This window comes from Sciurus carolinensis, chromosome 16 (assembly GCF_902686445.1).
Source record: "Sciurus carolinensis chromosome 16, mSciCar1.2, whole genome shotgun sequence".
Lineage (NCBI taxonomy): Eukaryota > Metazoa > Chordata > Mammalia > Rodentia > Sciuridae > Sciurus > Sciurus carolinensis.
Genome location: NC_062228.1, coordinates 61676997 through 61749085, shown reverse-complemented (window position 1 = coordinate 61749085; position 72089 = coordinate 61676997). Strand labels below are relative to the sequence as shown.

The following is a 72089-nucleotide window of genomic DNA, read 5'->3' as shown; positions in this document are numbered from 1 at the left end:
TCTCCTTGATTTTTATGTTTTCCCTTTACACTTAAGTCTGTGGGGGAATTTGGAGTTACTTTTGTGAAAGGTGTAACTAGGATCCAAGATGGCGGCCTAGAGAGAGACTGTACCCCCAGTCGCTCCAGAACCCTGGAGTTAAGAAGGGGGAGGCATTGAGAGACTCGGACTGAAATAGAGTCACGGGTGAGTCTGCCCACTGGGTAAAGCTCGGCCCGGGTGGCAGGCCCAGATAGAGGTGGCTTATCGGAGCCGGGCAGGGCAGCTAGAGTCATTCACAGGCAGCCCTGCGCACTCCGGCGGTGGGCCCCGCCCACACAGCCAGCTTCTCCAGGTTCTCGGAACGGAACTGGCCCGCTAGTGAGAGCCTTTCTGACCAGAACAAGCTCCGAGTCCCGGAGCCCCTGCAGCGCAGCGTACTCCTGCAACGAACCAGCAGAGAGCCGCGATCAGCAAGCAGCCTCTGGGATTAGGGCAGGGCAGCCAGAGACCTCTTCAGGCAGCTCTGCCCACTCCGGCTGCAGGCTCTCTTCATGGGGCGATCCAAGATGGCAGCCTAGAGGGAGACTGCACCCCTAGTCGCTCCAGAACCCAGGAGTTAAGAAGGGGAGGCATTGAGAGACTCGGACTGAAATAGAGCCACAGGTGAGTCTGCCCACTGGGTAAAGCTCGGCCCGGGTGGCAGGCCCATAGAGGTGGCTTATTGGAGCCGGGCAGGGCAGCTAGAGTCTTCCCAAGGTAGCCTTCCACACTCCGGCAGTGGGCTCCTCCCACACGGCCAGCTGCACAGTGCAGGACCACAGTGAGAGCATTTCCGCACAGAGCCAGTTCCAAACCGTGGAACCAGTAGGGGGCTAGGGGCAGTTTTCTTCGGATGAGCTGCTTTATCAGATTCCTCCAAGACATCAGCCTACTGAAGGCTGGGAGGTGATACACTGGAAATCTACCGGGACACTATAAGCCAGTAGCGGAAAACTGCAATATCTCAGGGTCCCACTGACAACTGACCAATATGAGAAAACAAGGGAAGAAAATGTCCCAAACAAACCTAGATACTACATCAATAAAACCCAATGACAGCACAGCAGAAGAAATGTCAGAAAGGGAGTTCAGAATGTATGTAATTAAAACGATCAGGGAAGCTAATGAGGAGATGAAAGAGCAAATGCAGGCATTGAAGGAGGAGATGAAAGAGCAAATGCAGGCATTAAATGATCGCACCAATCAACAGTTAAAAGACCAAATACGGGAAGCAAGAGATCATTTCAATAAAGAGTTAGAGATACTGAAAAAAAAACAAACTGAAATACTTGAAATGAAGGAAACAATAAACCAAGTTAAAAACTCCATAGAAAGCATAACCAATAGGATAGAACACCTGGAAGACAGAACCTCAGACATTGAAGACAAATTATTTAATCTTGAAAGCAAAGTTGGCCAAACAGAAAAGATGGTAAGAAATCATGAACAGAATCTACAAGAATTATGGGATATCATGAAAAGGCCAAATTTAAGAATTATTGGGATTGAGGAAGGCTTAGAGAAACAAACCAAAGGAATGAACAATCTATTCAATGAAATAATAACAGAAAATTTCCCAAATCTGAAGAATGAAATGGAAAACCAAGTACAAGAGGCTTATAGAACTCCAAACATACAAAATTACAACAGACCCACACCAAGGCACATTATTATGAAAATACATAACATACAAAATAAAGACAGAATTTTAAAGGCCGCGAGAGAAAAGAATCAAATTACATTCAGAGGGAAACCAATAAGAATATCAGCAGATTTTTCAATCCAGACCCTAAAAGCTAGAAGGGCCTGGAACAACATATACCAAGCCCTGAAAGAAAACGGATGCCAACCAAGAATCTTATACCCAGCAAAACTTACCTTCAAATTTGACGATGAAATAAGATCCTTCCATAATAAACAAAAGCTAAAGGAATTTACAAAAAGAAAGCCAGCATTACAGAACATTCTCAGCAAAATATTCCATGAGGAAGAGATGAAAAACAACGATGCAAATCAGCAACAGGAGGTGCTAGCCTAAAGGAATAGCCAAATAAAGGAGAAACCAAATCATGTCAAAAACAAATATGAGTCAATTGACGGGGAATACAAATCATATCACAATAATAACCCTGAATGTTAATGGCCTGAATTCATCAATCAAAAGACACAGACTGGCAGATTGGATTAAAAAGAAAAATCCAACAATATGCTGCCTGCAAGAGACTCACCTCATAGAAAGAGACACCCATAGACTAAAGGTGAAAGGATGGGGAAAAACATACCATGCACACGGACACAGCAAAAAAGCTGGAGTATCCATCCTCATTTCAGATAATGTGGACTTCAAACCAAAACTAATCCGAAGGGATAAAGAAGGACATTACATGCTGCTTAAGGGAAGCATAAATCAGCAAGACATAACAATCATAAATATCTATGCCCCGAACATTGGCTCATCCACGTACGTCAAACAAATCCTTCTCAATTACAGAATTCAAATAGACCACAACACAATAATACTAGGCGATTTTAACACACCTCTCTCACCACTGGATAGATCGTCCAAACAAAAATTGAATAAAGAAACTATAGATCTCAACAACACAATCAGCAATTTAGACTTAACGGACATATATAGAATATACCATCCAACCAAGAGCGAATACACTTTCTTCTCAGCAGCACATGGATCCTTCTCTAAAATAGACCATATTTTATGCCACAAAGCTACTGTTAGCAAATACAAGAAGATAGAGATACTACCTTGTACTCTATCAGATCATAATGGATTGAAATTAGAAATAAATGACAGAATAAAAAACAGAAACTTCTCCAATACCTGGAGACTAAATAATACACTATTATATGATGAATGGATAACAGAAGACATCAGGAGGGAAATAAAAAAATTCTTAGAAGTAAACGAGAACAAAGACACATCATATCAAAATCTCTGGGACACTATGAAAGCAGTACTTAGAGGAAGATTTATTTCATGGGGTGCATTCAAAAAAAGAAGTAGAAATCAACAAATAAACGACTTAACACTACAGCTCAAAGCGCTAGAAAAAGAAGAGCAGACCAATACCAAAAGTAGTAGAAGACAGGAAATAGTTAAAATCAGAGCCGAAATCAACGAAATCGAAACAAAAGAAACAATCGGAAAAATTAACAAAATAAATAGTTGGTTCTTTGAAAAAATAAATAAAATTGATAAACCCTTAGCCACACTAACAAAGAGAAAGAGGGAGAAAACTCAAATTACTAAAATTCGGAATGAACAAGGAAACATCACAACAGACACGAGTGAAATACAAAACATAATTAGAAGCTACTTTGAAAATCTATACTCCAACAAAACAGAAAACCTCGAAGACATCAACAAATTTCTAGAGACATATGAACTACCTAAACTGAACGAGGAGGACATACACAACTTAAATAAACCAATTTCAAGCAATGAAATAGAAGAATTCATCAATAGCCTACCAACAAAGAAAAGTCCAGGACCAGATGGGTTCTCAGCCGAGTTCTACAAAACCTTTAAAGAAGAGCTCATTCCAATACTTCTCAAACTATTCCATGAAATAGAAGAGGAGGGAACCCTACCAAACTCGTTCTATGAAGCCAATATCACCCTGATACCTAAACCAGACAGAGACACATCGAGGAAAGAAAATTTCAGACCAATATCCTTAATGAATATCGATGCAAAAATTCTCAACAAAATTTTAGCAAATCGCATACAAATATATATTAAAAAGATAGTGCACCACGATCAAGTGGGTTTTATCCCAGGGATGCAAGGTTGGTTCAACATTCGGAAATCAATAAATGTCATTCACCATATCAACAGACTTAAAGTTAAGAATCACATGATTATTTCAATAGATGCAGAAAAAGCATTTGATAAAATACAGCATCCCTTCATGCTCAAAACACTAGAAAAAATTGGGGTAGTGGGAACATTCCTAAACATTATAAAGGCAATCTACGCTAAGCCCATGGCTAATATCATTCTAAATGGTGAAAAACTGAAAGCGTTCCCCCTAAAAACTGGAACAAGGCAGGGATGCCCTCTTTCACCGCTTCTATTCAACATCGTCCTTGAGACTCTAGCCAGAGCAATCAGACAAACCAAAGAAATTAAAGGGATACGAATAGGAAAAGAAGAACTCAAACTATCCCTGTTCACTGATGACATGATTATATATTTAGAGGAACCTGGACATTCCACCAGAAAACTTTTAGAACTCATAAGTGAATTCAGTAAAGTAGCAGGTTACAAGATCAATGCTCATAAATCCAATGCATTTTTATACATAAGTGATGAATCTGCAGAAAGAGAAATTAGGAAAACTACCCCATTCACAATAGCATCGAAAAAAATAAAATACTTGGGAATCAGTCTCACAAAAGAGGTGAAAGACCTCTACAATGAGAACTACAGAACACTAAAGAAAGAAATTCAAGAAAACCTTAGAAGATGGAAAGATCTCCCATGTTCCTGGATAGGCAGAATTAATATCGTCAAAATGGCTATACTACCTAAAGTGCTATACAGATTCAATGCAATTCCAATTAAAATCCCAATGATGTACCTTGCAGAAATAGAGCAAGCAATTATGAAATTCATCTGTAAGAATAAAAAACCTAGAATAGCTAAAGCAATCCTCAGTAGCAAGAGCGAAGCAGGGGGTATTGCAATACCAGATCTTCAACTCTACTACAAAGCAGTAGTAACAAAAACGGCATGGTATTGGTACCAAAATAGACAGGTAGATCAATGGTACAGAATAGAGGACATGGACACAAACCCAAATAAATACAATTTTCTCATACTAGACAAAGGTTCCAACAATATGCAATGGAGAAAAGATAGCCTCTTCAACAAATGGTGCTGGGAAAACTGGAAAACCATATGCAATAGAATGAAATTAAACCCCTATCTCTCACCCTACACAAAACTCAACTCAAAATGGATCAAGGACCTCGGAATCAGACCAGAGACCCTGCATCTTATAGAAGAAAAAGTAGGTCCAAATCTTCAACTTGTTGGCTCAGGATCAGATTTCCTTAACAGGACTCCCATAGCACAAGAAATAAAAGCAAGAATCAACAACTGGGATAGATTCAAACTTAAAAGCTTTCTCTCAGCAAAGGAAACTATCAGAAATGTGAAGAGAGAGCCTACAGAGTGGGAGAATATCTTTGCCAACCATACTTCAGATAGAGCGCTAATTTCCAGAATCTATAAAGAACTCAAAAAACTCTACACCAAGAATACAAATAATCCAATCAAGAAATGGGCTAAGGAAATGAACAGACACTTCACAGAAGAAGATGTACAAGTAATCAACAGATATATGAAAAAATGTTCAACATCCCTAGTAATAAGGGAAATGCAAATCAAAACTACCCTAAGATTTCATCTCACCCCAATTAGAATGGCGATTATCAAGAATACAAGCAACAATAGGTGTTGGTGAGGATATGGTGAAAAAGGAACACTCATACATTGCTGGTGGGGTTGCAAATTAGTGCAGCCACTCTGGAAAGCAGTGTGGAGATTCCTCAGAAAGCTTGGAATGGAAACACCATTTGACCCAGCTATCCCACTCCTTGGCCTATACCCAAAGGACTTAAAATCAGCATACTACAGAGATACAGCCACATCAATGTTCATTGCTACTCAATTCACCATAGCCAGATTGTGGAACCAACCTAGATGCCCTTCAGTTGATGAATGGATAAAGAAACTGTGGCATATTTATACAATGGAATATTACTCCGCAATGAAGAATGATAAAATTATGGCATTTGTAGGCAAATGGTCGAAATTGGAGAATATCATGCTAAGTGAGATAAGCCAATCTCAAAAAACTAAAGGACGAATGATCTCGCTGATAAGCGGATGAGGACATATAATGGGGGGTGGGAGGGGCTAGCATTAGGTTTAGGGTTAGGTTTAGAGTTAGGCTAAGGAAAGCGGCAAGAATGAAGGAAAGAAGGACTGTGTAGAGGGAAAAGAGGGGTGGGAGGGGTGGGGGGAGGGGAAAAATAAAATAAACATCATTACCCTATGTAAATGTAAAAAAATAAAAAATAAAAAAAAAGAAAGGTGTAACTAATATTTGAAGTGTCCATCAGGAGGAGAATGGGATAAACTATAGAATATTCATTCATATATTAGAATGCCACTCATATAAAGGAATAAGTGCTCATATATCAAATGAATCAAAAACATTACATTGAGTATAGAAGCTATGACAGACTGAATAATGACCCCAAAAATATGCACATCCAAATGCCCAGAACCTGTGAACACATTACCTAATACAAAAAGGACATTGAAGGGCCCCTTATCCCCCAGGTGCCGAATATTGATCCTATAGGCTGTCTATCCATCACTCACCACACATTCGTTCCATCTATGACACAGAGACTCTCCCAGATACAATTTCACACCATCTTCTTTGTCCTCCAAGACACACATCACTGTGGCCCATAGGCCCAGACCCTCGTCTTGAGATAGGAAAGTAAAATGGGCCCATGGGAAGGGACCCTTAATAAAGGAGACCTCTGAAAATAAGACAAGTTATGTTGTGCTTGCTTCTTCAGGTGATGATAAACAACATTCAATGTATACTTATCAAATACCAGACATTCATTCAAGCATCTTCCATCTGAGAAACTGATGGAACATCCCAAGAAGTCAGGAATAGAAGGTTTGACAAAGGAACATCCTGATCTTCAAGTAGAGGGTATTCAACACATGATCCGATTGTCAAGAGACTCTATCTTCAAGGTAGCTTATTAAACCTTCCAAATCAGCAATATCTAACAAGAGCTCCTCCACTCAGGATGCCAGCCCACCTCAAATCATATGTAGGAAGCTCCAAGTTGGGAACCTCACTCATCTTTTGAAGACAAGGAGTTCCCAGAATTTACTGAGTATAAATTCTGTAGATGTCCTTCAATCATCTTTATCTGTGCCTGGCTTTTTTGAAATGTCTTCCAATTCTGTGAAAATTTTGAAAACCTAGATAGCTTCTATTTGGTATCCCTTATCTTACGGCTTCCCTGGACCCCTCTGGTGAACCACTGAGCCTCATATACTCCCCCCAAGCTCAGTAAGTGTTGAGGACTTCACAAAACCTGGCACAGCACCTCTGAACTGGAAGTTGCTGCTGGTCACATGGTGACCCAGAGACTTCGTGGGGAGTTAAGGCCACACTTGTGAATCAGCCATCTTTCAAGATGAGCTACAGGAAAAGGTGGCATCTTCCATTGGGCACTACAACCCTGGAGCCTCCACCACACCAGGTGTCATGAGTAACATCAATGAAAACCACCTCCCACTAGTAGCAAGCCCACTTCTTCATACCAACCGCCTGGTGACCACTGTCCTTCCTCACATTCCCTCCTTACACAGGGGCAGGCCACCTTATGAGAGGAGCCGGTGTCCCAACCCAAGACATTAGTGGCAGTGCAGGCAAGGGCAGGTCAGGGGTGGTTTTGACACCAGAGTTTTGAGATAAAACTCAAGACTTGAGTTGAAACATAGCTTGATCTACATTCCACCAACAGGAAGAAAGGGGACTGAGCAAGCATCACTGTGGTAAGCTTGTCACTCAGGGTTTCAGACATGTGGACAAGCTTACTTTTGGAGGGGGGACAGGGATTCCGAGGTAGTGACCCAAAGGGGTTTAAGCACTGAGCCATATCAACAGCCCTTTCTTGTTGTATTAGGATCTCATTTAATTGTTTAGTGCCTTGCTAAATTGCTGAGGCCAAGTCACTAGGATTACAGGCATGCATCACCAAACCCAGCTATTTTCAACTGGCCAAAAGTTGCCTAGTATTTTGACAGAGATTTTTTTTTTTTAAGGTTAACAGATGCCTGGTATTTTTTAGACACAGTTTTTTTTTTTTTTAAATGAGTAAAGAAATTCTCAAATTAAAAGCCATAAATAGATCTCTTCCATCATTTCACTCACACAAAGATGCTCCATGTTAAACTGGAAAATTTGAAACTGTAGCTTTGAGAAAGTACTCCGTTCTTCACCTCTGCTCCATGAGAAGAGTGTTTCCAAGTAGTAGCCTGAGCCACAGCTCCTAGAGGTGGGGTGGAGCCCTCAAAGGTGCAGAAGATCACCACCAGTTTCTTCTTGGATTATTTGAGAAGTAGAAGAGTAAAAAGTGTGTGCTCAAGTGCACAGAACAACCAGCACCAGCACAAAAAAAGAACAAACCGCACAACTATTGCCGGTTGAGGGTCCTGGCTAGGGGTTTATATAGCACGAGGTTGAATGCTATTGGTTCAAATTTATGCTAAACAGGACTTGAAAAGGGACTAACTCTATTGGTTCAGATTTATGCTAATCAGGGTTGGAAAACGGAAGAATGCTATTGGTCCACATTTATGCAAATTGGGCTTTGGGAAAGCACGGAAGCTATTGGCTAGAGCTGAATGCCACTCAGATTTTCCTTTCTTCCATTTCCTCCAGGGTCTCAGGAAGCAGGAGTTTGAAGTGAGTGAATCAGACGTGCTCCATGAGGGTTGGGGCTCTGGAGCAGCAGCGCTGCTGGAGCGGGTCAGTGTCCTTGGCTCATCCAGCTCTGGTCCCAGACCTAGGCCCCTCACGGCTTGTGCTGCCCAGGTCCCTACTTGCTACCTGCACTGGAGCCTGTCTTGGGCAGCTTTGCCCACCGCAGCCCTGTTGCTGTTTCTTGGTGAGGACAAGTGGGCTGGCTGCATGTCTTGGCCACTGAGTCCCATCATTTTGTGGTGGTCTGTATTAACACGAGGATTCCCAGCGTCACCCAGGCTGGCCTGTGATCCTTGGCTCCTGGGATGCTGGACTGCAGGTGGTGCTGAGGCCAGGAACTTTTCCAAATGAAGAAAGTTGGGAACCAACTGTGCAGGGTTTGGAGAATCTAGGTGGTACAGAGGGAGGAGTCAGAAAACAAAGTGGCACAAATGGATGTGGTGGCAACACCTGTAGTCCCAACGACTTGGGAGGCTGAGACAGAAGGATCAAGAGTTCAATGCCAGCCTCAGCAACTTAGGGAGACTCTGTCTTGAAATAAATAATAAAGCAGGTTCTGGGATTTGGCTGAACAGTGGAATTCCCTGGATCAATTCCCAGGTAAGAGATGAGGGGAGTGCTTTTAAAATAGACAGAGGGCTGGGGCTATAGCTCACTGGGTAGAGTGTTTGCCTGGCAAGCACAAGGCCAGTGGGTTCAATCCCCAGCACCATAAAAGAGAGAGAGAGAGAGAGAGAATATCACTGAAGCACAGAAGGGGGCAGTTGGAATGGCAGTATGTCACCTTGAAGGTGGCCACTTCACGTCCAGGTGTAGACATGGGGAATTTGAAGGATCTATAAACCTTGAGAAAGCCTCAACTGGAAGGTGGATTTGGAATACTTTACTAAACAGACAGAACAGGAGAAGGTCACCATCAGAGAACACGTGGATTCAAAGAAGATGACACAAGGCCAGGCTGCATCCATTCCACACTCAGAGTCTGGAAACCAGGGAAAGTCCCCTAGAGGAAACGTGTTGCTCATCCTGACAGTGGAACAGGAGACACTGGAGCCTGGAACAAGCAGCCCAGGGCAAGTCAGACTGTTGCACACTTGGCCTATCCTTGGGTGCTGACCCTGTTCCTAAAACTCCTGCTTCCTCCTAGCACCACTCACAGCGAATTTCTCAAAACACTGTCTCACATTCATTAGACACTTCCTCCTGGCAACACTGTCCACCGACCTAGCTGTGACACCTTCATCTATTCCCACAGAAAGAGGGCAGCAGTGGCCTTAGGGACCATCACATGGGGCAGGGGAGCAGGCTGCACTAGCAGGACCTGCAGCCCTCTCCTCACGCTGCTCCTGCACAGTTAGAGGCCTCCTGCCTCAGATCCCCGAGCCCTCAACCTGCCACTCATGCAGCATCATCCCACAACTGCCCTGCTGTCAGCTGGCTTCAAAGCCTGAATGGACCGCCTCTTTCTGAATCATGGTCAGGGCAGTTGTACATCAGCTTGACCTGACGCAGGACAAGAGAATTCTTAATCTGAGAAGAGAAGGGAAGCCGGAAAATGTAGAAAAGGAAACCTGCAGTCTCCAACTCCACATCAATTAGAACCATTCTGTCTGCTAAGTCAGCTGGCAATAAATGTTACACTATGTGCAAATGGACGCAGAGTTCCACAGCCAGCAGGCACCAGAGAACGTCCAGCCTGACCTCTCCTGCTCTCCCAGCCCACTTTACTAGGTACTCATCTAATCTCTTGTTCTTTCATTCTCTGGTCCTGTGGATGGAACTCAGGGGTGTTCTACCACTGAGCTATATCCTTAGCCTTTTCATTTTTTGTTTTGAAAGTGAGTCTGTGTTGCCCAGGTTGTTCTCCAACTTGGGATCCCCCTCCTCCACCTCCTGAGTAGCTGGGATTACAGGCCTGTGCCACCACACCTGGCTTCACCTCACTTCTGACTGCCCCACGCTCTTTTTCCCTCATAGCTTTCCTTCTCTCTTAGGAACGTTTAATCAGCAGAAAATTCCTTCTATAGCACTGGCCTCTCTTGAAAAACTTGGGCACAATCAAAACAGCAGAGAACTGAAGTCTGCAAGGTAACAGCAGGAAGTATCACCTTGGAGTCTGCTCCAGGAACAAAAATTACTTATTTGAGTGAAGGAGACTTTAAAGGGGGAGAACAGGTAAGAACTTTGAAAAGTGAGCATCTGGAGAACCTCCAATGAGGAGAGGCTCAGGACCAAGGCATGCAGAGGGACGGGCCTCCTCAGCAGCACCCAGATGGGGCTGGAGGCCCACCAGCCAGAAGGCAGGGAGGATTCAGAGATTTCTCTTTGGAGAAGGGCCTGGAAGGTAAAATTTTATAGTACAGGAGCTGCAAGTGTATGAAGAAGGGAATAGTTGGGACTTGTGGGAAGAAAATTATGCGAAGAAACTTCAAGACTTAGGTTAATAAGGAACAATCAGCTCCCAGGGGAAATAAAGAGTCTATTTTTTATAAATTCCTCCAAAGAGAATGTCTGCAGTTGAGAGGCAGATGTGGGAGGTGCTGCTTATCCCGTCTTCCCATCTGACTCTCCCGCTCACCTGGACTGCTCACCCTGTGGATCTCATCTTCCACTGTCCATGGTTCTCCTAGCTACTTGGAGAGGGCACCTGGTTTGCTGAATTGACACCCTGTTCATGGGAAATGACAGAGTCTTGGTCTCATCCAATTGGACTGTGATCTGTCAACAGGGGATGATGTTCTACTTTAGCAACTATGTAGTTTACATCTGCAAAGGCTTTGGTCTCAGGGGCACATTATAACTCACACAATGACACATGCCTGGCATGGTAGAGCACACCTGTAATCCAGCCACTTGGGAGACTGAGGCAGGAGTGTCCCAAGGTCCAAAGCAAGCCTCAGCAACTATGGTAGACCCCTAGCAATTTAGTGAGACCCTGTCTTAAAATAAAAAGCTCTGGAGATTTAGGTCAAAGGTAAAACACCCCTGGGTTAAATCACCAGTACCTGAGTCTTTCTTTCTGATGGACAACACTGTTTTCATCTCCAGATGTAATCATTTCTGAGATTAAAGTGGACTCTCTTTTCTTTCTTTTATTCCCTTTATTTTACATATCTTTATTTTTTTATGTAGTGCTGAGGATTGAACCCAGTGACTCACACATACTAGGCAAGTGCTCCACCACAGAACCACAACCCCAGCTCCTCTTTTCATTGTTTTATGTTCCATGAGTGAGCTGCAAACTCAATGGAAACAGTGGAAACTGAGGAAGGAGGAGTGAATTACTGACCTCTGACCTCCCTAGTGGCCTCCATCCTCCTGACCTCAATTCTGTAGCTCCTGAAGTGCACCCCACCTTTCCCCTTAGGTCTCTGTCCAGGGACCCACGGAAACCACCGTCTAAGGCCTACACTTTCTACAGCCCCTCTCCCACACACCAGCCTTGACCCTGCCCACCTCTCTATCTCTGTGCCACTCACTACTCCAGGACATCGCCACCACACCGATAGGCTGTAGTAGGCTTGGGTTTCATAAAAATTCTGACAGGATGCAGGTTGGACGCCCTGATGAGAGGAAGGCTGGTTCCTCTTCTTGATCAGCTGATTGTGTCCACATTCAAACCACTTCCCTGACTGGCTCTCACCTGGGTGGGTATTAGGCAGCACACCAGTTGCCAGAGGGCCAGGACCAGACAGGGAGGGACAGTCCCGAAGTATCAGGGCCTATGACATCACTCACATTAATCCACCCACAGAGTGCTGGTAACCCGTGCGAACCTCACTCTGCCCATCTTGCTGCCAACCTGTCTCTGTAGCACCACCTGGGTGGTGCTGGCACCTGCTGTCCTTTGCAGCCGTAGGTGGAGACGGTTTCTGAATTTCTTCTATTCACATGATAGTGTGCTGTGTCTGTCCATCAAAACAAGCATTCGATCTTTTAAAACACATACCACCCCTACCCCCTGAGTTCTAAAATCCCTTCTGAATCGTGTGTCCTGGATCTTTTATCCACTCCTGTCCTTCATCCAGGCCTACACTCACCCTGCCTGCTATGTCCTTCATTCCCATGACAGCTGCACCCCAAAACCCTGCACAAAAGATGTCTGATTTCCCCACATTGTAGCCCATGCCCATTAGGACCTTAAGCTGCCCACTGTGCCCACCAGACCCCGTAGCCCTGTGCGACTGCACACTGCCATTTCTCCCCTTCTGCCTTGTCCCAGGCCCTGTGCTCCACCCGAACCCTGCGACCTCTGTACTCCACACTCACACCCTCACCCTGTCACACTCAGTCACACCCACACTCTCCAGCTTTCTCATGACATCAAGTAACACAGATTAGAAGACTGTCGAAATGCTGTACATGCGAAAGAGTGTCCTGGTGTCATGCGGTGGGGTGGAAATCAACACAAAGCTCAGCCCTGACGACCCATGTTCTGACATTCAGACTTGGAGACGTGCACACCTTCATGGATGGTAAAAATCACTGTGAAGCACACACAACAGGCGACTGGGTGGGTGAGTGAGTGACAGTGAGGGAGCTGTAAGCATTGCGTTGGTGTCTGCATTTTGAGTGTGAGTGAAGGTATGCGGTAACTATGAGATCATGGGAAGGCCCTTGTTTGTCAGCATTGAACTGTGAGCGTGTGAGCGTGCACACATATGAGGGTGCACATGCGTGTGTGTGTAAGTGTGTGTGTGTGTGTGTGTGTGTGTAGGAAGTGTGTGATGTGCCATATGGCTCTGCACCTGGACTTGCAAACACAGTTTGTACTGAAAACTTAGCAAACCCCAAAGTGTTGTTGGTAGGTTGAGGGAAATGAGTAATCAACCTACTACCAGGATGTGCCAATGACTGTAAAGAGCTGTAGGAGGAGTCGCTGTTTCTTTGACTTTCTCTCTGTCCCTCTCTGGCACTTCCAAGTGCTGGACATGCTCACATGATCCCACTGCTGCCTGGGTCCTCTCAGTGCTGTAAAAAATGCAGGTTTCCAGGAAACATGCCTTTGGCAGAAACCAGGATGTGTACTGAAGTGGGAAGTCAACCTTAGTCAAGTGAGATCTCTTTGCCCTTAGCTCCTGGGCAGGGGTCTCCAGACACTGAAATGTGATGCCTGCAGGGAGCGGCTGCGTTTGCCTGCAGCTTGGCCACCAGACACTGTAACGATACAAACTGCTGAGTTTCCAGCCCTCTGGTTAATGCCCGGCCTCAGGAGGACCTGGGGCTGAACAGTGTGGACACTGTGTAATGGGCTCCAGGAAAAGCTCTGGGCAACAAGCCTTGGGTGAGCTGCCCTGGTGGACAGTATCCAGGAGCGTTGTCTCACATGGTGGGGAAGCAGTGCATCTGTGACCCCACAGGAGGATGACAGGGAGCTCCACATTGGGAGCCTCCTCTGGACTCCGCCTATCAGCATCTTCCTTGGCTGACTGACCAGTATCCTGTCCCTGCAGTGAATTGTAATCAGGAGCCCACAGATTTCTGTGCATTTCATGAGTTCCTGGTATGATTCTGTGATTTCATCAACCCCCAGACTTCCAAATGGGTTAAAAGTAATGGTGATCCTATGTGGTGTTTGTCCTTTAAGACTCCAAATCAGCAATGGATAGAGGCTGACATGAAACCATTGGGAGCAAATGATCAAGTTCTGACCACTATATTTTACATTTGTTCGTCTTAGGCTATGTCTTCTTATTTTCTCAACAACACAAGCGTAGATGATTTGGATAACCGTACATCGTTGCTGGGTTGAGATGGCAGCATTTGCTAATGTGATGCTTCTCGCTGAGCAGTTGAACCCCAATAGTCAAATCCCCAACCACAACCCTGTCGCTCCTCCTCATGAGAAGGTGGGAGAAAGACTCGTCTGGAGAATTTCAGCCTTCCAACCTGTGCCATGCAGCCCCAGTGGGTGCCTGCACATTGAAGGGGGGCTGAGCAGGATGTGCTTGGCACAGAGGCCCAGTCTCTAAGTGCTATCAGTTATGGTGAAAGACTGGCTGCACCAGTTAGTTCTAAGGTTCTGGTTTCACACTTACTGAAAATTCTGGATGTTTAAGTCTGGAACTGCCTGTAAATTCTGCTTAGAATCAACAGGCAAGCCTGCTCTGGTTTCTTGGTTTTGGAGGAGAAGAATGGTTAGAATTTCCTCATTCCATTCTGAACCTCTAAGGAATTAAATTTGTTAGTTCTTTCTTTCTTTTTTTATTAAATTTGATTGATTTCATCTTTTTGTTGGTTCTTTATAGATAGTCATGAAAGCAGAGTGTATTTTGACATATTGCACAGGTATGGATTATAACTTATTCTAATTAGGATACCATTCTTGTGGTTGCACATGATGTGGATTTCGCTGATCGGGTATTCATATATGAACATCGGAAAGTTATCTTTATTCATCTACTGTCTTTCTTATTCCCAAACACCCTCACTTACCTCCATTCCCCTTTGTGAAATCCAATGAACTTCTCTTCTTCCCTCCACTCCCTTATTTTGGGTTAGTATCCACATTTTGAGAGAACATTTAACTTTTGGTTTTTATGGATTGCCTTATTTCACTTGGCAAGATAGTCTCCACTTCCATTCATTACTGCCAAATGCCATCATTTCATTCTTCTTTATGGCTGAGTAATATTCCATTGTGTATATATAACACATTTTCTTTATCCATTTATTTGTTGGAGGACACCTATGTTGGTTCCACAACTTAACTCTTTTTAATTGAGCTGCTATAAACATTGATGTGGCTGCATCACTGTAGTATGCTGATTTTAAACCCTTTGGGTATATACCAAGGAGTGGAATGACTGGGTCAAAGGATGGTTCCATTTCCAGTTTTCTGAGGAAACTTCATACTACTTTCCTGAGGGGTTGCAATAATTTGCAGTCCTACCAGCAATGTTTGAGTGAACATGTCCCCCCATTCTTGCCAACACAAAAGGTACCAGGGACCCTAGAGAGGAAAATACACAGATGGGGACTTTCCCAGCGAAACTGAGAATTTACATACATTTTGGAGGATAAATACTGCAGAAGGGCAGGAATCTGGGTTTCTCCCCTGAAGTGCTGAGCAAAGTGCTGTATGGCCCTTCATTGAGAGCAGGGAGATGAGAGGCTCACGCTCACTGAGGCATTAAGCAGTGAGGACTCAAGGCCCAGCTGCCCAGGGGATGGTTCTTCTCCCACGTCCCTTCTCCTGACAGCTGGTCCAGCTCTCCTGTGTCTCCTCCACACCATGCGAACTATCATGACAACCCCGGCTCCACACCATGTCAGCACTCACAGGCTACCAGGGCAGCAGCCTGCCTGCCAGGGGGGTGCATGTCCACGTGGCTTTCATAGAGATGCAGGTTCACCTGCCTGGTCTCTAGACTCAGCTAGTAGCTGGATTATGTGCGGAATGAATGGACTTTTCCCAAAAAATAGCATTCATGGTTATTTGTAGGAGTGGACTTATCTGTTCTAACATTTCCGAGTTGAAGTGACTTTTACATGTTTTTACATTTATCTGTGCACTTTTGACAATGAATTCAGGCAGCTGAAGTATTCTATATTTTGCTTCTTTTCAGTCCATGTGATTTTTGTGACTGTGGTGTTGGCACTCAGTGGCATGGTGTTATGGGATTCCACTGTGTGAACATCCATCGATGGCATCATTTTGCTGTTAATTGATACATCTGAATGGCCTTCCATTTGAAGCTATTATGACTGTTCCTGGGAAATAAACTCTGGAATTTGTATTCTGTGATAAAATAGAAATTGGGCTTAGGGGTAGTCATGCAGTTGGGGTGGTTGGCATGTAGTTCTCATCAGTCTCCTTAAATAGAATCTACCAAACTCTTTTCCAAAATACCTGTACCAATTTCAGCATACATTGCCATTGTATACGATTCCTAGTTTACTTCCATCCTCTCAAACCTTGGCATTTCTTGACATTTTTTATTTTAATTTTTATTGTGTGATGATAACAGGGAGTGGTCTCAACAGAGGCACTAAACACATTCTCCATATGTATTACTCATTAAATAATGTCCTTTCTTTCATAGGTTTTGCTGAAATGTGTTGCTTCTTTTATTGTGGTGTGTATTCTGTAAAGTCACTCCCACTGAACTCTTCCCAGAGTATGGGTAGGTATGGTACTCGATGAGATCACTCTTGTAATTAATATGATCTAATTTGTCATTTTAACTGTATATGCTTAAGGTGCTTAAGCTGTTCAATAAACATATTTATACCTAAGACTCCAGAAATACTTTGATTATAAAAGTTCATTTTCTCAAAATTTAGATCAGAAATTCATTTAGTACTTCTTCATTCTATGGCATGGGTGGTGATTAAATTTGTCTGTTTTGCAATGACTATCAAATATCAGTTTATTCTGGAAATGTTGAATCGTGCTCTCTGTCCACTGCTCTCGCTTTCCATTGTTTCTCCCAGGTCATCATCACCTGATTTAAAGCTGACTTTTCTATGAAATTAGGGAAATTGCCCCCTCATATGTGCATCTTCATATTTTTGGCTATCCCAGAGGTACACACAGTAAGTTACATTTGGTGTAAAAATAAATATATGACCTTTTGAGACAGGTGTTGCAATGTTTCCCAGCCTGGATTGTAATAATACCTAGGATCAAACCACACATCTGCCTCAGGTGCCTAAGGAGTTGGGGGCTCCAGGTGCACACCACTGTGCCTGGCTACAAAATTTTTTAGTGAGTACTTTTGCTCATAGGAATGGCTGTTACCATAATGTAAAGGACAATGTGCTGAATGACAGAATGGCCTCCAGGGAGGTGGCAATAGGACTGATGGTGTTCTTATCACAGACTGCTGTTGGAATCCTGGGAAATTTCTTTCTTCTTCACTACTAACTTTTCCTTTCCTACAGTGGGTGCCCACTAAGGTCCACAGATTTGATCCTCATGCCTCTGAGTATAGACAACTTCTTTGTCACTGTCTCTAAAGGAATTCCCCAGGCAATCACAGCCTTGGAGATGAAATATTTCTTGGACCTTGGATGCACACTTATACTGTACATTCAGCGAGTGGGCAGGAGTGTGTCCATTGCATCCCCTGCCTCTTGACTGCCTTCCAGATCAGAAACAGCTGCATGCATTCCTGTCCAAAAGATCTCAAAGGAGAAGCTCCAACTTCCTTGGCTTCTCCATTTCCCTCTGCTGGGCCCTGTACGTAGTGGTGAATTCCATTTTTCCTCTCTATGTGCTTGGCAAATGGAGTTACCAAAACCTCACAGAGTGAAGTGATTTTTGTTACTGTGCTTCTGCAGGTGGTGACAAAATCACAGATTCACTGTATGCGGCATTATTTGTATTTCCTGAAGACGTCTTTTCTGTGCTCATAATCTAGTCCAGTGGCTCCATGATTCTCATTCTGTACAGCCACAAGCAGAGAGTTCCGCACATTCACAGCATCAAAGTTTCCCCCACATCCTGCCCTGAGTCCAGAGCCACCCAGAAAATCCGTGACCTGGGGGGCACCTCTGTGAGTTTCTACACCCTCTCCTCTCTATTAAATGTTTGTGATACAGTTTTCTTTAATCCCAGTTGGCGGATGGTGAACACCAATGACCTATTTCAGTGTGTTTTCCCTCTGTCAGACCTTTTTTCTCAGGAGACGTGACTCCATCCTATCCAGGCTCTGCTTTTAAGAAATACATAATTCCCAAATGCAGTTATAAGTATATGAATTGTACGTTTTTGCACAATGTGCTATTGTTTATTCACTATTCACTCTCCAGAGTTCAATAGAGGAACTTACAGAAGAGTCACTTGTCTTTCTGTTGCAAATCATAATGGCATGGGGTCCTCGGCTGTTTGAATGTGGGACCTTCATGGCCATGGTGGGGGCCTCTGGTCTCTGTGATTCTCCTTTTCCTCTGAGGTTGATTACAGGTATCCAAAACCCTGATGGGACACTGCACACTTTCGATGTGTCCTAACCTCGTTTGGAGGCTCCAGCTGAAACCACTGTGGTTTCCCTTCCAGAGCATCCCATTAAGTGCACACCAGCAGGCAAAAGGGAGACTTCTGCCATTTTAACTTAATCCATCCCCATTTCTTCAGCTCCAGTTTTGTTCTGAAGTTAACCACCGTGCCTCTACAGCACAGTGAAAATCAGCACCCAGGAGAGGCTGGCGGGATCAGAAATGGCCCTGCTACACCCTGAAAACCACACCCACGAGAATTTCTTCTACTAACCCTGTCTGGTAATTTGTGAAAGAACTCATTTCTCATAAATTCGACCTGCCTCCGAGTTGATTGGTGAACAGTCCAGCTCTTGGGGCCTTTGTCAACAACCACGGGCAGCAATTGTTCAGCAGTGGAGCATTTAGGGGAGGGACAGTGTATGGCTTTGAAGGATCAAGTGAGCAGAGGGCACAGGCACAGGGGACATCACAGTTAAAAACAGTGCAGCAGAGAGCCATTGCTCTCTGTCCACTAGAGGGTGGGGACACAAAGTGCAGGGAGGAGCAGATGGTGGAGAGTTAAAAGATATGTTCCAAGTTTTGCTTAGGTGGTGAAGTTAATGCCAGGCTAAAGATGACAAAGGGACACAGAGAAAGTCAGATATGGAAAATGAAAAACTTCACAATAATGAGCCCTGGGAAAAGGGAGTAAAAAAGAAAGTCATATATTATTGCATGGATACTTTCCCAATACATTCCTTCCCAGTGGCAAAACAAACGTTGGGGAGGAGGTGTCCATCAAACGCAGAAAGACAATCACTGGGAAGAGACTTAAGCATTGATCTTTCCCAGGATAAATCCTTGCCTGATGCTGGCCACACATCCCCGACCCTCCTCCCTGCCCAGTAAAAACAAATCCAAGATGCTGATCACAGACCCCAGATGCCCATTAAAACAAAAAATAAGACAGGGCTGGGGGTATAGCTCAGTTGGTAGAGTGCTTGCCTTGCATGCACAAGGTCCTGGGTTCAATCCCCAGCACCGCAAAAAAAAAAAAAAAAAAAAAAAAAAAAAAAAAATAAGACAAACCAATTTCCTAAGTGCTCAAATTGACACATTCATTAATTAGTGAAATGGACCCAATTTCCTGAGTGCCCAGTTTAACATTTTCACTAATTAAATTGCCTCTCAATATAACCTATATGAGCCCAGATTCCTCCTTTGTCATTTGCCACCAGTAGAGTGGGATCATCAGAGGTATGTCACCCTGTTCCTGCATGAAACTTGGTTCCTGAATAAAAGGCTAAGCTGATCTGTTAAGTTTGCTCCCAACACGTCTTTTTGTGCTAATAGTGAGCAGGCAAGTTAAGGATATGGACACCTTGGGTTCTAGAAGGAGGAGGACTGCAAGGTGTCCCAGGAAGCAAGGGTGAAATGGCAACGCATGGTTAAAGGACAAAGGGGTCAGTGGTCAGTGGAAGTCACGTGATGGCAGTGTGCTCTGGGAAGGGAGGCTGCAGATGGAGGAGGCAGAGCAGGGAAGACAATGGATCAAGGCAGAACCAGAGTGTAAGGAGGGAAGTGGAGCCTGAGGAGCAGATAGACATGGGGAAGAGGAAGGGTATGCACAGGGAAGGGAAGGGAGCCTGAAGCAGGGGAGACCCTGGTTATGAGTGTCTGAAGAGCCCAGGAGCCAAGGGCAGGACTACAGGGTGGGCAGTGGTGGAGAGGCAGGCACACAGGCCGTGGAGGAGCTGACGTGCCTGAAGGGTGAACACTGTGGGGCTGAGAGTGTTGGGCAGAGGACACAGGGAATGGGCTGAAGTGTGTGTTCTGAAGTAGACACAGGGCAAAGGGAAGGAAGACACAGGTGGTGGAGGTACTGGGAGCAGGTGGAGGTGAGGTGGGTGCTTCATTAAGGTGCACGACACTTGAAGTGATGTACACTGTGCAGAGATCACCACAGTCCTGTTGGTTAGCATACCCCTCACCTGCAAGGTTACCTGGCGTGTGTGATGAGGACACGCAAGATCTCAGCAGACTCACGGACACAACACCGTCTTGCTAACTGCAGTCTCCGTGCTGCATGGCAGATCCCCAGAGTCCATTCACGTTGCGGTGGCACTTTCTGCACTTTAACCCCCATGTGCCTCACTACCCACCTCGTTCCAACCCTCATCCAGTCTGTTTCTGTGAAGGTGACCACGGTAGCTTCCACAGGAGTGAGATCACAGAGCACTGGTCTTTGATTAAAGTCACCTCCTGCACTGCCCCAGGTGCATGTATGTCCTGAGTGCAGTATTTCCCTGTTGAGGAGACTCCATGACATTCCATTACTTACAGAGATACACCACATTTTCTGTACCATTCATCCCCTGGTGGACACGTAGGTCGCTTCTGTGCCTGACCTTCTGTGAACCGGGCTGCAAGGGACATGGAGTTGCAGCTGTCCCTTGGAGATAGGAATTCTTTTCTTTAGATGCACACACAGAAGTGAGATTGCTGAACATTGTGTAAGTTTCACTTACAGTTTTCAGAGGGATCTTCATGCTGCTTTCCATGGTGGCTCCACCAGTTCACATGGTCCCCCACAGGGCATGAGGTGCTCTGCTCTCAATATATTTCCCAGTTTTTGCTTTCTATTTTGGAATTATCCATACAAACAGTTGTGAGTTAATATATCTGCATGACTTTGTACATTTTCCTGATGATGGTGATTCTGAGCATCTTTTCATAGATCAGCTGGCCATTTGCATGTCTTTAGAAAAATGACACTCCAAGTGCATTGTCCAATATCTGAAAAAAGTAAAATTTTCTGTGAGTGTCCTGGTAGACAATGTGATACTTAAGGCACATGGTAAAATAGGTACAAGGGTGAACAAATTAATATCCATTATCTCTCATAATTACCTATATTTCTCCTTTTGACAAGAACAGTTATAGTTTATTCATTTGCAAAATAATAACTAAAATATACTACCAACATGCCAGATGTAGTGGCTGGCACCCAGCTGTAATCCCAGCAACTTGGGAGGCTGAGACAGGAGGATTGCAAGTTTGAGGCCAACCTCAGCAACTTAATAAGGTCCTAAGCAACAAAGTAAGACTCTGACTCTAGAAAAAAATAAAAAGGGGGTGGGTAAGTTGCACATGTGGCTAGGTTAAAATCTCCGATATCCCTCCCCCTACAAACAAAGAAAAAACCCAACTATATTACAATCGGTGATTACATCTTCTGAACCACTCATCTCATATATGTATCAGAGCTTGGCGGATGGTGTGTGCTGGCAGGTGTCTGTGGACTAAAGACCATATTGTGTCACAACCTCAGGGCCACGTGTGGACACCCCTGTCACAGCTGGCATGGAGGCAGAGTTCCTTGGAGGTGGAGGCCCAGCAGTCAGGAGGAGAAGAGAGGCTGGAGTGAAGGTGGAGGGCTGCTCCTCAGGGAGTGCAGAGGCTCACGAGCTGCAGAGGGAGACTCTGTGGAGTGTGGGGTGCCCACTGACCACCATGATTGCAGACAAAGTGGACTGGGAGGGTCTGGAATGGTTGCCAGCAGCCTTGGATGCTCAACCAAGGACACCTCACTTCTGACACATGTGACCTTAGAGTCAGTGCTGCAGGGGAAGCAGGTGTGCACATAGCCGTGGTGGGCAGACCTGGTGACCCAGGGTTCCCAGATGAGGAGGACCCTCCTACAGACTCTTGGTATCTGCAGCACAGTCCACCCGCCTTCCTTGACAGAGGAGAGTGTCTAGGGAAGATCAAACTGTACCTCATACTTGTCCCCTTAGTGTCTAGTGTTATTCTAGTGGTAAACCACCTCACCTACATACATGTATATATGTAATAATATATGTATTGCCAGTGCTGAGATGACCTTGCATGATGACCTCAGAAACTTGAGATCCCAGAGGTTAAGTCTCTAATTCATGCTCTGATCAGGTGCCAAGAGGGTCTTAAAACTGAGTATTTTCAGAAAGGGTATGGGAATCACCCTCCCTAAAGCTAGTGAATGGGGTTCTTAGATCCACCCAGCTTATATTTACTTCTGCTTTTCCGCAGTTCTATTGTCTTCTAAACTAGTGGTATATTATGACTTCTTATTTGGAAAATGTTTCCATTTGCTTGTGAAGTTTTATTCTATGTGCAATGATATTCTACATCAATGATGAAGAAACATTTAGATATTTTAATAACTTCAGGCACCTGTCCCAAGGTGAGTTTCATGCAATGAGTCAGGACTGGCTTCACTTCCCACTTCAGGACAGGTACCCCATGACTCACTTGATTGCATTTTAGGAACACAATCACAAGGACCCTTATCACAGGAATGGTGTCACAATCACAGACCATGTCCTCAGCTTTGGAACATGAAGAATCAACATGGAATAAATGTGTTTATTGCACAAACAGGATATTTGCTCATTGCAGAGGATTCATATATGGGTTCATTATCACTGATTTTAAGTAAAACTATTTCAAAGAATGAAGATTGAGGAATGATATTACACTAGGAGCCGTCCAGGATAACTGGCACATGTGGGCAGGAAAACTTGTGCATTTAAAATTCAAACAGTAGGATTTCTGAGGTCCTTTGAATGCTTCATGTTTCACATATTTTATTGATTAGAGACATTTTAGGTTTACCAGAAAGGAGTAGATGAAGAGATTTTCTATATTCCCCCAGCACACTCAGCCTGTTCCACTATCAAATTCTTAGATCAGACGGTGCATTTGCTACAACCAGGAGAATAGTGTTCACAATGAAGACAAGATGATACACATCTGATAGCTGGTGTGGAAAACTGTAATAATTAGGTCCACTATATGCATGCTCCTTACTAATTTAAGAGAGAAATAGTCTTACCATAATCAATGACCACCGATGCTTTCAGGACCGTTACAAGTGGTGTCTCCATTGGCTGCACCCTGCCCAGAATTAGAGAACACTTTCTGCTCAGGCAATCACTGTCAGATCACTTTCTACACAGGATGAGAGGATTCCTGAAAATTCTTCCCACCCTATACACCAAGCATGGAGAATATTACAGGTCAAACTCTGGAAATGATGTGTGTCCAATATGCATGGAATTCCTGTAAAGGAAACTGAACAGCTGATTAACTTTAAAACGACATCCTATGCACCATAAAAATCACATTTCCTTTTCACTTAGACTAAGGCATATCATTAGTGTCAGTAAAGATCACATTCATTTAATCAGGAGAAATAAATAATTGAGGCTGGTGCTACCACCCCATTTGTCTCTGCTGTCTTAAGCCCATTCTTCAGCAATTGATCTACTTCCTGCATGGCTCTGGCAAACTAAGGGGTTCACTCCAGAATCCCCTTTTCTGATGTGTTCACTTACCCAGACTCTTGAAATGGGTCTTGACTCACAGATGCTGCTCTCAGATGGACATTGCATTACTCACCAGGTTCATTCTCCTTGACAGAATGGTGCTCTCAGTGCAGAGACCACTGTGACCAGGACTGTGAAGCAGGAAGCAGTCAGCTCCTGAGATATGGTTCTGTGACTCTGTGACCTCACCTCCCCTGGGACCTGCAATTTTCACTGTGCCTGTAGCAGAAATGGGCTGCAGGCTGGGAGAGCTGAGGACACTTCTGAAAACTTTCTCCCCAGGTGATACTTAGCAAAATCAATTATATGTGTCTTGCTAGAACCTCTTAAGAGGATCCTGGAATGTTTGGAGAGACTCTTATTCATCCATGGTCACTGGAAGCAAGCAGGGTCTCACTTGGAGAAGGCAGGAAATACTGAGGTCTGTCATGTGAATGACTGGCAGTGAGATATGCATGTCTCATTGTTTTCCTTGTCTCCCTGGGAAGTTTTCTATGCCAAATATGGTTGCTTGATGATCATGCCCCTGAGTGTCATCTAAATTCTAGGATGTATTTGGACTGTGACAAAATATGTGGGAAGATTTTAAAACAAACACAAATAAAAGGCAGAAAACTACGCTAATAATTCAACTCGAAAGCCATTGGACTCATGTGCACAAATACAGGTAACTAATTTGAACTCATTTGCACAATTCCATGCCAATTTCTTACAAACATTTGCAGATAGATATACTGTACCAATATCACTCCCTTTATTGAAAGGGGGAGATACCTAACAATAAAGAACAAAGTTCAAAGACCTCTCTCATAAGTGACAGCACCTGGGTCACATGGTTAGCCAGGCTAGCCCTAATGTTTCTGTAGCTCTCTGATAGGCCTGTGCTGCTAATATTCAGTCAACAGCCTCAAAGGGGTGACCACAGCACAGGAGTCTGCTCTGTTATTCCTAATCCCTCCAACCCTGCAGGGACAATATTTACCATGAGCTTTCTTAAGTACTGTGATGTTCATCATTCATGGTGAGACTTGTAGGAAAGCAGGTGTGTTTTGGGCATTGACAAGACATGGGTGTGAGATGAGGAAAAAGGGTGACATGGAGAAATGGGGACATGTGCACAGGTTGATGGTGCAGATCCCATGATACTGAGGAAGGAATGTGGAGAGAAGGTCATGGGGAGAAGGCAAGAGACCATGAAATATCCAGGTGAGGCTAAGGTGCACAACTGAGATTGGAGGATGAGGGGGCAGAGGGCAGAGGGAATTTAAGGACCTCTGATCTAACAGGTAGTGTGGAGGTTGGCACAGGTCATGTGGGAATGAAGGTGGTCCTGGGAGTGGGCAGTAAGAACAGAGGTGAAGGTCACTGGGTGGTGAAAGTCACAGAAGATTGACTGTCTCAGAGGCATGAATCCCACCTGTGGACACTGAATGTACCTGGAGTAGGAGATCCTGCCCTGAGGGGTGTCCAAAACAGACCTGCAGTGTGACAACAAGAGGGCAAGTCTCCAGAGAGGTGATGGATTATGGAGGAACAACTTAGACACCTGGCCAGACAGAGCAGGGAAGGAAGTGGGGGAGAGAGCTAAGGGGGACATGAGAACAAAGACTAGTAAGGGGAAAACCCATGTTCAAAATGGACACATCCAGATTTCAAGAATAGTTGAAGGGTTGCAGTTCTACAGCCATGTGGTATAACTGGAGGACATGTAAAGATACTAGTGAGGCCAATGAGCATGTCTACATTCAGGACCAGGAATCATGAATGGAGTTAGAAGACCAGGAGGTGTGCACCCAGGACAAAGACAGGTTGGTGGGATTGGCTGTGATCAGTCTGTGGAGTGAACTGGGAGGTGAGAACGCCTGAGAGTCAAAGCTTGGGCATTTGGTTGTGTGGGGCACAGAGGCCTTGGAGATGGCCTGAGACACTGGATTGGGAAGGTGACATCAGAGAAGACAAAGAAGGGCACTGATGACAGGTCTTGTGGGGTAATGGAAGGTGGACATCTGCCCTGAGTCCCTCAGGAGAGGCATCGCAGAGGAGTGACTGTGAGGTCACAGGACACAGGTGTGTGGGGCAATATGGGTTTGGATTGGATGCAGGGACATGAGGGCTGGTCGGGGTTCAGCCTATTCCTACAGCCACAGTGTAAATATCCAGGCTGGCCTGTATGATACAGGGAGTAGTCTTACAATTTTCTCCATTGATATATTGAGGTATGAGAGACAAACTAATTTGTATACATTTAAGGAGTGTAAGGACACTTGATAAATAAACATGTGGAATGATTTTCACAATCCAGTTAGGTACCATACCTGTCACTTCACATAGTTACCTTCGTATGGGTGTGTATTGAGGACACTGAGGACCTCTCAGCACATTTCAAATGCTCGACACTGTATTACTAACCAAGCTCTCCATGCTGTAAGAATATCCCCAGAATATATGCCTGTGGTAACAGAAATTCAGGCTGTGACCAACTTCTCCCACATCCCCTACCACACACCCTTTACAAACATGGTTCTACTGTTTCTCTGAGTTTGACTTTTCGGATTCCTCATGTGAGTTAGATCAAATAGTATCAGTGTTTGATTATGCCCTCCAGGTTCACGTGTGTCCCCACAGTGGAAGAATCTCCCTACTTAGGAGGCTCCATAACGTCCATCAGAAGAGACACGTCATGCCTTCTAGTCGTGTTAACCCACAGGTACTCTCTGATGTCTCTATACATCACCTCCTGTGAACAGTGCTGCCATGAGCAGGTCTCTTTGAGATGTGACTCTGTTACCTCAGACTAGACCCAGAACTGGGGTTGCTATATGGTATTTTAGTTTGACTTCCATCTTTCAGAGGAATCTTTGCACTTTTTCCATGAGGGGTGTGCCCATTTATATTCATGGTGCTGTTTTGAACACATTCTTCATATCACTTGTTATCTCTTCTCTTTTTGATATTAGTGATGCCAACAGTTGGGAAGTAATCTTTTTGTTTTGTGCATTTCCTCAGTAATTTCTCATCATGAGCACTTTTTCATGTATCTGTTGGTCACTTTATGTCTTTTTTAGAAAAATGTCACCTCAACTACTTTAACCAATTTTGAAAAAATACAGGGCCTCATTCCAATTACAGGGCCTCGAAAGAGTCCTGTATTGTTATTTTTCGTCACTACCTCCCCGGGTCGGGAGTGGGTAATTTGCGCGCCTGCTGCCTTCAACCTTCCACTTGATGTATTTTTCCTTCTACAATATATTTGGAAAATGGTCAGCCTCCCTTTCTGTTGTCCAGAGGCTAAGAGGAAAAGACTGTCTTACTTGACATCCAAAAAAAGTGCTTGTCTCCAGGGGACTATAAATCCCAGGTAGCATTCAGGTCATTTCCCTTGGAACCAACGGAGTAGGCTGGGATTTTCTCAAGATATGAACTGGAAAACAGAAGCTGTCCATCTATTTTTATCTACTCTTCCCTCTCCACCAGACTCCAAGAGACAGCATGAGTGCACACAAGGCCCACTCGTTGAGAGTCAAAATAATTTAAATAAATCATATTTCCAATCCAAAAAAAGAAGAAAAAATACATTACGCATTATATACAATATACATTATTATATATTATGGCGGACAATATGATGCGTCAAGATATAGAGTATAGTGGTCAGTAGAATGGAACAAAGTAACTAATCCATCAAATCACATAGACTCCCACATATACCCCATGTGAAGAAGAGTTACAGTTAGCTCATTTGGCAAGTCTTCCAACTAGAACACAGGATCCTAACAGAATAGCCTACACATTTATTCTTGGTATCTTTCACCAACCTCTCCAGATAGGTATGTTTTTTCTATGAATTGCACATTCTATTAATCCCCTTCTACCTCTAAGAGCTTGTTGGACCTGGGAGACCAGGTCTTCCCCATTTGTCTATCAACACAACTGTCTTTATGTGAATTGTTTTTCCTGAGGTTGATGTTCATTTAAATTGTTTTGACAAGTCATTCTCAGTTATCTATTTCTTTTGTGGGATGAAACATTGATGCCTGTGCCTCACTTTCTACTTCAGAGAACTTTTGGAAAGACTGGTCTTTTCTGTGACAGGAATTGATTTCCTTCCCACTGGATGTGGTGTGTCCACCAGGGGTTTCTCTCTTGGAAGCTTGGTGTCCAGTGTGCAATGTGAGGTGTGGTGGGCCCCTCATGAGGTGAGGCTTGGTGGAGGCTGACAGATTGCTGGGGCCTTGGTCCATTGAAAGGGCTCAGGTAGTTCATGGGACCCTGGTGAGTTCTCATGAGGGGTTGTTATGTAAGAGAGGCCTGGCACTGGCTGCTCTCTGGCTTCCCATCTGACCACGTCATCTCCCCCTCTTATAGATATTCCTGCCATCAAGTCGTCCAGGGGCCTCAGAGGAAGTGAGCTGATGTCGGTGTCATGCTGTGAGCCCCAAACAGGGAGATAAAACTTCTTTCTGTGAAGTACCTAGCCACATGTACTGAGGCCAGTGACCACGGGGTACTCAGGTTTGAAGAGCCCAGAGCTTTCCTTGTCTGTTAAGCACCTGAAAAGCATAGTCACTGTCACCACTTCTGTTGGCCATAGTACTAGACGTCCTGCAGACAGCAATTATGCAAGAAGAGACAGAAAAGGATTCCAAATACAAAGTAAAGAAAAACAGTTGTCTCACTATTTAAAGATGACCTGATTGTACACATTAAATATTTAAATAAAATGAATGGTATGACAAAATTTTCATATCAAAATCACCCGTGTCTATCTTCCAAAGTTTTTGAAAAGAAAATCAAGGAATCAATCATATTTACAATAGTCTCAAGTGGAATAAAATACTTAGGGAATAATTTCACCAAGATAGTAAATGATCTGCTGGCCCCAACTTAAGAAATTGATCAAAGAAATTGGAGAAAACACAAATAAATGAAAGGTATCCCAGATTCATGGATCAGGAGACACAGTTTGATTAAATGTCCATGCTACCCAAAGTGTTCTACAGGTTCACTGCACTCTCTCTCAAATCTCCTTGGCATTTTTCACAGGATAAGACAGAACTGTGGAGAGTAGTGACAGAGGATGGGAGAACAGTGATTGGGATTGGGGTCCCTGATGACCTCATGGCTGTGGCATGCCTGGTGCCTGGGGATGTTCCTCTGCAAGGGCACAGGATGCTCAGCTGCTGTGGCAATGCCCTGCATGAGGAGGCTGTGCAAGCGTCCTGGGCTCTGACTTTGACCTCAGGCACACAGCTCCAGGAAGGAAGGAACTCTTATTCTAGACAGCCACAATGTTTCACCAGCTCTGCTTCTCAGGTTTGCCTTACAGTAACTTTAAACAATGGGCTTTCTTGAGAGCTACATAAAGTTCCTAATATTGCACTTTGCAACTGTGAATTGCAACTGTGGAAAAGCTACATAGATGTTCTAGTTTCTGTAACTTTCTTGAATACAAAGAATAATGCTTGCATAGTCTTTAACCTGAAAATGAGGTGAAAAGTATAAGCCATTTTTCTCCCTGCTTCTTTTATCAGGAGGAAATATCAGTGGTGAAATTTTTGTAGGTGTACTTAGAATTTATATAATAAATTTTTCTTTGCAAGAATGTGCAGTGGTATCATCATACCACATAATATTACTAACCCTGGATGTTATTGTAAAGCAAGTTCACTATGGACTGGACACTGACTTCACCTAGTTGGTGAAACAGAACACCCACACACCCTCAGTACATGAAGCAGGTTTTTTACTTACACACAGGTAGCGAGGGACAGTAGAAGCTTAGGATTCATTCCAAGTTTGTCCCCAGCACTCATGAAGACTCCTTATGGAAGACTCAGTTTCATCCAAGTGTACACCACTTACACCACAGCTGAAGGAACCCAGAAAGATGTACACCCTCAGTTATATGTCCTAGAATCACATGACTCTCTAAACCATTAAAAGGTGACCTGATTGCAGGGAAAATTAGAACAGACACTGAACAGAAAGGGTCTGACAGCTGGGAAACACCCAGTGACTATGGCAGATATATTCACCACAAACCAGTTGGGATTAGAAATAAGAGCCACACAACCCTGAAAGATGCAGGAGAGTGTGTAAAATGGGTCAAAGGTGTTCAGAAGGAGAAGCATGGTTTTGGTGACTCTGGACACAGGAGAGGACCTGGGAGAGGTGGTCTTATGAATGTGCTGCCTTCTCTGATTTTCCTGTGCAGGGTGAGCACCATGGAGCTGCTGGCCCAGAGCATGAGCCCCCCCACACAGCATCAGGGAAAGATACCACTGCTGCATGGGGTGTGTGCTGCTATGTCAGGACGAATGGCAGAACAGTATCCAAAATCTTCCAGAGTTGTCATGGTGGAGATGCTCCATTTTCCAGTCATGTACATAAGAATAACAATAGTTATAAGGACGTGCATAATGTTGCTCAGCTGTATGGAGGAGCCAATGCACCTGAGAGCTTGCACTTAAAGCTCTGCCCAGCTGGAGTCCTTGGGGATGAGAGTATAACCTGGAACACACTCAGAAGACACAGGGTTCAATGGACACATCCTGGCACCCTGTGAAGACAGAAAGGCAGCTTGCCTCCAATATTACCAAGGGAAAATTCCAAACTACATGCTGCCACTGCCTGGGGAGTCCTCCACACAGGAGAGCTAACGAGCTGGCCTCAATCAGGAGCTGAAGAAGCAGGTCTATGGCCTTATCCTGGACCCAGTGAAGTAAAGACCAGGAAATGGAGGAGAAGAGAGAAACTGCCCAGAGCTCCATCCACAGTCTGTGACAGGAAGATGACTCCTGTAGCCACCTCACTGGCTGCCATCCTGCCAGTTTCCTGCTGTCCAGCCACAGGGTCCTGCGGGGGAACAGGAGGCTCAGGCTTCACTTGTCCTGAAAACCAAAAGCCAGCATTGCCCACTCTCCAGAGTTACTACTGTGAATATCTACTTAAAGTTCTTCTTTTATTAAGCTATTGCTAAGTGATTTCTATAAGTTTTTTTTTTTTAAATAATGAATTATGCACTGTTTGCTACTGTGTAGGGAACACATGTGGATCTTCACAGCATGAGACAGGTGCTGAGATGTCTTCCCATGATGAAAAGGAACTTGAACCTTCAGTGGTTAAGTGTCTCTCTGTTGAGAGCAGGGTGGTATCTGTGCTGCTAACTGTCTCAAGGACAAACAGGACTGCTGGGCCCCTGTGCTTACCAAGGTTGTTAAGAGATATTTGTCCGAGGAATGTGCGGTTGCCTGGAGACCTTATCCGTCAAGGACGGGAGCGGGGCTTAGCCCCGACTCATCTCCTACATAGTTCACCCCTTCCCTCCTCCCTTCTTCCACTAGGACCATTCAGTTCTGACAGGACCCAATGAAAATCAAATAGATTGGCCGGACCCAATCAGAGGAGGTTTAGCTGTTCAAATGTTAACCAATTAAAAGAACACTGTAAAACTGCTTGCCTTTCATTATAAAAACCCTGCTGACAAGGGCTCGGGGCCTCTCCTAGCGTCGTTGATTAAGGACGCAGAGGACCGGGTTCGAACTCGCTAATAAATGACTCTTTGCTGCTTGCATTGATCGTGGTCTCTGGTGGTCCTTGTGGGGTCTCAAGCCTTTGGGCACAACATCTCCAAATTCATGTTCTGATTAGGGACAGAGAGAGGTCTTGAAACTGGCTGGGTGGAAACAGTTCAGTGAACCACAAGGGTATCCTAAAGGCCTTTTATCTCTTTTCTTCACATAATTCAGTTCCAAGTTTACTTTTGATTTTCAAAATTCCTGTTATGTTGTAAATTCGGGTATTGTATGATTTATTATAAAAATGTTTTCATTTGCTTATAAAGATTTATTCTATAGAACAATACCTATTATCAGGAAGTGTTTGGATATTTTAATAACTGCAGGTGCACTGAGGGGATGATAGTGCTGCAGGCACCTGTCCCAGGGTTTTATGAGCAATAAGGCAGGACTGGATCCACATCAGATCAGCTACCCCAGGGCTCCCTTGGCTGTGTCAGGAACAAAGTGCAATGGTAACCATCACAGGAATTTGTGACAATCTCATGACACGTCCTCAAATTTAGGACATAATGCACCAACACCTGATAAAAGAGTATAGAGTAGAAACAAAATTATTACTGATTTCAGATGATACACTTATGAGATAATAAATAGCAGAGACAAGTGAAATTGTTAGCACAGAGCAAGACTGATGAGTGATATTACAGTACGCAACCTGGCATGATTAAAAAGGAAGTCTTGTGCTTTTGAAAAGTTGAAATATTAGATTTTAAGGGATGACTCGGAAATCTCATTTTAATAGAATGTATTGTTTAGAACAACTTTATGTTCATGAAAAATTGAGCAGAAAGTGAAGAGATTTTGCAAGTGCCCCCTCTGTATTCTAAGTCTGTTCCATGACCATTTCCTAAGCCAGATGTTGCATTTGTTACCATGAGGTGAGTGATTTTAAACAGAAACAAGATGACAGACATCCGGCAGAATTTAGCTCACATTTTCATGCATACATGTTGTTCACCATGTTGAGAGGGAAATGGTCTCAAAGTTACCATAGAACTCTGATGGTTTCACGACTGGTACAACCACTGGCTTCTTTAATGTGCACCATGCCCAGAGCCAGAGAAAATTCCCTGCTCAAGAAATCACCCTCTGATCACCATGGTGTGCTGCACCAGTCAGAATGAGGTTTCCGTTCCACAGACATCCCACAGAAACCCTACACCCACATGCCCCACAGCTGTGGACAAACACAAGTGCTGAGACAGCACCACTCTGGAGAAGTCTCAGTGGAGGGGAGAGGGCACCAGTGATTAACAATCCTGGTCAGTTGCAGCTCAATCTACTTTCCATCCCGGTCTAGTGAGGGTCACCAGGGAGCTGCACTCAGAGATCCCACAGTTGCAGAAAGCAACAAAGTTTTATGTGGCCAGAAAGAAGGCCTTGTTGTGGGGAACAGGCACACAGCACCCCACAGCAGTCAGTGCAAAAGCCCTGAGTCCTGCATCCTACGCAGTACCCAACAGAGACAGCACCAGACACAGCATAAAACCCTCTAAGCATGCTGGCTTGGGCCCCAAGTACCAATTAGTGAGAAATCCATAGGAACAAGGAAGAAGCACCTTTGACTCAGCACCTCTAAGGTGCTCCACAGGTGTGATTCCCAGAGTTGCCATTTATCTCAATTCTCATTCAGACACACAGACTCATGGAAGCAAATTCCTGAGGATACCTGCAAGCAGCCAGTAGAGAACCCCACACTTACACAGTGACACTCACCGTCTTACAAAGGGGCTTCCAGAGGAGCACCTAATATGCAGCAGCCACCACCCCATGAGCATGGATACGAGCCCACTTACCTATGCCCTGCACATTCCAGGCAGGGCTGCAGGCCCACGCCCCCAAGAGCTCACCCAGTGCCACCTCACACACACTATGATACCTGTACTTCAGACTGAAAAACCTCCAAAGCTTGAAATATATGTGGTAAAGCCCACACTGCATTTGAAAGTGCTGGATACATGGAACTTTTCTTCAGGAGGCGACACAAGACTACACCCCCTAATAGGAACTGACCTGGACTCTAAGTCACAGGTAGGTGCAGGTGCATAGTGTCACTTCTCAGGGCTGAAGGGAGTGCTAGTCTTCAACCTCTGGAATCTCAGCACACAGGCGATCCGGTGTGTAGCCACAGTAGATGTGCAGATGGCAGAGTCCTGGCAGGAACACCAGAGGGCCAAGACTCAGGACAGGGACAGACTGGAATTCCACCTTTGCGGATGCAGCCTGGCAGCAGGAGGGAGCCCGTGACCATGGGAGACACCAGAGAGAAACAGTAAAGAGGAAGAGCAGTGCTTTGTGAGCCTCGGGAGGGCTTTTATTAAACGCAGGTCCATATTCTCATTCTCTAAGCTCAAGAACCTTGAGTTTCTACTTCACTCCAAAGGACCCAGCAGCTAGGTGAGCAGGAGATGACGTCATAGCACAAAGTCTCCATTGATTATCCAGAACTCACATCAAAACAAAGAAACAAAAAAAGTCATAAGGTATAAGACAGATGGAGGAGGAATGTTTACTCTAGGCAAAGAGAAAGAATTAATACCTGGTCAACAGATTCTTCACAAAGTGGCCCCAGACTTGCTTCAGGTAGGAGTTCAGTCTCTGACCTTGATCCAACCCCCACATGCACCATGACAGTCCTCAGGCATGCAGCAAGCTCACCAAGGTCTACCTCACAGATGACTCAGGCCACAAAGCAAGCACCTGCAGGCTGGTGCAAATACATGAATGCATGTGTAAAAATCACCATTCCCATGTGATACAACCACATGTATTTGTGCTATAGAGTTGATTGGATAGAATGAATATACAAAAGATAATTGTGCAAAAATTTTCAATTTGTATGTTTTTCATAAGATTAGGGGGTTTACTATTCTGTATGCAGGCAAAGCAGAACCTGGATGCACTGCAGTCTTGACTCAGGAACAGAAAGGGTGACAGCTGGGAAACACCCAGAGACTATTGCAGTCGTGTTCAACAGAAAACACTTGGGATTATAAACAAAAGCAAAACTAGCATGAAAGATGTAGGAAATTGTGTAAGAGGAGACAAAGGAGCTCACTAAGACTAGGATGGACTTGGTGGCTCTTGACTCAGGGCAGGACATGAAAGAGCTGCTCTTTTGGACTTGCTGCATTCTCTCCTTTTGCCTGTACAGGAAGGACCCCAAGGAGCTGCTGGCCCACAGCATGAGCCCCCGCCCCTCAGAATCAGGAAATGATACCAATGCTGCAAACAGTGAGCCTGCGGTTATGTCAGGATGAACAGCAGAACAGTATCCAAAATCCTTAAGATTGGTCATGGTTGTGTTGCTCCATTTTCCAGTCATATATATAAGATAATATTTATTAGCATATAGAGGATGCATCAGGGACATGGAGGAGACAACGTACTTGAGAGACTTTAATCTCTGCCCAGCTGGATTCATTGGGGCTGATGGTGAGAGCCTACAAGACACTCAGGATGCACATGGTTACAATGGACACAACCTTGACAAAACCAAAAAATTAGAAAAGCAGCTTGCATTCAAAATTACTGAGAAAAAATTTCAAACTTAAGTTGCTACTGTCCGGGGAACTCCTCTACAAAGAAGAGTTAACAAATTGGTCACAATCAAGTGACTAGGATTCAAGTCTTCTGGCCTTACCAAGAACCAGACAGGAAAGGACCAGGTAATGTAAGAGAAGAGAGGAAATGCCCAGAGCTCCAGCCACAGTCTGTGACAGAAAGATGATTCCTCTGGACACATCACTGACTGCCATCTTGTCAATTCCCTGCTGTCCCAGTTGGAGGTTCCTGCAGGGGAAGAGCAGGCTGAGGCTGCACTTGTCCTGAAAACCAAAACCCAGCATTGTCCACTCTCCAGAGTTGGTGAAAATTTACTTCTTGTGTCTTATTTGGAAGCTGTTTATAAAAGGTTTCTATGAATATATAAAACAAGAAATAATGAATAAATGCCTGTGGAGATGGCCGCACATGGTGACTACTTGAATCTTCACAACATGAGGCAGGCATGCAGATGACTTTGCATGTGAGGAGAACTTGGACACACACAGGTAATGTGCCTGTCTATCACATATTCTCATTAAGGGCAGAGAGGGGTCTTGAAACTGGCTGAGTGGAAACAGAATACAGTGAAGCCCCAGGCTGCCCTAAAACCTACCTATCTGGGTTCTTGAAGCAAACGAATTCTGTGTTTATTTTTGCTTTTCGACATATGCCATCTGATAAACTAGAGGTATTGTATAACTTCTTCCTATAATGGGATTGCATTCACATGTATTATCAATTATGAGGGAACATTTAGATATTGCAATAGCTGCAGATGCACTGAGGGAGCTGTAGCACTGCAGGCACCTGTCCCGTGGTGAGTTATGTGCAATGAGACAGGACTGGCTCCACTTCTGGAGAGCTAACCCATGACTCACATGCTGTGTGTTAGGAACAGAGTGCAATGACTCCTATCACAGGAGCTGGTCACAATCACATGCCATGTCCTAAGCCTTGGGGCACAAAGCACCAACACTGAGAGAGGAGGACATGGTAGAACCAAATTATTGCTGGATTCCCGTGATACATTTTTGGGTTGATTAATACCTGAGTTAAGTGAAATTGTTAGCAAGAACCAATATTGGTAAGTGACATTGCAATGAGTGATATGCACAACTTGCATATGCACAGGATGAAATCATAAGCATTTAAAAAATGAGAGTAGGTTTTCATTGTGATTCAGAAATAGACATTTACTAGATTTTATTCTTTAGGACAGATTTAGGTTCACAGAAAAATGGAGCAGAAGGTGAAGAGATTGCCCATGTGCCCTCTCCTTACCCTAAGTCTGCTCCATGAGCTTTCCTTAGCCAGATGGTGCATTCCTTACCCTAGGAGAATATTTTTAAAGGAAGGCATGATGGTAATCATCTCAGCAGTGATTGTGGAAAATCTGTCATGATTATGATCACTTTTCCACACATGTTCCTTACTACTTTAAGGGGGAAGAATCCTCACCATAAGCATGAACCACGGATGGCTTCAGGCTTGGTACAATTACTGTCTCCATTAACTAAATGCACCACACCCAAGGTTAGAAACACTTTCTGCTCAAACACTCACCATCAGATCACTGTCTACACAGGACAAGAGGGTTCATGTAAGCTCTTCCTACTCCCTACAACAAACATGGAGAGATTGTAAATCCATCTCTAGAAACCCTGAAGATTTAGGCTAGGATTCCTGTCATGGAGGCTGAACTGCAGACTGATCCTTTTCATTTTTAAATTTTAGAACATTTTCATGCTTTCATTAGGGCACTATAGTTACTATTACTGTTGAGATTCGTTTTGACATAATCACACATGCATGGAATACACGTGCTCCACTTCAGTCCCCATAAGCTCCCTTTACCTCCACTCCTTCCTTCCCATTCTCCTCATTCTACTAGTTTTCCTCACTTTTATTTATAGTGTTTTACTTAGGACTTTACAGATATATGGAAAAGTACAATATATGTGGTGTATGCACATAAAACCTCCTTCTCATGCACACTGAAAACCAAGTTCATTTTCACTAGGATTAAACCACAGCGACCACTGTCAATGAGGATCACGTTGAGTCAATACAGAGCCACCATGCTCTGGCACTGAGGCAGGGACCCCATTTACCTTTACTCCCTAGAGCCCAGTCATCAGCAACTCTTCCTCTGCCCATATGGCTCAGGGTTCAATCCACATCCCTATTCTCATGTGATCACACCCCAGACTCTTGACATGGCTTTACTCTCACAGATGCTGCTCTGAGAACAACATCACATTATTCGCAGGCTCTTTCTCTTTGCCAGGATGGTGATCTCAGTGTAGAGGCCTCTAGACCAGGACACGTGATGAAGGGAAGCAGCAGGTCCTGAGATAGGGGTGTGTGACTCTGTGACCTCACTTCCCATCGGACCTGCACTTAGCACTGTGCCAGTAGCAGTAATGGGCTTGCAGGCTTGGGGAGCTGAGGACACTGCTGAAAACTTTCTCCCCAGGTGACACTAACCAAACCAATTGTAGATTTTTGTTGGCATCTGAGTGTTTGGGGAGCTTCTTTCTTAACCACGATCCCTGGAGGTAGACTGGGTCTCACACAGAGGTGGCAGGAAATACTGAGGTCTATCAGGTGAAGGACTGGCGGTTAGCTATGTATGTCCCATTGTATTCCTTGCTTCCCTGAGAAGTTTTCTACATCAAATATAGTTGCTTCCCATTCTTCCATTTCTTAAGCAACCCCATCATTTAAGGTATTAGCAGATGAATGGAATGAGACAAAGTATCTGGGAAGCATTTTTAAGCCTACACACACACACACACACACACACACACACACACACACAAAGAATGTGATGCCAATGATTCACCTTGAAGTCATTGGATTCACCTGCACAAATAAGAGTCAATTATCTTGGAATCATTTGCACAACTCAATGACAGTGTCTAAATTTTGTAGGAAAATATACTTCATCACTTTTGACTGTCATCATTAACTGAAAAGAGACACTACCCATAGAAGAAACAGAGACAGCTCTAGACGGATCCTCCATGAATGAAAGTGTGAACCAGACTTGTCGGATATCTTGGTTTTCATGGGTATCCTAAAATTAGCAGTGAAAAATAGGCAAATTAGATTGAGTACAAATAGGATTGTTAGAGAAGACATCTGATTAATTGACACAGTTAAGAAAACATCAAATACTAAATACAAATTCAAGCACTCTAGGCTTCTTTTCCATATTTGGTGCATTGAATATGTTCTTATATAGTGCTGGTAAATGAGAAAAACAGTTTAAGATTTCTTTGTTTCTGGGTCTTCACTAAAGTCAGCTCACTAACAGTTAAGACTCCAACCAATGTCTATCCCTATCTGTAAGGAGTACAGAGGGTTCCAGCTGTGCTCTGATTAAAGTTCTGTAAAATGCATCAAGTGTTTTAGCTTGTACAAAGGAGTCAAACTATGGAACCAGCCAAAGTGTCCATCAACAGATGAATGGATAAAGAAAGTGCAGTGTATACACAATGGAGTTTCATTCAGGCATAAAAATTAATGAAATTATGTCATCGCAGGAAAATAGATAGCACTTGAGAACATTATATTAAGTGAAATAAGCCAAATTCAGAAGAGGGTCTTTGGCTTTCTCTCATAGATGGAAGTAGAGAAAAAATGGAAAAGAAAGGTGGGGGGCAGAAATCTCATAAAAAGTGAAAGAAACTTATAGAGGAGAACAGGGGAGGGAGAAGATGGAGATAGACATGGTCTCTGGGCCTGATTGAAGTTCAGATGGCCAAAAACTTTATGATTATGAGGAGACACATTAATAGATGGGAGATCCATAAACGTCTTCAATACCACTACACACCAAGTGGATCTCCCACACTGACCCTGAACACTACACCAGAAGGCAGCACAAAACATGACTCATAAAACACATGATCTATCACAATGTATAAACGCATTCTACTGTCATGTACAACTGATTAGAACAAATGAATGAGAAAAATAAAAATTAAAAAAATTCACAAGCAACATCTACATGATGTTCCAGAGATTATGTCACAAATATTAAAATTTAGTTTTAGAAGCTTGAAAGCACCTGAATTTTTCCTGTGCACAATGAAATAAATACAGAAGTCAAGGCAGAAGAAAAATTAACACCTCCAAATATGGTGAAATAAAACATCTCATTATTAAACATTCAATGGTAACAATAGGAAAAAGATTCAGAAAACATCTGGAACAAAAGCAAAATGAAAATGAATATAACAAAACCCATGCAATGCTGTAAAGAACAAAACAAAAGAAGGACACTCGGGTAGTGAAACTTTACAAGGACAAAGAAACCCAGGTCAACTAACTACACACCTCAAGGGGAAAAGAGCCAACTGAAGATAACAGAAGCAAAAGGAAGGAAAAAGTGAGCTCTAGAGCAGAGAAGTGGAGTAGAGGATAGAATGCCCGCCACACAGCAGGCTCACTTTTGAAAAGGTCAGCACCAATGACAGAGGATCCCCAGGACCTTGCCCAGTGGCACCTCCTGTTGGGTTCCCTGCCAAGGTGCACAGTAGGATGGAATCTCAGTGGATAGGAGAGGGGCTAAGAAAGGCCCAGGAAGGTGCAGACACACCTGTCAGACAGGAGGCTGCAGTCACCTGAGGCCAGCAGCTCCCTGGACCAGTAGTGCAGAAGGTGAAGCCAGAATTAAAGGCAGGCAGTTAGTGTGGGATAGATAATAGGGTTGAAGGCAGAAAATGGATGCTGATCTGAACCTGGGAATTTGGAGACCACCCTTGGGAGAATGGAATGTCAATGTCTCCAGAGGGTGTTGATCACCAAGATTACCTGTCTATACTACTCTCCCAAATGTTGCAGACAGGGAGTTGATAATTTATGCCCCCTGGGCTGCTACCTGCCTGGATCACTCCATTTGGCCTTTCCCCCTGTCCATCTGCTTCCCACCTTTGGTGACCACAAGCATCTCCTGGGCCTAGTCAGGGTGGCAGGAAGGGGAAAGATAGATGAAGAGAGAGCAAGAAAACAAAGGAAACTTTAGTCTATGAAAGAGGCAGGACCATCCTGGGATACCAGAACACCAGCCATGGCCTCCTTTTGCCTCCCAGGAGAAGTCTGTGTTACTACCTTTAAATAAAGTCTGCTTCCTATGCTTGCCTCAGCATGCCTCTCTAATGTTCAAACTTCAACATTCAGGGAGTAGAACTTGTCACCAATGGTATCAAAGGGTCTTAGGACCACCTGAGAACATCACTTTACCTCAGTGACAGCCGTTCCTGTCTCCTTTTCTTTCCTCCTGCTCCTCAGGGCTGCTTCCAAAGGTAACATGGGTCTTTAGAAGTCAGTCCTGGGTGCTGGAGACACACCTTTAAGACTCAGAATAAACACACTCCCTTGCTGTGCCACAACACACACACACACACAGGGAGGACCTCAGCATGGGGAAGACCATTGGTTCATCCCTGGCTGCCCACCACCACAAGAAGACACAGGCACAGTAAACTCCTACAGGGAGGCCACAGGAGACTTCTCTGACTCCTTTCTTTGGAACTCATTTCTTTGCTGGTGAAGCCCACACAGGCTGCAGCAGTGGGGATCTGGACAGCACTGGGCTCCCCTTCAGAGCATAGCCTGGCCCTGACCAAACTGAACCACAGCACGGTCCCCCTCATGTCTCCTGGGATCTGAGGCTAATCTTAGCCTTCAGGGTGGAGGATGCAGCTTCAGGAACTCAATGCTGTACACAGAAGATAATTAGCCATAAATATTTTAAAGCCTGGACACTAGCCTGACTCCATCAATGGAGTGTCCAAGGAGTGGACAGACTTACAGCGAAATGCCTCAGCACTCTCATGGAGCAGGGCTGAACACCTACCAGAAGTCAAGGATCATGCCACCCCACCCATGCCCTTCCACCATGAGCAGAACATCATGGGCCTTGCCTCTGGCCCAAAGCAAGGCAGCTAGACAACCATGTGCTGGAACCCATGAGTCTGAAACTGAGTTAAAATAAATCTTTCATCCTTTTTCTCAGGTATTTTGTCACAGCAACAAAAAACTGACTAACACAATGATCTGGTAAAATTGTTTAATCCTATTTATTGTCTACAGGACATTTCCAAAAAATAATTTTCATGGAACTTCCATAAAAATGGGAGTATTTCAGACACATTTTCTAAACAGTATTTCAGACACATTTTCAACATACTGTAGAATACAAACTACATGTGCATCAGGAAATACAGTATATTATTGGCATACAAAAGTTGTAAGTTGCTCCATGACAACTGAGAGGCTAGGAGCATCAGGAATGAGCACTCAGGGTTGTGCTGTAGCTGACCATTCTCATGTTTACCATTGACACTGTTCAAGTCTCACTACTCCCTTTCCGCTGTGCCCATCTGGGCAAGCTGATGACAAACCCTAACTGGCCCCTTCTTTTCACAGCAGCTGGGAATTCTGAGGGCCAGGTTCCCTCACCAGCACCTCCCAGGACCCCCTCACATGAGGCAGTCACTTCTGGACAAGTGTAGGAAGTCCACCCTGCTTCCCAGGAAGGCCTCCTCATGCTGTGGACCTTCTGTGATCACCTCAGTGTACAGCACCATCATTCCCGAGAAACCAGCAATCTGGGTGGGGTTCAATCCTGACTGGGAGTGGTGCAAATTAGCAAAAATGTTAGGGACAAATACATGAGTTTCTAGTTTTTTTACAAGAAAAATTCCATTGAGGATGTTCATTGTGAACAGGAAACTCATGAACGTTAATCTTTCAGGAATCTCACAAGCACTTCAAGGACAAAAGTGTATTTTTATCCTTATTCACTGGGTTTTCTTATATTTTACATTCTTACTGTAGTTCAATTTTCACTTCATGTGAATTACGGTGCGTTCTATGTGTGCAAATTTCGATCAAAATGTATCACAAATCTCATGTAATGAAATTTACTCTTTTTTACAATAGTAAATTAATAATTTCCTTTCAACAACAATCATGTCCTCTCTTCATCGGCACAGAAGAAAGAGGCATTTAGAAACATGACACAGGGCATGTTCCTTAACAGTGAAGGCAGGAGGTCAGGATAAAACTGCACTGTGTGTTTTCATTATACACAGTAAGGATCCTCGTTAGACTGCAGAGAGGACAGATAACACAGCATTTCTACCAGGGATTGCACCTCTATGTGTAAGTGGTAGAAAGAAAAATAAATGTGAACATGAACAATCACTCCATGAAGGGAAATACCAGGTATTCCCAGATGGATAAATGAAGGGGAGAAAATCAGTGTCGTGTGCACAGTGAGAGGAGCACAAATGTCATCTGACCCTGCCAGGGACTCTGCATGAGCACGAACCCCAACCTCCAGAGTGGCAGCAGAACCACCTGGGACTGGCCACAGATCGCCTCCTGTCATAAACTCCAGCTGGAACCACACACCCTTCTCTCCAACTACCATTGTGTACACATGACTTCTCCAGATGCTGGTTAAGTTTGCAGGCTGACACTCAGTCATCCCACACAGAGATGCCAGCTCATCATCCAGCACCATCTCAGCCCTCTCAAATCTGTGCAGGGGTGAGCAGGTCCTCCTCCGTCACTGTAGCGCTCCTACTGACTCCTAGTAATCATCTCCATGTCATGAAATCTACTTATGATAAAGCACCTTCATTTGTACCCTTCAACATTTCACTGGAATGCAAATGCAGGAAGTACGCACTGTAGAATGTGCATTACAGTGATGGGGAAAAGGGTGGGAAAAATACATATATGAAACAATTATTTTAGACTTAAAAATAAGCCATGTAACATATTGTCTCATATCATTTTCTGAAAGTGAGATCTTATCCCTCAGGAAAAGTATTCTTGTAAACATCTTTAATCACATGGATTACTCATCATTTCCAAACATTTTCACTGAAGTAGTATGAACATGGGTTAGGTGATTGATCTAAGCAGTATTTCTAAAGCATTTCCAAAAAACTCACTATGAAATGGGAGCTGGGTGTGTGAAAGGAGAAGGAATATGGTAAACCAGGAGCATGAAGAAAAATGGAGCCTCCCAAATCAACTGGTGAGGAGAACTAAGAACAAACATTCAGGGACCACAGAGCTTGACTCTCCTTTGATACGGGACTGTGTACACCCGTCCTCACCATGGCCGCTCTTCTTCTCACAGGGTAAGGGGTTGTTACAGCTGAAGTCTGATGCAAACCCAGGTGCCCACACTACATCATGTCACAACACAAGCCAGTCTGCATTCCCTGTCTACTTCACTTCCTCACAAAGCCTCATTGTGTGGTGGGCACTTCAGGCTATGGCGTCGGCATCCTTGACAAAACAACCAGAAAGTGGATGCTGTTTAGAAAGTTCTGGTCAATACAATAACAATCTTGTTAAGAGGATGAGAGGGCAAACCTAACAAATCCCATGATGTATGCTCTCTATGAAGTTTGTTGACGTTCGTCTTGGCAAATTATTCAAGAGAACTCCAAGACAGACGGACAGAGAGAGAGGATGCTATTTTATCTTTAGTGCCCACGTTAGTACAAACCCTTACTATATTTTTATTTTTGCTTTATGGAAAAAGGTGCCTTCTATGTGTTTTGCTGGGAAAACAAGAGAGGCATTTAGAAACACATTAACAATGGTGGTGTATGCTAGAAATCCCAAGGACTGGTGAGATTGAGGGTGGAGGATCTACACTGAAGACCAGGCTGTGCAACTCAGCAAGGACCTGTCCCAAAATTGAAATAAATAAAACAAAATAACATAAATAAAGGGGATAAGAATGTCCCCCAATGTTAAGGCAGCCTTGGACTCAAAGCCCAGTACCTTGGGAAGGGGGAGAGGAAACGGAAGTATGAGATACACATTCATCAACAATGATGCAAGAGCTCAGGTGTCCAGGTCGCAAGCAGCACTTCTCTGGGACATTCATCCTTCCACATACTTACCTAGGGCAGAGCACAGAATAACTCAGGTACTAAGAATGGTTACCTGTTCCCAAGGTTATGTGTTATTCAACCTACCATGAAAAATGGTAGAAAAATCTGTCAGCAATCTCTTTGAACCTTAAGTAACTAATGGTGCATGGTAAGTTTCCAGTATAAAGAATCCCACTGAGGCAGAACAAAACTGTGTTGTAGAAGAAACATGATTCACGATTTCACAGTTTTGTGAAAACATTAAATTTTATTAATTACCCTATGAAACATATGGTATATTCTAAATAAATCAGAAGTAAACATAACATCAACAGGTAAAGGTGATTCCTCCACAAGAACATGATATTGTGGTTCTTTTCATTAATCTCTTCTCTCTGATACCTTTTCAATTCTGAGAATAAGATCAATTACTCACCAATTGTACTAAACAACATCTGTGGCCATTAAATGCAGCAGGTGGCCACCATTTCCCTGCATTCTTCCTGGACACAGTCAGTCCCAAAGAACACAGTCCTCTCCTCCAATACAAAGCCAGTCCCTAAGGACCTGGCAGCCCTTCTTCAGGCAGTTGGTAGAGCATTTCTTACCCGCATCCAACAGTGGACAAAGGTGCACTGACCACAACTATCAGGACTACCAACATCCTAATTCTACATCCTGCTCAATCCCTTCCAAATGCTCCTTGGTGCAGACACTACTGAATTCAAATAGGCAGTGTCCTCCTCCTCCAGTGCAAGGACAGCAGCGATCCACCTTTCATGAAGTAAGGCCTTGGCTCCTGTGTTCCTTTCTGGACACAGCTGTGAAAGCCTGTAAGGAAGGCACAGAACCCAAGGCGGGCAAGGCAGCTTTCCAAGTCATCTCTACAAATGAAACACTTTACAACCTGAAGGGAATTGGTGCTTTACAAATGTCCCTGCACCTTTGACATATCGTGAGTTTTAACAGGTTCTGACTTGTAATTCTTCCATAGTATGCAAGACCAGAAGCTAATCTTGGAGACACAGAGACCTTCATTCTTCCTATAAATTCTCAGACATGAAGTATTGTGTGAGATTGGGAGAAATAATGTATACACCAGTACATCTGTTAGAGTCCTTTCTATTATGGATTTGTTGGTGAATGCTAAAGGACACTCTCTTGGTGAATGAAATATCCAGGGTCACAATGTCTGTCTGATTTCTCGCCAGAACAAATCTTCTAAGGACAACAAAATCGCAAAAAAATTTGACTAAAAAAAAGCTTATTCCTTAAACTTGGATGGCTGCTCTCTGGGTCAAGTGCTCTGTTCCAGGTTTTGAGGAAAAGTCACGCACATGACTTTTGCTCAGCTTCCGCAAAGATGTCCCTCTGATACCTACTGGATTCTGAGGCCTGGAAGTCTCTGTCCTATGTGCTGTGATTTTTACAGATGCTGCTCGTACCCGCCCTGCTTGTACTCATGATATGGGGATGCCACCCTCCTTGCATTCAAGTTCTACCTCCAGCAGATCTTCTTGAATGTTGTGCAACCTGTGAACTGTGCCAGACCTTGGTACATGCAGACATATCCATGATTTCTCTCCAGCGAGGATCAACGATGTCCACTGAGATGGGAGCACTGAAGAAAGTCTTGGCCAAAATCATTATGCTTCTGTGCCTTGCCTGATGTGTACACAAGACTGAGTGCATGGTGATGATTTTCCACCCTCGGTAGACTGAGTGCATGGTGATGATTTTCCACCCTCGGTACAGTTGTGAATTCTCTGTTGTGCAAGGTTTGAAATGTGACTGAACTCCGGCACACACTTAATAGATTTCTAAAGTTTTTCTCTAGTATGAATTCTACAATGAGTTGTAAGGTTTGATTTTTGACAGAAGACCTTTCCACATTCATTGCATTGGAAAGGTTTCTCTCCAGTGTGCAATCTCACATGATTCGTAAGGTATGATTTTAAACGGAACACCTTGCCACACTCAATGCACTTGAAAGGTTTCTCTCCAGTGTGGATACTCCGATGCTGTGTAACCTGTGCACTCTGTTTGAAGAACTTTCCACATTCATCACATTTGTAAGGTTTCTCTCCAGTATGAATTCTACGATGACTTGTAAGGATAGATTCTTTATTGAAGACCTTGCCACACTCATTGCATTTGTATGGTTTTTCTCCAGTGTGGATTATCACATGTTGAATGAGGTATGAGTTGCGGCTAAAGACCTTTCCACACTCATTACATTTGAAAGGTTTCTCTCCAGTATGGATTCTACGATGACTTGCCAGGGATGAAGTCTGACTGAAGCCCTTGCCACATGCATCACACTTGTAAGGTTTCTCCCCAGTGTGAACTCTCCTGTGGGTTGCTAGGTAGGACTTGTAATGGAAGACCTTGCCACACTCATCACATCTGAAAGGTTTCTCTCCAGTGTGGATTCTCGAGTGTTGTGCAAGGTGCGAACTGTCATTGAAAACCTTGCCACACTCGTTACATTTGTACGGTTTCTCTCCAGTATGAATTCTACGATGATGTGTAAGGTTTGATTTTTTATTGAAGAGCTTGCCACATATATCACACATAAGTTGTTTTTTTCCGGCATTAATTACCTGATGTCTAGTACAGTGTGAGCCTTGAATAAAGGATTTTTCAAACTCATTAGATTTGTCAGCTGCTGGAGGAATGTCTGTTGCTGGTTCTTGTACAAATAATAAGGAATCTTTAAAATCATGTTCAAATTTATGAGAAATGTCTGCTTTGACATTACAAGGAATTCTTTGGTGGGCTGGAAGCAAAGAAATATTGAAATAAGTGAAATAAGCCAGATAAAAATTAAGGGTCAAATGGTTGTTCAAACATGTACAAACTAGAACAAAATAAAGCAGAAAAAGGTTATTGAGGAGGTGAACAGTAGTATCATAAAGACACAGGGAATATCAGCGGAGGAGAACCAGAGGGAAGAAGGAAGAAAGTGGGGGAAAAATGGAAAGAATTTAACAAAATCATGTTACATTCCCATGTAAAGATACCAAAAAGGATTTCACCTGTATATACATACATAGAAGAAAATGTAGTACGCAGAGGAGGGTGGGAGGAAAGGAGAGAAAGGGGGAAGTGGAGCTTGAAATCAAAGTCCTTGCATATAAACCTCAGGCAATCAATTCACCTTCTCTCTGACCCCTCCTACTGCCAAAGCTCCCCAACACTACTTGATGGGCAGCTGCCCCTCTGCCCATGTGAGCTCTTACCTGCATTCACACCTGCCACACATGCCCACCCATTTGCTGTGCTGGATATTTCCACTCTGCCATCCACAGGACAGGGCTCCTTCCCTTGCTCCAACAAGGACACGACACTCAGGTCTAAAGGACATATTCCTGCTTGTAAAGACAAAAGAAGTTGACGCACTCTGGCTTTTCCAGAATCCAGCCCTATCTGTACGTGAGAAGGAAAACCTTACAGAGCGATACAGAGAATATTTCACTATAACGTATAGCTATCTACCTGTCCTCCAAGACCCACTGAATCAAATCACAGGGACAGAAAATGGGGAAATGGGTATTTTAACAGTTGGTCATGGGCTTTATGCTGTACTTCAGCCCTGGAACCACCACTGAAGGACCATGAAGGGGGTAGAACCTCTGAAGAAAGGGGACAGACCAGGTACAGAGGCCATACTGTGGAGCTTTCATTTCACAGGCAGCAGGGCTTCAGTCGCCAATGCAGAGCATCCCAAAGACAAAGGGGTCACAGGGTAGACCCGGCCTCAGGGGGAAGTCCAGCTCACCCAGGGAGACCAGGTTCCTGTAGGTCTCCAGCATCACCTCCCTGTACAGCACCCTCTGGGCAGGAACCAGGCACTTCCACTCCTCCTGGGAGAATTCAATGGCCACATCCCTGAATGTCAGCAGACCCTGAAATGAAAACAGGCTTCACAATGGGGCAGTGGGGACAGATATAGTCTTCATGTGAAATGTGAACCAGAGCAGCCAGGCATGGTGGCACATGCTTGGAACCCAGCTGGAACCCAGGCTGAGGTGGGAACATTGTAAGTTGCAGGCCAGACTGGGACACACGGCAAGATCCTGAGAATGAAGAGCTTAAGGAGGAGGGATGTAATGGTGGAGGGGTCCTAGGTTCAATCCCATTACTGTGAATAAGTAAATTAAGAATAAATGAGAAGTACGGTGAACCCTAAGCATCCAATTGATTGAAGTGAGCGAGATCTGCCCTGTGAGGTTATAGAACATGTTTGGTATTTGTCTGCTGCTGGTAATGTAGCTCACCTGGAATCCCTGGAGTGCTAAGAAAGATTTCTATGCCAGTGGGAAGACTGGGGCCTCGAGGCCCCTAGAGAGCTTGAGGAAGGGGCTGTTCCCCAGAAAGCCTCAGGCAGGAGAGGCAGTTGTAACACTCAGTCCTGCCACCTAACCTCCAGGGAAGGGAGAGGGACTCAAGTCCCACCTGATCACCCACACCTTGATGTAATCAATCCTGCCTATGTAATGAAGCCTCCCTAAAAACTCAAGAGGATGGAGTTGAAGGGATGTTCGGATGAACACAGGGGTTGAGGTTCGTGGAGAAAGACCCACCCAGAAAAGTCGCATGAGCTCCATGTCCTTTGCCGCACACCTCAGCCTACACATCTCTTCCATCCTTGGCTCACCTGCAGGCTTCTAAACATGAGTTACAACAAAGGCGAATGCAAGTAAATTGCTTCATGGTTTCATGAAAGCTCTTTACCCACTTTTTGAATATGAAGATGGGATGAAGGACACCCCTATTTACAGCAGGTCATTCAGAATCACAGGCCATACTTTTGCCTAATATTGGCAAATACTGAACAGGGGGCACTGTTGTGGGACAGAGACCTCAGCTCGAGGGATCCACCACATAGCTTCATGGACAGTATCAGGATGTGAAATGACAAGATGCCCTCTGAAGAGCTGCTTGCCTGGTGCATAGGAAAACCCCTTACTCATCTGGGATCACAGAAGCTTTGTGTGTGTGGTGCATAAACAAGGAGAAACTGAGCTCACTTTTCCTGTGGTCTCACATGTTCTGGTATTTTTGAGCATGTTATAGCTCCTGAGTTGTGTTTTCTTACACTTTTCCTTTAGACATGGTTCTCCACAAATCTATATAGATTTCTCCCTTGTGGACAACACAAGAAACATAGTAGCTGAGCATAGTGGTGCACACCTGTAATCCCAGACCCGGGAGGTTGACGTAGGATCTGAAGCAACCTCAGTAATGCAGCAAGGCCCTGATTACTATTAAAAAAAAAAAAGAAAGAAAGAAAGAAAGAAACAGGGATTGGGAATGTAACTTGATGGTCGATGGTAGATCGGCCTGGGTTCACTTCCACTTATAAAAGAAAACAAGAAATAAACACACAAATGGAGGCAAACACAGGCTGTGTCTGTGAATTGAGACCCAGTGTTAAACTCAGCAGGTAATGGTCAGGATCTAGGTGAGCCAGACTATGACCTGAATCCTGAGAAGACCAGTCTACCCTGGCTGGACAACAGCAGAATCTCAACAGCACAGTGACAATTGCAAGGTTAGTGACGTAGGTAGTGACAGTCCTGCCTGCATGAGTTTAGGAAACTCACCTTGGTCCACAGAATGCAAAATGGCAGAGAAAAGCCCAACCCAGGTGTCCTGGAATCAGAGCTGAACCTGAGCAATCAGAGACTTAGGGACAGGGACTGTGCAGTGAAAACTGACAGCAGGTTTCCTAAGTGAGATGTGGAACAGGTCAGGGCTCCATCATGGATCTGCAGGTGCACAGGCAGGGGCAGGTGCAGGAAGGCACCCCCATTACTGCCAGCACATTCCTAGCCCAGCACAGAACCAACCAGAGGCCTGGGGCAAGGCTGAAGGTACACACCTAACCTTAAAAAAGCAGAAAATGGATTTCCATTTTTAATGGGGCTGAACATGGGTACTTCACCACCGAGAGACACGGCCAGCAATTTTTTTTTTACTACTGGGATTGAAACCAGGATGCTTGACAATCTACCCAACTCTATTTATTTTTTTTTTCTTTTGAGAAAGATTAGGTCACAAATCTCAAAATTCAGTTTCAGAAGCTTGAAAAGATCCCAGTTGTGTTCCTATGCACAATGGATTAAATACAGAAGTCAAGGCAGAAGAAAAATTAATTCCCCAAATATAAGGAAAGGAAACACCTTATTCTTAACCAACCAATTGTAACAACAGAAAAAGGGTTCAAAAATATCTGATGCAAAAGAAAGTAAAAATGAATACACCAAAACTCATGGAATGCAGTGAAGGAAAAGTCAAAAAGAGGACATTAGGGTAGTACAATGAGGACAAAGAATCTCAGGTCAACTAACTGCGCACCTCAAGGGGAAAAGAGCCAACTAAAGACAACAGAAGCAAAAGGAAGGAAAAAGTGAGCTCTAGAGCAGAGCGACGTGGTGTAGAGGACAGAACACCCACCACACAGCATGCTCACCTGACAGAGGATTCCCAGGACCACACCCAGGACACCTCCTCAGGGGTTCCCTGACACTGGGTCACAGTGGGATGGAAACTGGGTGCACAGGAGAGGGGCTGAGGGAGGCCCAGGAGGTGCAGACACACCTGTCAGGTGGGAGGCTGCAGTCACATGAGGCCAGCAGCTCCCACGCCCCAGCAATGCAGAAGGGACTAAGGACCACCTGCGAACATCACTTTACCTCAGTGACAGTCTTTCCTGATTCCTTTGCTTTCCTACTCTTCCTCAGAGCTTCTTTCTCAGGCAACATGAGTCTTTAGAAGTCAATCCTGGATGGTGGAAACAAACTGTTTAAGGCTCTCATCAGCACACCCACTTCTTCTGCCATAGATACACACACACACGAGGATCTCAGCATGTGCGAAGATGATTCCTGGTTTCAAACTGCACCAGAGAGACCCAGCATAGACAGCTCCTGCAGGAAGGCTCACAGGAGACTTCTGACTCCTTTCTTTGGGCCTTATTTCCCTGCTGGTGAAGCCCACACACAGGCTGCAGCAGTGGGGAGCTGGGCAGCACTGGGCTCCCCCTCAGGGCACAGCCTGGTCCTGACCAATCTGAACCACAGCCTGGCCCCATCACCTCTTCCCAGATCTCAGACTAATCTAAGCCCTTGGGATGGAAGACACAGAGCAGGTACTCAGTGCTGCACCAAGAAGAGAATCAACCTTAAGTATTATTAAGGCCGGGCACCAGCCTCACTCCATCAGTGGGACGTCCAGTTAGGGGACAGACTCATCGCAAAAGGCCTCAGCACACTCATGGGAAGCCAGGATTGAGTACCTCGCAGAAGGGCAGGCCCAGCCCACTATACACCTTCTGGCTCTGGCCGTCTTGGAGCCTTGTTCTCACCAGGATCTAGACGGTGGACAGTGAAGGAGCAGAAGGAAACAGGCAGAGCGGGCTGCACGGACCAGAGGTGGGGCAGGGTGAGGCTGGAGTGTTCCAGGAGCTGGGGAGGTCACAGGAGTCTCCATGGAGCAGGTGATGTCATAATAAAGACCCTAGGTGTTGGTCACCTGTACTCAAGGGCCAAGGAGGGCTAGGCAGAGGGACAGAACCCAGTGAAGGCCCAGAGGTAGGAGCAACCTTGTGCCAGGAAAAGGAAAGAGGTCTGTGTGGCTGAAGGTGAGTGAGCAGAGGACACAGCAGGAATGAGGGCAGAGGCCCTGGGGAAGCAGAGCAACCAGGACCCAGGTCTTCCCACGTCTTTCTCACAAGCCTCAAGAGTAGTGTGAACTCTAGTTTTCTTGCCCCTCCAAAAACATCAATTTTTTCTTTCTCCTCAAAGGTGTAAAACTAACCAATATCATAATATACTGTATATTTTCAAAGTATGTGGAGGTGTCCAGTCAAGCCCCCTCAAGTACAGGATCACCCTGTCTGAGATGTACACGACCATGGGGAGAGCATCTGGGGTGGGTGCCTCCCCACCATGAAGGTGGGCCTGCCTGCAGAGGAACCGCCTAGTGGTCAGGGAGGAGACAGGATGAACACAAGCAGAGTTTTCAGATCAGTAGGATGTCCTCAAAGCCAAGAAAAAAGAAGGGGGAGTCAACAACCATGCAATGTGCTACTGACAGGAAAAGAGATATGAGGACAACACATTTAAAATGGATTTAGATATGGTGAATCACAAAAGACTGTGAAAATTAAACTATTAGATTAGGCTGGATGAGAAACCTTCATTGGAAGATGTCACTCCAGACTGAGAATACAGCATATAAAGAAATTTTCAGAATATAAATGTACTCTAAAAGGGGAATACATATTACAGAGAAAAATGTAATCAATAAAGTATTTCATGTTTTAGAGACAGAATGGGAAACAAAAGAAAGCTTTATTTCCTGTGTTTGGAAATGTTCAATGCTAGTGTTCTGGGGACAATGACCAAATAATTCTATGTGTGGAAAATTGATCACACACACGGTAAGGATGCCACACCATTTTCAGACTGTGTGACAGGATGGTAGGTGCATGATCAAAGGGTCAGCGTCAGCCAGGGGCAAGGACATACCCACTTCAGGCAGCAGAGAGACACAAGCTTTAAGAAGGGAGGACAGGATGGACAAGATCTCTTCCTTTTACTGTCTAATACAGGAAAAATCCACCCTGTTTCGTCTGCTCTGACATTCAACACACAGTACCTCCTCTCTATTCACCAAAATATAGAATTATGTGGTTTTTCCAATAATGACCAGTTCTCTGGCAGACTCCTCCCTGATAACTCATGGTTCCCTAAACACCCTTCTTGCATTCAGTTAATCTTTAGCTGGGCTCTTCCTAACTGCCTGTTCCTCTGTACCTGTGTGTCACTTTCTTCATAACAAGCACACAAACAAAAGTGCAATGTTTCCTTCAGGGCTGTGAACCCCTCTAGCCAAATAACAGGGCCCGAGCAGGGGGTCCCAATGGCTTAAGGTGACTGGCATGCCAAGTGGGGAGCGTTGTAGGAGAAAGCTCTGTGGCATCTGAAGCTAACTCCAGGTTGTAACTGCCAGATCTGAATATAATTCCAGAACGCTAATTTGGCAGGTGGCACAGAAATCCTTTGTTGATGGGAGAATCCCCGGACATTTGGGAGATGGGGGTGAAGAATTGTGTGCCCAGTGGTCACAGTTGCATTCAGTGTGAGAAAAGGAAAAACAGGTTGTGCTTTCTATCTTATACATTCCCTACATGACACCACAAACCAGGCAAGGAAGGAGGGTGACCCTCAACACACAGTTCACTCACTGCCTTTGGGCTGGATCAGGGGGCTATCCTGTTACCCCCAGTAACTTTAAAATAACAAGCCTCATAGACAGTAGTTTGCAGTTTCTTTCCTCACCTCTATTCTGTTCCTTTACCACCTCCCAATGGGGATTCCTGCTCACTCTGCTTCCCTCCCCCCTCCTGCTTTCTCCCCCTCTTACTCTATTCCTTCTCTCCACCTGGTCGTCCCCATTCCTGCCACTCCCTTCACCTCTTGTCAGTCTTTCTCCCCAGGCTCCTGCTTGTCCCCAACCTCCATGTATTTCTGCCTCTTTCTTCCCCACCCACACTCTTCCCCTCCCCTGCCTGCAGCAGGCCCCTGTCCCATGCTCTGGACACCCACATCCCTAGGCTCCTCCCTGAACTGCTCCTCCCTGGGCTCCCCTTGTCACCTGTTATGCCTCTTCTTGTCCCAGCACCACCGCTGCCCTCTGCCATGCCTGCTGATAGTCTGTCCTCTGCTCCCAGGCTCTGCCTGAGGTCCCAGGTAGCAGGCCAAGGTGGGGTAAGAACAGGGCAGGTAAGAGGACATGGCTGGGCGAGGAAAGGATCGAGTGAGGACTCGCCCAGGTGAAGAAGGACTTGACTGAGGAGGACAAGGCAGATGGGGAGGACAGGGCCAGGTGGGGAGGACAGGACTGAGGAGGACAGGGCCAGGTGGGGAGCAGGGCTTGTCCTGCAGAGCAGAGGACAGCGAGCTCCGGAACGCTGCCCAGGCCGGGGAGGGAGCGGCGCCGAGCGGGGCGTCCACGCGGCCGAGCCCCAAACCCGGCGGGTCCGTGCCGGGCGCCGGGCCGCAGTCCGACCCGACTGTCCCGAGGAGACGCGTCCACTGAACAGGGAACTCACTCGCTGCGCTGCCACCCGGGCTCCACGAACCGCTTCCGGGTCCAGAGAAGCAGAGCGCCCGCGAGAAGCGGGATAGGAGACCCCGAGGTTGGGCGTGGCCGCGGGGGCGGAGTAAGGGGCGGGGCCAGAGGAACGCGAGGCGCGAGTACCGCCCTGCGGTGGGTGGGGCGCCAGGCGCAGGGGCGGGACCTGGGGAGATTTGGCTCCTGGGACCTGGAGCCCCTGCTTCTGGAGCCACAGGCTGGCGAAAGGGACGCAAAGTAATGCGAAACTGTCTCCGTGGATGCGCAGTCTTCGCTGTTTCCCTAAAGCCCAGCATAAATTTTCTTTCCATTCCCAGTGCACCTGAAGGTGACCACTCACCTGTGCTCAGCTCCAGAGACCCTCCCAGGACCACATCTGGGCTGCGGGTCGAGCAGGGCTAAGGCCAGTGGTCACATCACCATGAGCTGCTTAACCACAACATAAAAGGCTGTGCTTTAAAACAGTAGATGTTTTAAAATGAAAGTTACTGGAGATCATTGCTATAGAAAAGGCACATGCAGGGGGCCCCAAAGTCAAGATGAAACATTAAAACGGAGTCTCCAGCTGGGGCTGATTGTTCTGCTTTCGCATTCCTCAAATCTCTTGGATCCCTGTGGAGCGGGTTGACTTCCCTAGGTTGGAACTTAATAGTTCAGCAAGTTCTGGTGAGGGATTAAAGGTGGCTGTGAAGGTCACTTGTGTTGGGAGCTGATACCATTTTCCCCCCAACTAGATGAAAACTGATGAGTGCACACTCTTTTTGTCAATGGGTGGAGTTCACAAATACAGTTAAAAACAATTTTTTCTCATAACTCAGAAATCCCCTTTGTAGAGACATGTTTAAGCAGCTCTAAGATGGCGGTGGCCTTGGGCCAAGAGGTGGTGCATAATTAGTGTTCACATGGCATGATCTACCTTTGCCTGATTGGTTAATGTCTCTTCTGCGCTAGTGGTCAACAGATGTTCCTCATTCTTTCTTGATTGGTACCATGGTGAGTGCTCCAATCGTTCTACTTAATCCTAAGCTGATTGGCTGCTTGAGTGTAACACACCTCTAGATCCCAGGACAGAGGACTAAGCAGACACCTCCAGATGGCAGAATGAAGGATGCAGTACGCAGGACGCACCACGCAGGACGCACCACTAAGAAGCACCTCTGATATCATGCACCTGTAGCATGCACCTCTAGCACGCACTTCTAGGACATGCCTCTAGCATGCACCTCTAGGACGCAGGATGCAGGACGCACCTCTAAGAAGCAGCCGCAGAACTCTAAGAAATAGTTTCTCTGAAAGCGTAACCTCTCTGATAAGCGGAGCCTCTCTGAAAGCTTAGTACCTCTGAAAGCGTAGCAAGCCTCTTCCTCTAAAAGCAAGCAAGCCTCTGTTCCTCTATAAACTAGCCAACAAGCAGGCAAGCAAGAAAGCAGCCCACTAAAGAAAGATAATAGAAGTAGTTCATTCCCAGTCCACCTCGGATTCCTTCCCTTCCCGCGGGATTGTTGCTGTGGGCGACAACAGCCCCCTCAACAGGGTAGGAGAGATAAAAGAAAATTTGTAACTGAATAAAGAATTAAACTGGAATGTTATGGGTAACACAGACAATCCACTAAGAGATTCCAAAGTCCAGCAAGATGCCTGAAGAGTCAGGTACCTACCCTGCCACAGTTACTGGAATTTTCCAAGAGATGGCTTTTAGGTTCTTGAAAGCAGACAACACTCCTATTCAGTGTTCAAAAGAATTTATGTACATTTTAAACACAGGAGAAGATAGTTTAAACTTCAAATTTTCAACGTGAAAGTCAAAATTGGAGGAGCAGAGAATTCCTTTCCTTGTTTTTAACAGGAAAAATTAATTTTTATTTGTCTTGCTATTGAAGTCCTAGTGATACCGTCAGTTATTGCTGATGAGTTCTACTTCCTCAAATGTTGAAGTTTGAAAATGAAGATGCATGCTGAGGCAAGCACATAAACTAGGTTGTATTTAAAGTTAGTAACAGACTTCTCCAGGGAGAGAGAAGGGGGCCATGGCTGGTATTCCGGTATCCTAGAAGTGCAAGCACCCTTCCCTCTTTATAGATGGAAGTTTCCTTTGTTCTCCTGCTCTCCCTGCTTTTCTCTCTCCTTCCTGCCTGCATATCTAGGCTCAGGAGATACCAGGGAGATGATAAAAATGTGAGAAGCAGATGAGTGCAGGGAAGGGTCAAATGGAGTGATCCAGGCAGGTACGAGCCCAGGGGGCATGAATTGCCAATTCCCTGCTGCAGCCTTTTGGGAGGGGTAGTGTAAGCAGGTAAACTTAGTGACCAAAGGGCTCTGGAGACATTGATGTGTGGCGAGTCGCCTTGCCACCATGATAAGATGGCGCTGGTTTCCTGAAGTGCTTTCTAGGTAAACAAGCCCATATTTGGTTGAGCTAACTGTTGCAAATGGGAGCACCTATGAACATAGGCCAAGTGGCAGGAGTAGATTGGCTATTGCAAGAGCATAAAAGTGTATGAATTCGGCTCAAGAGGTAGAAGAAGAAAAACCATGGTTTTATAATATTAAGGTCCTTATTAAACTGCTGAAGGAAGATTCCTGTGTCGTGCTTTCTTGCGGGCGAGGGACACGACAAGTGGTGCCGAAACCCGGGAATTTAGAACTTTCAGTGGTTAGGGGGTGCACTGGTAAGTACCACAGGTAAGTGTGGCGCTCCTCTATAGATAAGAGAGGGCGGGAATCGACCTTGCATAGTCGATTAACAAAGAAAAATATTGAATCAACCTTGCATAGTCGATTAACAAAGAAAAATATTGAATCAACCTTGCATAGTCGATTAACAAAGAAAAATATTGAATTGACCTTGCATAGTCGATTAACAAAGCGGGAATCGACCTTGCATAGTCGATTAACAAAGAAAAATATTGAATCGACCTTGCATAGTCGATTAACAAAGCGGGAATCGACCTTGCATAGTCGATTAACAAAGAAAAATATTGAATCGACCTGCATAGTCGATTAACAAAGAAAGAAAGATATTTTGTTTTCGCTTTCATTCTGCTTGCTCTGAATGCTGCTTTCATTATGGGCAATTCTCCATCTAGTTCATTAGTACAGTCTTTAGATTTTTTGTTGCACTCCAAAGAACTCAAGGTTAAACGCAGTACTTTAGAAACATTCCTTGTAAGAATTGATAAAGCAGCCCCATGGTTTGCTGTCTCTGGAAGCTTGACTCCTGCCAGCTGGGATAAGTTGGGAAAAGATTTGGATTTCCTTCAGGAGCAGGGACAATTGGAGAAAGGAGTAATACTGCTATGGAAATTAATAAAAGGATATATTCTTGATGGTAGATGTCAGGAAGCTATTCATAAAGGACAGGTAGTTCTTGAACAACTACATGAGGAGAAGTCCAAGGATTCTATGAGTACTTCCAGTAAACATAGTGCAGGAGAGCAGGTTTATGGAACTATTCCAAAGAGGAGACTATACCCAGATTTAAAAGCCCTTAGAACACCAGAAGAAACAGGGGAGTCAGAATCAGACGGTGATGAGAAAGTGAAAGAGCTAACACAACACTTACGGAAGATAAAGATAAAAGAAGGGGGAACTAAGAGGCAAAAAGATTTTAGACAAAAGGACTATGAGGAAGAACAGAAGCCAGCTCTGGCCTATGATCCTCCCCCGTATGTGGGAGGGGTTCCAAGCACAGGTAGAACTTTTAACTCTGCAGCTTGGAGGGCTGCCCATGTAGAGTTGGGGTTTGCCTGTCCTGTATTCCAGGACAATGATGGGGGAAGACATCAGGAACCCATAGAATTTAAAACAATAAAGTATATAGCAGAATCTGTCTGCACTTATGGTGTGGATGCTGCTTTTACTATTGCCCAAATAGAGGGGCTCAATAGATTCTGCATGACCCCCTCGGACTGGGCCAGTTTAGTGAAAGCTTGTGTTTCCCCAGGTAAATATTTAGACTGGAGAGCCTTCGGTGTTAGAGGGGGGCAATGAACAGGCTGCACGCAACCAAGCTATGGGCAAACCTGCCTGGGATGTGGATATGCTTCTGGGGCAGGGTAGATTTGCCAATCAGCAAACAGGCTTTCCATTAGAGGTTTATGAACAAATTAATAAGATCTGCATTGCTGCCTGGAAAGCACTTCCTAATAAAGGAGAGGTGCGAGGTAACTTAACAAAAATTGTCCAAGGCCCCACAGAAGCTTTTTCAGATTTCGTGGCTAGAATGGTAAATGCAGCAGGGAAGATCTTCGGGAATGCTGATGCAGCTATGCCTTTAATTAAACAATTAGTATATGAACAATGTACAAGAGAATGCAAAAATGCTATTAACCTGATTTCTCAACCAGGAAGAAAAAGGGTTAAAAAGTCCTGGGTGATCCTCCCTCCCCCCTGCCTGGCCTTGCTGAAGCCTGCATTGGAATGTAAACTGCAACAGTCTCAGCAGGAAAGGGGGGTAACCTGAAGATAAGAAAAAGAAAACAAAAGGGTGTCTGTTTTAAACTTCTGGACTGCTACACAGAATTAACTCATTTTCCAGGATTCTTATTTTGTTTTGTTTTTCTTTAATGCTGATTTTTGAGCTCATAATTTTGATCTTGCATACCTAGGTTAATGATTTTTTTTCTTTTTGATCAGTTCTATTTTTTATTCAACTAAAGTTTTTGAACATCTGTTACATTGCAATGGAGATTCACCTATAAAGTTACAAGGCCTTTGATTTTGTGTTATTTGTATGTCGTGCTGTCTGGTGTCATGTCTTGTCTGCATCAAAACTGAGCGCTCCTAAAATTAAAATTTAAAAATGGATCCAAATACTTTTATTCACATGATTTAAAAGGGTTCAATTTAAATTGAGTAAACTAATAAAAGTGAAATGTCTTTAAAAATAACTTGCAAGTCTCTAGGTGGTCAAACTAATGAAATGTTGATGTTAAACAATGTCTAATATCAATTGTTTCTAGGACTTTTCTTCAACAGGAAAGAGACAGCAAATACTGTTCAGGACACCTGCCTGCTTTCTTGGTTTTTACAGAATAAGTAAATTAGAGTTACCATATATGGGATTACTTAAATGTGTTTGTAGAGACATCTGATTAATTTACAAAATTAAAATGCTCATTGTTAAATAACATCAAGTACTCTTAACTCCTTAAATTCCATGGAGTATCATACTTAAACATTATTGGTGCTTTCATAGGTTGGTAAATAAAAAGGGTTTAAACTTGCTTTGTGTCATCACTAAACTAAAAACAAGGTTACTAAGAGTTATGTCTTAACAAGTACAATTCTATATACAAAGGGTTCTAAAGGTTTCAACTGTGTTTCAATTAGAGTACTATAAACAACAAAATATTTAATCTTATTAAAATAGAGCAATTTATCTAAATTCAGAAATTTCATAAGAGTTGTTTCAGAATGTAAACAAAAAGGGGTCAACAGATAGGAAAAAATAAATAAAAGGGTCTGGGTATGGAAATATATTTAGTAAAAGAAAAAAGAAAATGTTTCTGAGTAAGAAAGTGCTTGTGTGATGAAATACATGAGGGTCTAAGTAAGTGCTAAGAAAGTCTATGTAAGTAAAGGACAAGTTTCAACATGTTTGTGTAAAACTGAGTTGGTTGTGTGTATGTGAGACAGCTAAAACTATTAAAGGTTTTTCCTAAGGTAAAATACTAATGTTCTGATATACACCAAAGTTTAATCTACATGGTAAAATGACATGGTAAAATGGCAAGGATTTCTTAGAAACACTAATTTACTCTTAACTTTGTGTCTATTAAGTTTTATTCTTTAGAACAATTAGTCTTAAAAATTGGGGTGTATACAATTATGGTTAAACAACTGTTAAAGTATTGTACTGTGTTACAAAGTCTACATTTTTCTTAAGAAACTAAATTTGGTAAAAAAAAGTGTCAAGGTAATTGTAAAATGCTTTCTAGTTGTATATAAAATGTGTTCATATTTTTCAGGTATACAAGTTTTTAAAGCAGGAAATTTATCAAGCTGTGCTATTCTCCAGATTAAACTTGTCTGTAATGGTAATCTTAAACTTATAAAGAGTAAATTTTAATTGGGGATTTATTTCTATCATTTAATGTTCTATTATGGGACATATTATCAGTAAGGTATATGAAACATTGGTTACTTATTTCACTGAGATAAAAATTTAAATGTAAATATATATCTAAGAGTTAGTGACAGCCTGATTTGTTTAAAGGTTCATATTGTAGAAGGTACAAGCATTTTGCTACACACACACAAAAAAAGTTAAAAGCTCTCTCAGCCTTTCTTTGATTGATTCCTGTTTTGGATATAATGTTAGACTGTGTTAACTAATGTTTATATGAACTCAGACATCAATATATATAAACTTCTTAAAATGACATTTAAGAAAGAGTATAATATATTATAACAAAAATGGGACAACAATGACTGAGATTGGGGTCCCTGACTTCATGACTGTAGCATGCCTGGTGCCTGGAAGTGTTCCTATGTAGGAGCACAAGATGCCTAACTGCTGTGGCAGTAACCTCCCTGGGGAGGCTCTGTACCGGAGTCCTATCAGCTCTTACATTGATATCAAGCACACAGCTCTTGGGCAGAAAGAAATTGTTTCGCTAGATAACCAGTGTTTCATCAGTTCCCTTCTCTAGTTCCTGCCCACCTTACAGTAACTTTGGACAGTGGACTTCTTTGAGAGCTACACAGAGTTCCTAACATTGCACTTTGCAGTTGTGAGAAAAAGTTATGTAGATGGTCTAGTCTCTGTAACTCTCCTGAAAACAAAGAATAATGCTTACATAGTCTTTAACTTAATAATAAGACATGTATAAATGTTGCTAACATAACTCTTTAGATCTACATTTCCATCAGACAACAGAGCTCCATCTGATCTCAGCTTAATCTTCAAAATCTGTGTTTATAAACCTTTATTTTCTAATACTCCTTTGACCCTCACTGAACTTGAAAATTTGGTCATGCTGGTCATGGCAAAAGGGGCAAAAATTAGTTGTAGGATTAGAACACTTAAGATTTGTAAGGAGCCACGCCTTACCTGAGATAAGGCTCTGCCTCCCACCTTACTGCATGTTAAAGTGACTCCAAAATAAGTCAGACTTCAGCTTATTTAAAGTTATAATCAAAAGATTGGGTTTTTTTGTTGTAAAATTACTATGATCTCACATAGGGAATATAATGTGGTTCTCAGTCAAAATTCAAGATAGCTATTATACAAGCAAAATATATTTTTACTCTTACTTATTTCATTTTGTAAAACTGTTACCTATTAATGTTTTGCAGAAGTAGCTACTTCAAGAACACACAACCTAGGTAACTTGTGATAATAAGCCATCACCTAACAAATAGTGGTAACAGATACCAAAACAAATAGTGGTAACTTCCAGAACTAATGCAGACTCCAGTTAGATAAAAAGGTAAATAACTGTAAAGTTATGAACATTAAAGTTAAAGCCCAGTACTCTTCCTTTATGACTGGTGAGACTGGCTTGCTGGATGATTAAGATCAAACTTAGAGATTGGAGTACAGAAGACAAGATACACCAGTATTTGGATCTTTTGCCCTCAGTCAGCCTAAACCCAGGGAATAAGAGGACTTCTCTAAGGAGCACTTAAGGTGTTGTAAACTGTAGGTGCCATCAATCCTAAAAACAAGGTTTCATCTTTATTTACTCAGTTACAAAATTTGATTTTGGGCCATTCTGCACCCTTTTATCCTGTACATATAAGAGCTCATACGGCTCTCCCTAGACCTATTGTTAAAGGAAACACAAGGACAGATGCCGCTACCCGCACAATTTGTTTTCTTTCTTCTTTTGACAGTGCTCGAGACTTTCATAATAAGTTTCATGTTAACTCCCAAACACTTCGTAAGTGCTTCTCTATTCCTCGAGCAGAAGCGAGACAGATTGTCTTAGATTGTTCCCATTGTGTTCCATTTCACCATCTCCCTTCTCTTGGTGTTAACCCCCGAGGCTTGCAACCTCTTACGATTTGGCAAATGGATGTTACTCATATTGCAGAGTTTGGTTTCCTAAAATATGTTCATGTCTCAGTAGGTACTTTTTCTGGAGTTATGCATGCCTCTGCTTTAGCATGAGAAAAAGGCCATCACGTCATCTCCCATTGCCTAGAGGCTTGGGCCGCCTGGGGCCTTCCATGCTCCTTAAAGACAGATAATGGGCCGGCGTACACTGGTCAACAATTCACCTCTTTCTGCTCCACTATGGGAGTGCAACTGACTCATTGGCTTACCTAACAACCCCCAAGGTCAGGGAATCGTGGAGAGAGCTCATAGAACGATTAAAGAACTTTTACAAAGACAAAAAGGGGGAATAGGAGCAAGCTGTACTCCTAAAGAGCGTTTGTCTTTGGCTCTTTTTACCATTAATTTTTTAACTTTGGATGCACATGATAATTCTGCGGCTGACAGACATTGTTCGCCGCCTGCCCCCCCTTTTTCTATTTCTATTATCAAACAGTTCAGAAGTGATTTTAAATTGTTCTAATGACAATATTACCTGCCTGCTTTCAGAGTGTTGGAACGGTAGTGAATCTGTTGCTGTGATTGTAAAGGTACCCACCTTTGTACCTGTCCCAGTGGAGGTCAATCCAGATAATTTTCCGTTGGTGAACCTCTTCAGAGAAAAGAGAGACTTTGGCATTACCGCAGCCATAATAACTGCTATTGCTGTCTCTGCTGCTGCAGCCACTACCGCTGCTCTAGCCATGACCAATCAAGTTCAAACAGCACAAACCATTAATCAAGTCAGACAGCAAACTGCACAGGTGCTAGAATCCCAGGACCGCGTCAACAGACATATCCTATCAGGGATCTTGGCGGCGAATCAAAGGATAGATTTACTACAAGTACAGTTGGATGAACTTTTCAACATTGCACAAGTTGGATGCATCGGGAATCATAAACACATGTGTATAACTCCAGTAAGATATGAAGAAGAAAAAATCAAAGCCACTTGATTTCCGCCTTTCTTGCAGGCAACTGGTCCCTAGAAGCTGAGAAGATGATGAATCAACAATTATTGCAGATTGCGATTTTAAATGACACTCGTGTTGAGCCTGTTACTTTGAGTCAGTTCTCTAACTGGCTCACCTCTGCCTTTAGTTATTTTAAAGAATGGGTTGGTGTGGGGATCTTTGGATGTATTTGTTTTGCAGGCATTTGCCTTTGCCTTTGGTTTATTTGCAAGCTAAGAGTGCGTCAAGCACGTGAAAAGGCGGTGTTAATTCAAGCTGTGTTAGCCATTGAACAAGGGGTGTCACCTTCTGTGTGGTTGGCTAATCTGGCACGGGAATAAGTGACATTTTTAATATATCTCTGTTAGAGTTAGAATTATCATTTACTTTTTTTTTTTTTTTTTTTGTGATGCTGGGAATCGAACCCACGGCCTTGTGCTTGCAAGGCAAGCACTTTAGAATTATCATTTACGCTAGGTGTCTGCAGGGTACTGCTGTAATTACTATGTACTTTTCTTTGAGGACTGTGTATTTACATCCTGGGGATTTCTTGTACTAATTAAGGCTTCAATTGTCTTGTAACTTCCACTTTTGATCTTGAGCTGTAACAATGATGTTGGAGGAGAGAACTGTTACTATATGCCTTGTGTTCATTATGGTGCCCCTGTATTGTGCAGCATTGGCAAGTAGGGTGATGTGTTTTCCTACCTCAGGCCTTTGCAGTTGCGTAAGTTGGATAAGCTCCCCCTAGTATGGTTTTCCATACCACTATGTCTTCATGGACACAGGATGCGAGGCAAAGCACTGCACTTGAGAGTTTTATTTTTAAACCTCAAGGAAGGCATGCCCTATTGCATGTGGGTTTGATGTCCACATCCCACCCTACGAAAAAAGGCATCGGCTTAGGTGATATTAGGCCCGGAGAAGGCGCCACTCTGGGACTGACGTTCACTATTTGCCACTTTTGCACAGTAGGATAGGGCCTCTACCTTCACCTGTGTTCATAAAATAAAGAAGGGGGAGCTGTGGCAAGCCATCTTGCCACCATGATAAGATGGCGCTGGTTTCCTGAAGTGCTTTCTAAGTAAACAAGCCCATATTTGGTTGAGCTAACTGTTGCAAATGGGAGCACCTATGAACATAGGCCAAGTGGCAGGAGTAGATTGGCTATTGCAAGAGTATAAAAGTGTATGAATTCGGCTCAAGAGGTAGAAGAAGAAAAACCATGGTTTTATAATATTAAGGTCCTTATTAAACTGCTGAAGGAAGATTCCTGTGTCGTGCTTTCTTGCGGGCGAGGGACACGACATTGATGTTCCATTCTCCCAGTGGCTATCTCCATCTTTCCAAACTCAGATGGCGTCCCTTTTCTGGATTTGACCCAATTCCCTCTTTTACACTAACTGCCTGACCTCAATTGTGGCTTCACTAGGCCAGAGGTTTGACTTGGGAATTCAACAAATCAGGTCAGGACAATACCCCAAAAAACAAAAAGAAAAATAAATAGTGAAAACGTGAAAGGAACTTAATCACCCCAGCTACATTGGGAATACAAGAGTACCCACTTCCTTAGCCCTCTCTTCGAGAGGCTGACAATAACTCTGAGGTTTTATAGAAACGGGAAATGAAGGGATTGGAGTTATAATTTAGGTGGTGGAGCTATGATTCCACTAGCACATGTGCAAGGCGCTGAGCTCCATCCCCAGTGGCAAGCACATGCCAACACACACACACACACACACACACACACACACACACAAAATAAAGAAAAGGATAATGAGGGCAAGGGTTGGGGTTTGCACACTGGAAGACTTTTTACTGCTACCAAGGCAGGTAATCTTCTGTAGCTGTGGTCTTGTCACAGGGGAAGAGATGTCTTCAAAGTAGGGTCTGAGGAGGTCCCAGAGAGGAGAAACTTGAATCAGGTGTGTTCTTGACATACATGATTGAAAAGAATTTCAGCACATGCCAAAGGTATACACAGAGGTTGATTTAGAAAGTAGATACATATTCAAGAAAGAATAGGAGACTTCTCCAGAGGAGCTTCCTCTGAGATACAGCAAGGCATATGCATATAAGGGAGAAGGCTGGATATTTCTGGAGGCAGGGACTAACCCCTGGATTGAGGGTGGTAATATTTATAGTGGGACAGTTGCTAGCTGCTGGACTAGAGGTGGAGCCAGGTCAGAGTTACCCAATTCCATGTTTTTTTCCTTGTGCTCAAGTATTGCCTTCCTGTAACAAGGGCTAAGGGCATTGGCCAAGGGCATGTCACTGCTGTAAGCTCATGGCCCACAAATGGCAGGAGATGGGAAGCAAGCCTCTAATCAGCAAACTTCCCTTTTTCTGCAGTGAAGTCCATTGATCAGTCATGGGAGCACCCATTTTCTGGGTATAGAGATGCCCCCCTCTGGTTACAGAAGGAGTCTAGGTTTTTATACTTTCATTGGAGACTGCGGACAGGCAATTTGGAGAGTCAGGGGCTACTTGTTCAGGTTAGAACTTTAACTTAGGAAGGTAGTTGTAAAAAGGTTGAAACTCATTATTATCTGGGGAGATAGGAGTCCAGATCCTGAGGGATGAGTTCTCAAATCTCACCCATTGATTTTCTTTCTCTGGGATCCATTGTTTCCCAGAGTTTCAATATTTGCTGTGCCTCCATTTAGGGCTAATTTGCAATGGGGGAAAGTCAAAGTCCAGGGCCCAGCATTTCAGTATTTGCCTCCTCCCTTCAAGATGCAGTGGGGTTGGGAAGGGGTAAATGTTTGCTTTGGGTGGGGATGAACCTGGGAGGGGATGAAAGTTTGCTTTTTTCCCTCAGGGCCCATTGTTATTGAGAAAGGGTGCACTGAGAGAGGTTTAATGTTTGGCCAATTTCCTCTCCCTCCTCCTGAACTACATAGTCCTTCTGTTTTTCTTGGGGAACTGTCTTGTAGGAATATTATTTTCCATAATCCTTCATCTGGGAATTGTAATTTGTTTCAAAGGTGCTTTATGCATTTCAGGGGTTCTGAGGTTGCAAAGCCAGGTCCCGTTGTAAAATGAAATTGAAAAAATGTTATCCTGATGAACCAATGCTTGGGGGAAGGGTCTGTGCCCCTCCCCTTCTGCATCCTTTCTTCAGGAAACCTAATTAACTATGGATCCTTACCTTTTGGATGCTAAATAACTGTCTCTAGGAGTCTGACTTCTCCCTGTTGAAATGGCAACACTCTTTGGAGTCTACAAACAAGGCTAGTGATTTATGGGAGGCCTGTGAAAAGTGAAATGAGCCAGTTTCTCTTATCACTTTTTGCTTCTGCAAATACACTTTCAGCTAGAAAACTCCATGCAAGACCTTCTGTCATGTAGACTAGAAATTTTATGGCACCAAATTGACTGTGGATCAGTGCTCAGAATATGGAGTTTGTTCTCCTCTGGGCCTGCTGGTGCAAAGTAAAGTTGTAGTTCTCCTTCTCCCTGAGTGCTGCTTGCTGCTTCTCAACCTCTTTGTTCCATAACAGTTCACAACCTTTGAGACTTAGTGTCTTTCCCTTTATTTTCAAATCCCATCTCAATGTGGTCCATCTTTATCTCAAGATTAGCCAGGTGGAGCCAGGTCCTCAATAACAAAGTTGGCCTTGCCTGGTAGGCAGGGTGGGGTCAAGACAAGATGTTTGTCTGGTCAGACCTTGTTTGTGGAATCCAAGGTGACTTGGAGCAAAGGAGCTAGATATAAAATGGAGGCAAAGATGCCAAGCCTTTACTCCTGCTGTTAGCCACCTATTGGACATTTGCAGGTCAAAGTGAAGAGTCTAAATTCTTGTTACATTTTTGCAGTGCACATGTATATCCTGCAAGTGATTCTGGTAAAACTCAGATGTATGAACTGGGATTTAGTGCTGGGGGGCAGCTGATGGCCCATTGTGTTTGAGGTCAGGAATTTCTGAGTCTTAGAACATATTAGGATTTCATATATAGCTGGGTATGTTGATGCACGCCTATAATCCCAGTGGCTCAGGAGGCTGAGGCAGGATAGAAAGTTCAAAACCAGCCTCAGTAACTTAGTGAGGCCCTAATTCACTTACTCATTGTCTCAAAAAAAAAAAAAAATTTAAAAAGGCCTGAGGGTGTGGCTCAGTAGTGAAGTGTCCCTGGTTTCAATATATCATTACAAAAAAAAAAAAAAAAAAAAATATATATATATATATATATATATATATATATATATAGGGTCTGGGGACACACTAATTCTATCATCTTGAAATGGAAAAGAACCAAAGTAACACCATTTTGTTCTGATCTGACTCCATTGTGTTCTGGCTTGTAATGTTTTCCTTTCAGCCTCTGAAGCTGTATCTATGTTGAGAGTACAATGGGATCTTCCTGCGTCCCTGACTATGGGCCTGATATTATTGGGGTTCAATATCGACCGATCCCCAGAGAGTCAAAGTGCACACTCGGCAATGCAAACCACACAATGAGGTTTTATTGCAAGCTCCAGCCTGGACCCCAACCAGCCTCTCAGACCACTACCATGGCTGAGTGGGGAGCGGGCCCGAGGGACGAGAAAGCTCTCTACTTAAGAAATTTCCACTCATTCACATACAAAGACCTGTACATTATTGGTTAACATTGGAACAGCTAAACATTTGTTCTCTTTTGGTTGGGTTCCGCCAATTTATTTGAATCTCATTGGGTCCTGCCAAAACTGAACAGTGCTGGAGGAAGAAGGGAGGAGGGAGGGGGTGAACTATGCAGGAGATGGATGGGGCTAGGCCCCCTCCCCTGTCCTTGATAGATAAGGTTTCCTGGCAGCTGCCCATTTCTCGGACAGATATCTCCTAACAGCCTTGATAAACCCCGGGGGCCCAGTACGTCCTGTTTATCCTGTATTGGCTCTTGAGGGTAGTACCTGTGCGCCGTTTCCTGGCGGGATGTTTTACGGGCAGTTCGCGAAATGGCTTGTTCATACAACATGGCTGCATAGATGTCACCTTGTTCTCAACAATGTATAACAAAAATGACTCTGAAATGTGTAATCAAAACTATTCTCTAATGTAATCTTCCAGGAGCCAGTCACAGCAACTCGCAGGGTCCCTGGAGGATGGGTGGAGTCAGCGTAGAGGAAGGACAGGAACCCCTGGAGCAACTTGAAACAAGTGCTGCTCAGATTTATTTTAGCTCTTCTTTAATAGTATTAAGTAAAGCAGGATTAAACAAGATACAAGTTATAGAGAAATTACCACAAGATTCGTCATTAACCACACTTTCCTTTTTCTCTTTCCAGCAGGTTTCTAGCACATAGAGGGTACGTTAAGGTCGACTGTCTATATTTACTTAAAATCACTTACATAAGCATATTACAGTGAAAGGTATTTTCCTCTCTTCATCCTCTTTACTAGTCTTTGCTCTTTGGTGTCAGACCTATCATCAGCATAATGACTCTAATTTGTTTTAAGCTAATTTTACTGAACTGCTCATGTTATGTTTTTATTTAACCTTAAAGGTCTACTCTATTACATAAAAAAGCTCATTTAAAACTAAGTTAGGTAATTTACTGCCAAACAACCCAGCATCGCAGGAAGTCTCAACTCCCTCGGTCATGGAACGCGGGACATCAGGATAATCGAACCACGGACCTTGCCAGGAGCTTGCCCACTAGGACCCTGCGCCTTTGGGTCATGCCCAGATCCTGGACCACCGCACTCCCATGCAGGACCGCCTCAACCCCACTCAGCTGCTAGCAAGTCTCTCCCCAGCATGGGCTCTCCATTCCCAGCACAGCGGAAACCCCCTCCCACCCGTCCCTGGGCCAGAGTTTCCCCGCCCAACCGGGTCTCCCCAACCTCCCGCCCCTGCCCGTCTATCCTTTCCGAGCCCGCCCGCCAGCTCCAGTTCCCGGCTCAGGCCTGACCTCTCAGTGCGCCCGCAGCCACCTGGAGACCAGAAGCGGATCTCGGAGAGAGGGTCCGAGCGGCGCGTGAGTTCCCTCGCTCTGGGTTTCTGCGCCGCACAGTCGCTGGAGAGTCCATAGCAGAGACCCGGGTCCCAACAGACCTCCGTGTCCCTGTACCGCGCCCTCTACCCTTAGTTCAGTGGCCGCGGTGGAGGGGGTCGGCCCAAAGCCCCGGCGCGGAGGTCAGTCGGTGTGCGGCTGGGCCGCGTGGACGCCCCGCTCGGCGCCGCTCCCTCCCCGCGGACCGCCGCCTCCCGGATCGCGCGGGTCCTCCGCGGAGGCGCGTACTGGCCGCCCTGGTCTGCAGTCCAGCCTGCGCCATCCCTGAGCTCCCCTGGCCCTGTCCTCCTCACCCGACGGTGTCCAACCTGCAGGGCCCTGTCCTCACCCATCCCTGTCTTCCCCGGCTGGCCCTGCCCTCACCTGGCCTTGTCCTGCCAACTGGTCCTCTTCTTACCGGGTCCTGTCCTCACTGAGCCATGTCTCCTTGCCTGACCCTGTGTCCCCAGTGTCTTATTGACCAGGAGTCGGTTGGCGAGTTTAACTCATTTTATTACTCATCACAGAAGGTATCTCACGTCACTTCAAACCTATTCTAAGCTTTACCTATTCTTCTAGTCCTGATCCAGAGCACGCTTCCCTCGACATGTCTTCCTCTAAGAGCTGTAGTCCAGTTCCTCCTGGGCCATGGCGGGGATCTCAGGGGAGCAGACCCTCAGGAGTTCTCTCATATTGTCCGGTTCTGCTGCTCCAAAGGTTTGGGGTTTAGCGCAGTTTATAAGTTCTGGTTGTGGGTTTCCAACCCATGATTACACCCATCTTGTGTAAGTTGGACTTAGCCTGGCCTTGCCCATTCAATCAAACCCGTGCTCTCCATAGTGTCCAGCATAGGAGTAGATGATAAGCATGCTCTGGCCCAACACTATTTCTAACATGCTCACTGCATCCTGTCCCCATGCAGCCATGTCCTCCCACCCGTCCCTATCTTCCCCAGCTGGCCCTGCCTCAGGGCTGAGTCCTCAACTGTGTTGCCTGCACTGGGTGTGTTCCTGCCCCAGCTGTTACTGACTTTGGGATCCTATTCTTGCCAGCCCCACCCAGTGTTTTAGGGTTCCTTATTCCTCTGCATCACCAGTTTAACCACAGGGAGTTGTTTTGGTCATTGTCCCCAGACAGGTACCTCTTGAACATTCATACACACACACACACACACACACACACACAAACTAAAGTCTTCTTTTGCTTTCCTCTCTTCCATCTTTCATCTTTTTATTGACTGAATGTCGTGGCACTTGAGTGTAATCCCAGCAACTCAGGGGACTGAGGCCCAAGAATCCCAAATTCAAGGCCCCTCATAGCAGTTCACTGAGGTCCTAAACAACTTAATAGAGACCCATCTCAAAAAATAAAAAGGGCTGGGGTGCTGCTGAGCGGTAGAGAGTCCTTGGATTTAGTCACTAGTACCAAAACAAAATAAAGCAACACAAAATACTGTGTTAATTATATTTCTCCTCATAGTATAGAACCCTCTTTTATTTTACATTTAAGAACTGAAAACTTGTTAATATATTCTGCAGTTTGTTTCTAATTTTGGAGTGACCCCTTTAATCAAACTTTGACATCTGCCTTCTCTGGTACTTTGGTTTCAGAGTTATCTTTGACCTGATTTCTGCCTTCAGGGTTCTGATTGTGGTGGTGGTGTTTTGTAGTCCTGGAGTTTCAACCCAGGCCCTCACACATGCTAGACAAACACTCTACCTCTGACTATGTCTCCTGTTCTTTATAAAACTTTCTCTTTCTTTAGTATTGGTCCTGGGATGAACCCAGGCTCCATCTGCCACTGAGCTACATCCCCAGCCCTTTTTATTTTTATTTTGAGAGAGTCTGGCTAAGTTTCCCGTGTTGGCCTTGAAGTTTCCATCCTCCTGCCCAACCTGAGTAGGTGGGATTGCAGGTGTGCACCACTGTGCCTGCTTAAGTGCACTATTAAATTTTCCCTTTTTACTTCTCTTTTCTTGTGGGTAGCACATTGTGCAGTTGATGACTCCCTCTTCTTTTTTCTTAAAACTCTGCTTATATTTGTTGTGTCCTCCTCCCTGACCACATTGACAATCCTCTGCAGGCAGGCCCACACCCGGTTCTCAGACCATGGGCTGCACCCCAGTTGACCCTTGCTCTCTGCTCAGCCTGTCTGTGCCCACTGTCTCCTCATCATTTCACTCACAGCTTTGACACCATTCCGGTCTCCAGTTCTCCTGGAAACCTCTCCCTTGAACCCTAGAGTCTCATGGCCAGTGGACTCAAGTCCATGCTGGGATGTCCAGTGGGCCTTTCCACCGTCATGGGCCACCTGTGAGCTTATGAGCTCCCCAGTTGCCTCTCCCTGTGGTCCTCAACATCTCAGAATGGATGATCCTGTACTTGTGGGGGGATGTGAACGAAGACCTCCACATATATTGAAAGTGTGCAATACACAATGACATTGGTAAGTTTTATACTTTAGAGGAGAAAGAGAGAGATCATAAGACTTTTTCAGTCAGGCCAGGAAAACAGAGCCCACGCTGTGCTTGAGGCTTGTGAGAAAGACGTGGGAAGACCTGGGTCCTGGTTGCTCTGCTTCCCCAGGGCCTCTGCCCTCGTTCCTGCTGTGTCTTCTGCTCACTCACCACTAGCCACACTGGCCTCTTGTCCTGCCATGAGATTGCTGCAGCCTCTGGGCCTTCACTGGGTCCTGTGCCTCTGCCTAGTCCTCTGTGGCCCTGGGCTGCAGCGGCCAACACCTAGGTTCTTTTTTCTGATATCAGCTGCTCTGTGGAGACTCCTGTGACCTCCCCAGTTCCTATTACAGTCCAGCCTCACCCTGCCCCACCTCTGGTCCATGCAGCCTGCTCTGCCTGTTTCTTTCTGCTCCTTCACTGTCCAGTGTCTGGATCCTGGTGAGAACAAGACTCCAAGAGAGGGGCAGAGCCAGAAGGTGGGCAGTGGCTGGGCTTGCTCTTCGGGAAGGTACTCAGCCTTGGCTTCCATGAGAGTGCTGAGGCATTTTGCAATAAGTCTTGCAGTAAGTGATGGAGTAAGGCTGGTGTCCAGCCTTAATGATACTTCGG

General features: G+C 44.5%; 1 protein-coding gene across 6 annotated transcripts; it reads right to left on the bottom strand.

The window, feature by feature from the left end:
• Positions 1 to 44089: 44089 nt before the first annotated feature.
• Positions 44090 to 69193, bottom strand: LOC124966820 (zinc finger protein 480-like). 6 transcript variants are annotated; one of them, XM_047528549.1, is made up of 5 exons: positions 68941 to 69193; positions 50606 to 50693; positions 47686 to 47812; positions 47147 to 47278; positions 44090 to 46683 (listed from the first exon to the last, which is right to left on the bottom strand). In XM_047528549.1, the coding sequence occupies exons 2-5, from the start codon at positions 50672 to 50674 to the stop codon at positions 45725 to 45727; spliced, it is 1287 nt and encodes a 428-aa protein (XP_047384505.1). In that variant the 5' UTR covers positions 50675 to 50693; positions 68941 to 69193; the 3' UTR covers positions 44090 to 45724. The 6 variants fall into 6 exon arrangements, with proteins under 6 accessions (XP_047384505.1, XP_047384504.1, XP_047384503.1 ...); XM_047528548.1 differs by lacking the exon at positions 68941 to 69193 and adding an exon at positions 54028 to 54054; XM_047528547.1 differs by lacking the exon at positions 68941 to 69193 and adding an exon at positions 53571 to 54051.
• Positions 69194 to 72089: the final 2896 nt, after the last annotated feature.

Excerpts from the sequence above, each read along its gene's own strand:
- LOC124966820 (XM_047528549.1), bottom strand. The coding sequence starts at position 50,674 with ATGTTGCCTGAGAAAGAAGCTCTGAGGAAGAGTAGGAAAGCAAAGGAA. Across the intron at positions 47,813-50,605 it reads CAGGAAAGACTGTCACTGAG|GGTCTGCTGACATTCAGGGA; the intron begins GTAAAGTGATGT and ends TTTTCATTTCAG. Across the intron at positions 46,684-47,146 it reads TGTGGCAGGTGTGAATGCAG|CCCACCAAAGAATTCCTTGT; the intron begins GTAAGAGCTCAC and ends CTTTGCTTCCAG.